Source organism: Procambarus clarkii, chromosome 6 (genome assembly GCF_040958095.1).
Source record: "Procambarus clarkii isolate CNS0578487 chromosome 6, FALCON_Pclarkii_2.0, whole genome shotgun sequence".
NCBI lineage: Eukaryota > Metazoa > Arthropoda > Malacostraca > Decapoda > Cambaridae > Procambarus > Procambarus clarkii.
Window position 1 is genome coordinate 16,326,218 of NC_091155.1, and position 72,089 is coordinate 16,398,306.

At 40.5% G+C, this 72,089-nt stretch overlaps 4 protein-coding genes across 4 annotated transcripts in view; 2 read left to right on the forward strand and 2 right to left on the reverse strand.

Annotated features, from left to right (window-relative positions):
* The window catches only part of LOC123753139 (uncharacterized), a 770-nt gene extending 274 nt beyond the window's left edge, over positions 1-496 (forward strand). The window contains exon 2 of the mRNA XM_045735141.2: positions 1-496. This exon is cut by the window's left edge and continues 46 nt beyond it. Within this exon, the coding sequence (XP_045591097.1) occupies positions 1-398 (398 nt within the window). The 3' untranslated portion in view covers positions 399-496.
* Positions 497-8,652: 8,156 nt separating this feature from the next.
* Positions 8,653-9,284, reverse strand: LOC138355346 (uncharacterized). Its single transcript, XM_069310231.1, has one exon. It carries the CDS (start codon positions 9,145-9,147, stop codon positions 8,653-8,655), a length of 495 nt encoding a protein of 164 aa, XP_069166332.1. The 5' UTR covers positions 9,148-9,284.
* Positions 9,285-21,432: 12,148 nt separating this feature from the next.
* On the forward strand, positions 21,433-23,538 carry LOC123753161 (uncharacterized). The gene is made up of 2 exons (XM_045735157.2): positions 21,433-21,491; positions 22,971-23,538. The coding sequence occupies exons 1-2, from the start codon at positions 21,489-21,491 to the stop codon at positions 23,427-23,429; spliced, it is 462 nt and encodes a 153-aa protein (XP_045591113.1). The 5' UTR covers positions 21,433-21,488; the 3' UTR covers positions 23,430-23,538.
* Positions 23,539-33,436: 9,898 nt separating this feature from the next.
* Positions 33,437-45,030, reverse strand: LOC123753893 (WAG22 antigen-like). The gene is made up of 3 exons (XM_069310241.1): positions 44,911-45,030; positions 41,274-42,050; positions 33,437-36,994 (listed from the first exon to the last, which is right to left on the reverse strand). The coding sequence occupies exons 1-3, from the start codon at positions 45,028-45,030 to the stop codon at positions 33,437-33,439; spliced, it is 4,455 nt and encodes a 1,484-aa protein (XP_069166342.1).
* Positions 45,031-72,089: the final 27,059 nt, after the last annotated feature.

The following is a 72,089-nucleotide window of genomic DNA, read 5'->3' on the forward strand; positions in this document are numbered from 1 at the left end:
GTGCTGGTGGTCTCTACGGAGGTGGAGGTGGACACATCGGCGGTGGACACATCGGCGGTGGACACATCGGCGGTGGACACATCGGCGGTGGACACATCGGTGGTGGACACATAGGTGGTGGTCATCTAGGAGGACATGGCGGAATTGGTGGTGGTTATCGCAGGGGTCACGGAGCAGTTATCATCCCAGCCATCGGGGGCCTAGTTAGCTCCAAAACTATCTACGGTATTGGAGGCGGTCATGGCATCGGAGGCGGCATTGGAGGTGGCTTTGGAGGCGGCATTGGAGGTGGCTTTGGAGGCGGCATTGGAGGTGGCTTTGGAGGCGGCATTGGAGGTGGATTTGGAGGAGGCATTGGTGGTCATGGTGGCGGTTTGTATGGTCGCAGGTATGGATAAGGACAAAAAATGTTTTGATCTGAAATGCTACTAAATTCTCTGGATAAAAAAAGGCTTTTACCTAGTGAAAATTATTCAATAAAATTATTGATACTTCATATTTAATGACATTTTTATCCTTTAAATATTTCCTTACTTTAAAACGCACACATACATGAGTGGAGGACTGAATAGGTAGTTGTATGACCTATCCTGTTTGTAGAAATTGTAAACTGATGGACTTGGCTTCTACATATTAAAGTTCTCATACAATGCAATACCTAATGAATAAATCAATTCAGATTGGGGACTGCAATACTCTGCTTAAAAGGTCATGACATTCTTCAGAGGTTGGCGAGAAAATAGTTGGTGGAATTTAACGCACACAAATTCAAAGTTATGAGTACAGGAATATAAGTGAAAAGATAAATATAGCGGAATAGAAGGAAGGTGAGACAGATTGTTTCCTTAGAAAAGAAAACAACGAGTGCTTTGCAAGAGAAAGACATTAGTTGCCAATATCAGACACGCCAATGGCCAGGAAATCATCAGAAATATCCTCAAATAATCCTACCAGAATCTTTTTCACACCCTCTTCGCCTCTTTACTTATGACGAAGCACTGATGTAAATAAGGAATAGGGGAGAAATAATAACTACATGTTAGATTCTAAGGGATATTTACAAAATAAAGAAGAACGAATTGTTCAAGGCTTGGACCAACAGAACGAAGGGACATAGAAGCTAGAGACACAAATGTGTTTTCAGTTTTCAACTTTTCAATAAGTTAATCGACTTTAATATACTAAGGATGAAACTAACTCCAGAAAGTTCAGGGAGGCTAGACGACGAATAGAGTTCTTCTAAACAAGCATATCTTGGCCCCGTACATGTATACTCACATACACTGGGAGCTGAGGTCCAGTGGTCTTACTCCTCAGCTCGTAACAGAGGATTGCGGGTTCAGTCCAACAGGCAGGACAGAATGTGCTGTCTCTGGCCAGACTCCCTAGACTTTAATGATCTTGTAAGACAATTATTTAGCTTCTTCTATTTATTCATTTGGAAAATGCAATGGAGCTCTACCGCTCTTGACTATAGTAACTTAGAGTGAAGATAATGCTTTTAAATTCATACTGTAAAATAAACTTTGGAGAAAATTTTTCATAATTCTTTTTTAGGAAGATACACGCCTGAACACTTATCTCTCAGCAAACTTCCGCTCTCCTTCTTCTTCTCCACCTCTCCTCCCTCTTCACCTCTCTTACTATGTTCTCCTTTTCCAACTTTCTACCCCATGATCCTTCCTTTCCACCCTCCCTCAATTTTTCCCTTCCACTATCACCACGTCTCTTCCTCCACACTATCTCTTCAACATCCTTCTTTCTCACATCTCTCCTGCTCATCTCTTCCAATCTCCTCCTTCTCTACCTATCTCCCTCTCTCTCCTTCACTCTTTTTAAACATCCCTCCTCTCCCTGAGTCACGGCACCAGTCCTGTGCCAGGTAAGTCCACTACGGGCTCACCATAGCCCGTGCTACTTGGAACTTGTTCCGAGTAGCTGAATCTATAAACAACAACAAAAATCCCCGAGTCTCCGTTCGTCTCTCTCTGCCTATCCGTCCCCCTGGGCCACAACATGCTAAAGATTACATAACCAGAGATCCGTAAGGATATACTAGGAGTCTGGAGTCACCGAGCTGATGGCCAACCCAAGTTTTACATAGTTCATCCCAGTCCTGCTCCTGTGCTTCTCTCGGAGATATATCACGTTAATGGAATTTTCTTCTGTATTTGAAGGAGCGTTTGATGGAGAATTGCATTACCTATACCTACACCAGAGTGTAGGTAGTCTTCAGAACGTGGCTACGGGGGACCTGCTGCCTGGGTAACAGCTTCTCCCTCGTATCAACCTACCTTGGCTCTGAGCCCTGGAGAGGCCACTCCAGAGCGCAACTCCAGTCTCCTGAGACTGATTGATGCTTACTACACCAGAGTGTATGCGGGTACATAAGAAATATTGAGAAGATTCGTGTTAAAATCATTTATCTCATCCTTTCTCTCATATTCAATACCATACGTGTACAAGAAAAACTGCATTATTAGGTGATTCTTGGTGTGGGCTGGTGCACCAAGGTACATATTGTACTTTAAAAAAATCGTCATTATCTCTTTGTGATGTGTATTAACGTCACAAGGTATCTGGACCATCTTTGTGTAGTGCCTGTGCTTTGTTGAATAATTATATACCTGGTAAACAGTTTATTTCGCTTCTCTATATCATGTTCGCAGTGTAATTGGTTGTGAAGTGATATATAAGGAGATATTGGTTCCTTGTGAGACCCCCAATGTTGTTTTGAGTGCGTTCTTTTTCATTTGATGACTGTGGTTGTGGTTGTCGTTTCCATTCAATAATGATTAGGTTGTTGATTGTATTATGTAGTGAGGTCAGCAACTATGTCTGTAAAGGCGACTATGGTCGTCGTGGGTACTAAACGCATTGTTGTTATTGTGGTTTACAAGTGTGATTGTTGCTCTAGCTGTTTTGTATCATGATAATAGCTAAATGTCTTGCTTTAATGAGGATATATGAAGAGGCTTCGGATAATGTAGCACATTTAGTGTGGGGTTCGCAATTTGTAGTAACGGTGGCTGTATCTGTAGCTCCTGAGAATGTAACAATGATTGATTATGGTACTAGACGTAACTATGGCAGTTATTGATGTAAGAGAGAGTTGAGGGGTAGTTGTGAAGGTGAATGTTGCTGTTCCTTGAAGTAGTGGAGAAAGTCGAGATTGTTATGGAAGTGTCGGAAGCTGATATGATTGTTAGTAAAGATAACAGCAGTTACTTTGGTTATGAAGTTTTGTAATTCCTGTAACTGACTGAAACGTCACAGGGATAACGATTGCTGTGAGAATAGAGTAGTATATTATATACTAGAGTCCATTGTCATAAAAAAGTAGTAACAGTAACTATTTGGTCGGAAGTACCAATATGTAGTGATGGATCACCAGAAAGTTGAATTTTGTATTACTGAATATTGACAAACCGGAAACTTTTTTAACCGCAACATTCAATAAAAGTGTTAACCTAACCTAACGCCACCTTGCAATCCTAAGGTTAATACACGCTTTTTAAGGATATTACATATGTACCATATTAGGCACATATGTACCTAATATGGTACATATGTGCTATACTAGACACATACAGGGTGCTATACAGGGAGCCGGTCGGCCGAGCGAACAGCACGCGGGACTTGTGATCCTGTGGTCCTTGGTTCGATCCCAGGCGCCGGCGAGAAACAATGGGCAGAGTTTCTTTCACCCTATGCCCCCTGTTACCTAGCAGTAAAATAGGTACTTGGGTGTTAGTCAGCTGTCACGGGCTGCTTCCTGGGGGTGGAGGCCTGGTCAAGGACCGGGCCGCGGGGACACTAAAAGCCCCGAAATCATCTCAAGATAACCTCACGATACTAGGCTTAGATATATTAAAGTTATTTATTAGATATATTTTTAGCTATTTTTTATTAATCCGGACTTTGAAATTAATAGTATAAAAGTGTTTGCTGATGAAACATCGCTACATATCGGTACTTTCGAACAAAAAGTTGCTGTAAGTACTAGCATTTTATGAAGATGGGTTTATAATAGCGTAATTTTTTTATCTACCGTAATGTTGTCAATGGTAAGGATGAGTGTGGTAGCGGAGATCACTGTCATGGGTGAATGTGGCTTTTGCGGTCTATAAAAGTGATGGAAATTGATATTATCTCTAGCCGCTACGACGGCTGAAGTTGCTCAGCTGGTTACACTGAGGGTCATGATTATGGTGGAGGTTGTTAAAGTTCAAAGGTGAGTGTCTCTGTGCGAGTACTGTGTTGATGAGACATATTTTATTATTATTATTATTATTTTCTACCACAAACGTGGCCACACATTTACAATGCTTACCTAGTATATATACATTTTCTTCTGTCCTCCATAGACAGGGTTAGAGATGTGTTAAACATATAGTTCAGGGATTTATTGAACAATCAACCACAAAAGGTGATTCGGTACTTTTAAAATGCTAAGCTAACCTACATACGTAAATACATAGATACACAGATTTGCGTATGCCCTACATAAAGTGTTCGAAGTGTCATTAATGTGCATTTACAAAGGTGAAATGCAATTCTGATCAGCTTCCATATGTACTTTATACACATACATATACATACACACACATATATACGTACATATACATATATACATGCATATATATACACACACATGCATTCACATACATTTGTCTCTTTTACTCTGACAGGGTGAGATAGCTGACAGAGAAACTAGTGTGCATGAGACATAGTAGCCGGTGCTGAGGTATTTCTGTCCAGTAGTGGTGTGATAAAGGATGTAGGGAATAGTGATGCGGGTGGTGTTCTGTGGAAAAATTTAGTTAGTTATGAAAATAACCAATTATGGCTGTTACGATTCATAGCTGAAACGGTTGTTACGAGGAAATGGTACTAAATTGATGCAACCCGCCCTCCTAATAGCACGTCGCATTTTGACGTATTACTCTCCCAAAAGCCAAAAATCGTCGTACTAGAAAATGGAAGCGGCTCGGGAAATTGACATACTGTCCCGTGTTCTGTTTAGGGACCTCTGGTAGGTTAGGATACGGTCACTTTAGTACGACAGTTTCTTGACGTTGGGAAACCTTAGCAGGACGGGCTGGTTCATGATGCATCAGACTGTGGAATCTTCAACGATGATAGGAGGTTTAGGGGTAGGTATTATTGACAGTTAAAGCTCAAGTTCGTTAAATTAAAATAAAAATAAGTATTGGATTTGTTTATAAAAATGAGTTTGGAAAACAAGTAATTAAGATAATAGCTGTCGACATTTATAAATATATATAATAATAAAATTTAAAATGATTAACACTCTATATCCTAATTTTGATACACGAATGTGTCAAAGATTATTTATAATATTTTGCATTGAAATCATATTAATTTTTACCAATATATTTTGAATTCTAATCCTTTGAAATAATAATGAATATATCTTAATGCTAAAGAAGCTTAATTATATGGCCGTATTTTTTATGTTTTTTTATTTACCCAATAAATTAAATAAATGTCAGAAATTACTGCATACAAGAACCCATACAATATATATATATATATATATATATATATATATATATATATATATATATATATATATATATATATATATATATATATATATATATATATATATATATATATATATATATATATATATATATATATATATATTTATTGTGATGGAAAAAAGAAGTGTAGGTGTTCTGCAGTCCTCTCAATTGCTCAATGGCCTATCACATTTAAAAAATAGGTGACTGCATAGCTGTTGTGTCCTGTGGCAAAGTAAGGCAAAACAAGCAAAACAAATAGTATTAACAATGAAACTTTAATTAAATTTAAAACAAATTATGAATAAGACAATTCCTTGGCTATTTACAGTGCAAACTCACAAGATTATAAATTCAAAAAATAGCATAAAATAATATAGTGGTGACGTTACTCTAAAATGGATAAAGACAAAATGAAATTAACAGGTGCTGAGAATAAAGTGCTGGCTGAGAACATACACTAATAGACAGAGCGTATATCAGATGGTTGTTTCAGCTTGAGAGCACAGGATATTCTGACTCCAATGGCTGGTGCAGGCCCAGACATCGGCTAGGAAGATGGCACTGAGGTGCAGAGGTGCAGTGGTGCAGACGTCGATTCACCAATCAGAAGCGGGCAGGCTGGAAATGGTAGTTTGGTGATCGGCGACGAGGGAGGGGGGGAGGTGGAGAGCGACTGTGTGATACGTTTGCGCCTGGCAAAACGTATTTGACTAAATATGTGTTATATATATATATATGTATATATATATATATATATATATATATATATATATATATATATATATATATATATATATATATATATATATATATATCGTTGGAATTGAGCTGTGTTGTTTACCATACTGTTCATTTCATAAGTATAAGTATAGAAGCCACACCTGTGACATGTAAAAAAATTTTTTAAGAAACAGCGCCATCTTTTGCACGTAAGAGCAACACACACTATTCTAAATATGCGATTTATTTTCATTCTGATTTATTTTGTGTTACATTGAATTGTCCTATAAAATAATAAAAAATAATAAAACAATAAACATAAATATATAATATATATATATATGTATATATATATATATATATATATATATATATATATATATATATATATATATGTATATATATATATGTATATATATATATATATATATATATATATATATATATATATATATATATATATATATATATATATGTATGTATATATATATATATAATTATATTGCTAATATTCCAGGAAAATAATGTACATCATCAACCGACCTCTACAGTTACTCTCTATCACGACTCCTCAGTTATGAAGGTCTTGAGATGAGGTGTAACTGTACAGCTGAACGTTCTCTACAACAGTGGTTTATACCTGTTCGCATGAAGAACATTATAATTAGTTACTGTAAATAAGTAACGACGGTGAACGTTACCTTTAGTGAAGCTGCGTCATTAATGTCGAGGAAGTCATCACGGAACAGAACTGCCATTATGGGGCGATGGGTCCAGCCCTGCGAGCAAAAACGTAGTGTTCTAGGTTACTCCTTCCGTCAGGGTCAGCAACTGAGCGACACTGCCGCGGCCTTGTGTCGGTGCTCTGGGGGCGGAGGGAAGCGACCAGTATATAAGGCGTCGGCGGCACCACACAAGCAGTCAACATCTCGCTTATCGACTCCCAAACATCATGGTGAGCTTCTACTTAATGACATCGGTCTGGATCCTTGGATCCGGTTATTATGTTTAATAACGAAGTGCATAATAACTTTTGTGAACGAGCTCAACAGTACTCTTCATAGGATAAAAATCCACAGTTGTGTGTTTGTGAAGTTTATGTAAAGAAATTATACTAAGTCTTTCCCACTCTCATGAGCGCTTTGTCAAGGTCTGAGTGTGTGGTTAGGCCGAGACTTACATCTCGACGACTAATGAGGCTGCTATCTGTTGTTTGTTGTTTTTGAGTTTGCTACTCAGAAGAAAGTTTCCGTGTATATTTCCATGTATCAATTACGGGCTATGGTGAACCCCTGAATGAGTTCGGTTATTCGCGATAACCTTGTTACTCTGATATTTGGGTTAAAGTTTTTAATGGTCTTGGGGTTCCCTCCTTTTCTCCCGTTTCTCTTCCGTTTCTGTTTTAGCGTACCGGTTTTCGTCTTGTTTTAAAAACATTATCTTAGTGCGGATATAGATGCACAGTGTTCACTAGGGTGTCCCTTTCTTCAACTGCTTTTCTAACCATTATAGTCGCTGTGGATTTTACATCTAATGCAGCTCGTCTCATTAGATAAATGTTGAGTTTGATGTGCAGGGCTTCAGTTGCTTCACATTCCAGTAAGTAATGCAATAGTGGCGCCTCTGCATCTCTTCCACACATATGACACTCTTTAACTATTGGGTTTATTACCTCCCAGCACCACTTGTATCCAAGTCTGAGTCTGTGTATGGCTATTGTAATGCCTCTGGATATCGTTTTGTCAGGCTTGAATGAGTAGTATCCAGTGATTTGTTGGCACCACATCGCAATGGATCTTATTTCCGCTATTTTGGCTCTGTGGCTACTTTTGATAGTTGGGAGTATTTTCTTCTTGATTTTCTCCTTAATTTGTGAAAAACTTGAAGGATTTTAACCTGTACAACAGGAAGAACAGTGACAGTTTTTGCTAGCGAGTCTGCCTTTTTATTATCATCTATGGCAATGTGACTTGGTATGCAATTTAGGATGATTAACAGCCCTAGATTGAGGCTTCTTTTACTATATGCAGGATTTCTGTGATAAGTTGTATATTATCTCGGTGCTGCTGGATAACAATGCTGTTTTCCTGAGTCCAGTCCTCTTAACCTTCTTGACCTCCTGATCAGGTCACCTAAATTCCAGACCGCAGATGCACTTATAGTAATGTCTTCTATGTAATTATGGTCAGGTGGCCTTTCTGTAATTCTGATAGGATAACAGAAAGTTGTTCTATCTTTTTCAACTCTGTCTTTGAAAAATAGAGTTGTTCATCTGGATGCTATCCCTCGTAACCCTCTTCATTCCCCAAGGAACGCGGCTAATGAGACTTTTATCCTGTTATTAAGTCTGTGAGAAGACATTACCATTACTTAATAATCTTTATACTGTTGTATTGACGTGTTGACAATGTTTGTTGTTAAAGTGTATATTGTCCTTCCTCAGAATCTGTTTTTGATCACCGTAAGTTCGGCCCTCTTGGTGGGCTGCAGTGCTGGTGGTCTCTACGGAGGTGGAGGTGGACACATCGGAGGTGGACACATCGGCGGTGGACACATCGGAGGTGGACACATCGGAGGTGGACACATCGGCGGTGGACACATCGGCGGTGGACACATCGGCGGCGGACACATCGGTGGTGGTTATCGCAAGGGTCACGGAGCAGTCATCATCCCAGCCATCGGTGGCCTCGTAAGCTCCAAGACTACCTACGGCTTTGGAGGCGGCAAAGGAATCGGTGGAGGAATTGGAGGTGGCCATGGCATCGGAGGCGGCTTTGGTGGCGGCATTGGAGGTGGCTTTGGAGGCGGCATTGGAGGCGGCTTTGGAGGCGGATTTGGAGGTGGAAAAGGCATCGGAGGAGGCATTGGTGGTCATGGTGGCGGACTGTATGGTCGCAGGTATGGCTAAGGAAAAAAAATGTTTGGAAATGAAATGGTACTAAGCTCTCTGAATAAAAAATTGCCTGTAGTAATTTTCAAAATTGAATAATTTCCAATAAAATTATGGCTATTTCACATTTAATGGCATTAGTATCCCCTGAATTGTTCCTTGCTTTTATGCTCACACACAAACATAAACTCAAACACTTACACACAAACCAGTTTCGTAACTGAAGGTTCGGATGAAGATCTTTTGTTGCTAGAAAATCTGAACTACTTGGCATGAAATTTGATATCTATGTCTTCACACGATTTAAAACTAAGGACTCAAAGCAAGACAGATGGGGAGATCATCTGCAAGAAAAGCACGACACATCCCGAGATGAATTGAACAATTGCTGCTGGATTTTAATCCACCCAAATGCAAGGTTAAGGGTACAGGAATACCAAGAATACCTGACAGCTGAGTTGACAGCGCTCGGTATTGGTAGTCCTGAGGTTCCGAGTTCGATCCACGGTGGAGGCGGAAACAAATTGGCAGAGTTTCTTTCACTCTGATGCCCCTGCTCACCTAGCAGTAAATAGGTACCTGGGAGTTGAACTATTGCTACGGGCTTCTTCCTCGGGGTTTGTAACAAAAAGGAGGCCTGGTCGAGGACCGGGCTGCGGGGACGCAAAGCCCCGAAATCATCTCAAGATAACCGCATAACATAAGTAGGATCACTTTATTGTTTTAAGCTCAGAACATATATATAAATGAGTTTGGGTACATGTTGACCAGACCACATACTAGAAGTTGAAGGGACGACGACGTTTCGGTCCGTCCTGGACCATTCTCAAGTCGATTGTGATGAGGAGGTAGAGACAGGCAATAAATAGGCAGAAGAGAGCTGAGGAGGGGTTGGTCAGTCAGGGAGCTTAGTTATTAAGCGCCACGACTGACCAATCCTTATAGACGATCATTGGTGCGGTGGTCACGGTACTGTGTGCGTTTAGGGGTGATCCTGGACGGCATGGGTTCGAATCTTGGCCGGGTCAAAGAGTTCTTAGTGATATATGGCTTGTGCGTTCATGCAGCTTTCTCACACATGTTAGACTCAGTGCGGCCCGTGCATGCGCCAGAATTTGATGAAAAACTGTACCCAAATGAATCCATGAGTGTCGTCGGGGGTTGGTCAGTCAGGGAGCTTAGTTAATAAGCGCCATGACTGACCAATCCTTATGACGATCATTGGTGCGGTGGTCACGGTACTGTGTACGTTTAGGGGTGATCCTGGACGGCATGGGTTCGAATCCTGGCCGGGTCAAAGAGTTCTTAGTGATATATATATATATATATATATATATATATATATATATATATATATATATATATATATATATATATATATATATATATATATATATATATATATATATATATATATATATATATATGCGAACAAGCCTGAATGGTCCCCAGGACAATATGCAACTGAAAACTCACACCCCAGAAGTGACTCGAACCCATACTCCCAGGAGCCACGCAACTGGTATGTACAAGACGCCTTAATCCACTTGACCATCACGACCGGACAAAATGAGGTCCTGGGGACCTCATTCAGGCATTCAGGGACCAAAATTGTCCTGGGGACCATTCAGGCTTGTTCGCATTTGTGTTCCTCACGTGTGCCCCAAAGAATGAGGTGATTTGGTAAAATGCTATGCCCAAGATTACTATCCGAGTGCCGGCGGTGGGGTGGTTCAAATAGCCTCGGCTATCACCTCATTTTGTCCGGTCGTGATGGTCAAGTGGATTAAGGCGTCTTGTACATACCAGTTGCGTGGCTCCTGGGAGTATGGGTTCGAGTCACTTCTGGGGTGTGAGTTTTCAGTTATATATATATATATATATATATATATATATATATATATATATATATATATATATATATATATATATATATATATATATATATATATATATCTTCCAAGGATATATTGAGGATATATTGAGGACGGAGGAGGGGGACGGACACGTGGTGAGCAAGGTCCTACACTTGAACCAATTTCAACGAGGATCACGATGCCTGAGCCAGCCAAGACTTGACCTGTGTAGGTATGAATACCTGCTGAAGGCCCCGGGGGTGACAAGAAGAACCGTATCTCCTTCATTCCAACACTATGAACGTTGAAAGGTGCGTTGTCTGAGCTTTGTGTATGGCGAGGCAGGTACAGTACAGTGTATGGGTGAGGGTGAGGGGAGGGTCGCCGCCGTCTCAGTGCCGCCACCCTTCAGCCCCCAAGGCGGGGTACGGGGGGAAGGGGGGAGTGATGGGGGAGGCTCTCGAGCTGCCTACAGTGATGTTAGTGGAAAGTTAGTGCGTTCATAAGCAAATCGGTGAGTGTAGTGTTAAAAACAAAGTGCACTAGTGATTTCCCCGAGTGTTTGATAGTGTGTAACAAGTGTGACGGCAGCCTCCCTCGTGTGCCCACCCTCCACCACCCCCCTGCCCGCCATCTTCCCCCACCCCGCTACCTGCGCCCTACCCAGCCAGCCGCCCATCAACACACAGCCTACCCACACACGGTGCCCAGGCCATGCCCAACCCCCCCAGGAGGGTAATGCTTGCCGTGTTACTCTCCATCTGGGAAGGAGAGGGTGCACTCAGCGGGCAGCCAGGCGTCATCACATTTAGGCATGGCACATGTCGCACCTGACACACAGCCTCTTTCCAGCCAAGAAGATGGCCACCCAAGAGGGAACTGTCAAGTGTGTGACAGACGGTATCGTCTCAATTCAAATGGAACTGTCCGCTATCATTCTCTCAATTCAGGTGGTTGTCTAGGGTCTAGGCGCCTGCCCCGGGGCAATGACGATGGACAACCTGCTGCAGGAGCGAGGAACAATACCTCCTTCAACTTCATTTCAGCAGATAATCTGCTTGAAGCAATCAAAGCGACGTCCACCAGGACCTTGACCCACATCCCCAAGGCTGCCCGTCATCAAGCAGCAGCCAAACTCACCAGTCTGCTGACAAAGGTCAACAATGTTCCTAGAACCATTGGAGCATGGCACAATCTCCTTCTATTTGGGAATGCATGCCTAGCATTACCGCCCAGGAGAGACAAGTCATTAGCAACCTCTGTAATCAGAGCTCTTAATGAATTCCCCAGAGCAGACAACCTGGTCCGCCTCCCCCCTCGTGCCAAGGACACCAGCCGCAGGACGACCAACAATAACTCATCTGAGAACCACAAAATGAGAGCACAGATCACCAGGAAAATAGAAGAGGGAAATACCACAGGTGCCATCAGAATCATGACCAGCGATGACACTATTGCCCCCAGGAACGCCACGACAGCAGAGGCTCTTCAAGACAAACACCCACCCAGAGCCCCCGACAGCAGCAGGGATCCCCAGGAAAACAATGCTGGCATAGAACCCTTGACTGTTCGAGAATCTGAGGTGTACAAAGCAGCCATGTCTTTCCCAACAGGTTCAGCAGGGGGCTTTACAGGCCTAAGACCCCAGCACATCAAACAAATGCTGAACCCGGTGCTTGGAGATGCTGCAAAGGACCTTCTAGTGGAACTTACCAGATTCTCCAACATGTGTTTGGCTGGCGGCATCCCTGAGGACATCAGGCCTGTCTTTTATGGAGCAGCACTCTGTGCTCTAAAGAAGAAGGATAGGGGTATCAGGCCCATTGCCGTTGGCAACACCCTCCGACGCCTTGTAGCTAAGGCTGCAGTGAGATCTATCAGCCAGGAAGCAGCCACCTTGCTGAAACCTCATCAGCTCGGGTTTGGGATTCCCCTAGGTTGTGAAGCTGCAGCACATGCAGCGCGGGCTTACATTGTTGATCTCCCGGACCAGAAGGCACTAGTAAAGCTTGACTTCAAAAATGCCTTCAATCAAGTCAGACGAGACGCTGTCCTCAGGGCTGTACACAACCATTTCCGTCCCCTTTACCCATTCATCCGATCGTGCTACAGTGGGGACTCTAAGCTTCTTTTTGGGGGGCATGAAATAAACTCCTGTGAAGGTGTCCAACAAGGTGACCCCTTAGCCCCCCTCCTTTTCTGCCTAGCTATCAAAGAGGTCACTGATAGTCTGACAAGCGAGCTAAACATCTGGTACCTGGATGATGGCACTCTAGCTGGAACTCCGGAAACCATTTTGGGGGATATAAGGAAAATCCAGGAGCAGAGAGCAGCCTTAGGCCTCATTCTCAATGCATCTAAATGTGAAATAATCTCCCGCAACCCAGACATCACTGGGCAAATACAAAATGCTCTTCCAGACATTCTCGTTGTCGAACCACCGGACTGCACTCTCCTGGGTGCCCCCATTGGCCCACGAGGAATCGAGGAGGTCCTGGCTGCAAAAATCACTGACCTAAAGAGAATGCAGGACAGGATTGACAAGATTGATGCCCATGATGCTCTCTTTCTCCTTACAAGATGCCTGTCTCTCCCTAAGTTGACCTACTTTCTGAGATGTTCTCCATCCTACAGCAGCCCTAAGTTAAATGTGTATGACACCCTTCTGAGGTCCATGCTGGTGAAAGTCCTGAACCTGCCATTGGACGACTCTCAGTGGGAGCAAGCAACCCTTCCTGTAAGACTCGGCGGCCTTGGTGTCCGCACAGCCTCCCAAATTGCTCTACCAGCCTTCCTTTCCTCCTCTCATGCATCGCACGACCTCGTCAGAGATATTTTACCTGCAACCCTGAGAGATTCAGCAGGAATACACGATCCTGCTTTCACTGAATGTTCAAATCAGTGGAATGTTCTTGCAGCCCCAGCAACCATTATAGAGCCAACAAAACAACACAAACAGTCCGGCTGGGACCACCCTCTAGTGGAAAAAGTAGCTGATGCCATGCTAAGCGTCGCAACATCAGACAAGGAGAAAGCCCGCCTCAGAGCAGTGCGTGCCCCCCATGCAGGAGACTTCCTCCTGGCAGTACCCATGTCTGCAATGGGCACGCGCCTAGATCCAGAATCCCTTCGTGTAGCAGTGGCCCTCCGCCTTGGTGCCCCAATTCACACTGAATACAAGTGTATTTGCAACAGGGTGGAAGCAGACCAATACGGACTGCATGGGTTGCATTGCGGAAGCACAAAGGGCTGGCATGCAAGACACAACGAGGTCAATGACATCATCAAGAGAAGCCTCGTCTCAGCTGGGTGCCCAGCGGAGAGAGAACCTCGCATCCTAGGGGTCCAAAACCCGGATTTCCCAGCACTTCGCCCTGATGGCATCACCATATACTCATGGAAGGAGGGTAGACAGTTGGTGTGGGACTACACATGTGTATCCACCCTGGCTGACACCTATGTACACTTCGGAGCTGATCAAGCAGGTGGGGCGGCCAACCACAGGGAAACAGCAAAATCACTCAAGTACAGGCGACTGGAAGGTCAATGCCTCTTTGTTCCCATAGCGTCTGAGACGCATGGCCCCTGGGGCAAGAGTGCCTTGGGATTTCTCAAGGAATTGGGGTCCAAGCTCATTGACGTCACCAGAGACCCAAGGGCTTCCAGTTTTTTATTTCAGCGTCTCAGTGTGGCGATCCAGAGGGGAAATGCTTGCTGCGTCCTCGGTTCCTGTCCAGAAGCGGAGGAGCTTCAAGAGATCCATAACCTTTAGGCATTTGTCTTGTATGTTTTGTAACCTTTAAATACACAATAAAGGAAAAAAAAAAAGGGAAGGGGTGGTAGGAGAAAAGCACACAGAAACAGTATTGGAGGGGACCCACATTCCCTCCAATGCGTTATGTGTGGTTTCCTCCGAGGCTATGGGTCCCCCTTCTTCCAGCCAGAGGTGGTACTCCCTTCCCTATATATATATATATATATATATATATATATATATATATATATATATATATATATATATATATATATATATATATATATATATATATATAAATATACATATACATATATATATATATATATATATATATATATATATATATATATATATATATATATATATATATATATATATATATATATATATATATATATATATATATAATCCAGCTGGGATGGCCCCATTGTAGACCAAGTTGCTGCAGAGTGCCTGGGTGCTGCAACAACACAACACGACATTGCTCGCCTCATAGCAGTAGCAGCACCACATGCAGGGGATTTCCTGTTAGCAACCCCAATGTCGGCAACTGGCACGTGTCTCACACCACACGCCCTCCGAATTGCTGTGGCCCTCCGCCTTGCTGCCCCAATCCACACCAGATATAGGTGTATTTGCGGCGAGGTGGTGGCTGACAGGTACGGCCACCATGGCCTACTCTGCCAAAGCACAGGGGGATGGCACTCGAGGCACAGTGAAGTTAACGACATCATCAAGAGGAGCCTCACCACAGCTGGATGCCCAGCTGAAAGAGAGCCCCGTTACCTAACGCCCCGTAACTCTGATGCTCTTATTGGTCGCCCGGATGGTATCACAGTGAACCCCTGGAAGAATGGCAAGCAGTTGGTATGGGACTACACGTGCGTATCAACCCTGGCTAACACCTACATTAACCTCAGTGTTGCACAACCAGGTGGCGCTGCCACCCACAGGGAAGCAGCCAAATCCCGTAAGTATAGAGAACTGGATCACCACTACAATTTTGTCCCCATTGCTTCTGAGACACTCGGCGCCTGGGGTAAAAGTGCTACCAGTTTTTTGAAGGAACTGGGTTCTAGGCTCATTGAAACAACAAGGGACCCGAGAGCTGCAAGCTTTCTTTTCCAGCGCCTCAGTGTGGCGATACAGAGGGGAAATGCGCACTGCATCCAGGGTTCCTGCCCGCCATCTGAGGAGCTGGAGGAACTCGACAACCTATGATAACCATCTTTGTAACCCATATGTAACTCCTTTTTTGTAACAAAGTTCAAATAAAGTAAATATATATGTGTACATACAAAAGAATGGGGGTGGTAGGAGAAGATAATATTAGTGTTCAGTGAGAAACCACAAGGTCTCCTCTGAATACTTTTTATTTTCTTCTCCGAGGCTATGGGTCCCCACATTAGCACCAGAGGTGGTACCCTCACAAACTTTTATATATATATATATATATATATATATATATATATATATATATATATATATATATATATATATATATATATATATATATATATAAATATATACAGTATATATATTAGTATTTTTTGGTAGGAGTCTTTCTTGTAAACATACGTTGTTGAATATGACCGAAAAGGTAAGATTAATAATTCAAACACAATTTTTCTCAATATTTCTTATGTTTTTCTTCACTGTCGGTGGTAATGGAAATATCAATTCTCCAAAATTCATTTTTATTAATGGTCTGACGCCTATAAGCGTTTCGTAAGGGCTTCTTACATTCTCAAAGACTTGTTTACACTTAACACTACAATTACGATTCACTTGATACACTGTGTATGATACATATGACCTAAATCTTGCTTTTTACTCGTTTTGGGTGAGGTGACACAAAGGTTTTGGGTGAGGTGGGTGCAACACCCATGCTGTGGCTCAGCATTGCATGTGCGTTGCTGAGCCACAGCAACCTTCCCCGGTCTCCCAGTCCTCCCCATCTCCTCCGTCCTCCTTCTTCCTCCCAACCACTCCTCACTCCCCTGTCCCCTTGTCTTTTCCAACCATTCCCCACTCCTCCATCCCCCTCGTCCTCCACCATCATTACTCCCTCCCCTGTCTCCTCGTCCTCCCAACCATTACCCACTCCCCTGTCCCCTCGTCCTCCCCACCATTCCCTCTCTCCTCCGTCCCTTTGTCCTCCCCACCATCCTCAACTCTACCGTCCCCTCGTCCTCCCTACCATCTCCCACTCCCCGTCCCTCATCCTCCCTACAATTCCCCCCTCCCCCATCCCCTCGTATTCCCCACCATCCCCCACTCTCCTATCCCTTTGTCTTCCCCACCATTTTCCATTCCCCCTTCCTTTCGTCCCCTCCATCCCCAACTCCCCCGTCCCCTCGTCCTCCGCATCATTCCCCGCGCTCTCGTCTGCTGCATTTCTAAATGGTCTGATGTTCCCATCATAAAATTGGGAACTTCAAGTAATCTGATGTCCCCATTAACTGATATATAAGAAAAACAGTTAAAAGAACGAAATAAAAATAATGAAAAAAATTTAAAATAAATTATACTCACGAAATGAATGTATTGTAAACAATACAGCTCAACTTCAATACAATGTCACACAAAATAACTAAATCAAAATGAAAATAATTAACAATCTCTGAAAGTTCCATTTATCAATGAAATCGGAAATATTGAAATGGAATCGTAACATATTTAGTATTGCATGTGTTTCCCCTGTGCAATAGATGGCGTTGTTTTTCAAAAATAGTACGTTTTACCGGTCACAGATGTGGCATATATACTTATATTCACGAAATGAACGGTGTGGTTCTTTTTATTTTTATTATTTTATATATATTTTATATTTATGTATTTATATATTTCATATTTATATATTTCATATTTATATATTTATATATTTATTTATATATATATATATATATATATATATATATATATATATATGCGAACAAGCCTGAATGGTCCCCAGGACAATATGCAACTGAAAACTCACACCCCAGAAGTGACTCGAACCCATACTCCCAGGAGCCACGCAACTGGTATGTACAAGACGCCTTAATCCACTTGACCATCACGACCGGACAAAATGAGGTGATAGCCGAGGCTATTTGAACCACCCCACCGCCGGCACTCGGATAGTAATCTTAGGCATAGCATTTTACCAAATCACCTCATGCTTGAATCACCTCATGCTAAGAATGAGGTGATTTGGTATAATGCTATGCCTAAGATTACTATCCGAGTGCCGGCGGTGGGGTGGTTCAAATAGCCTCGGCTATCACCTCATTTTGTCCGGTCGTGATGGTCAAGTGGATTAAGGCGTCTTGTACATACCAGTTGCGTGGCTCCTGGGAGTATGGGTTCGAGTCACTTCTGGGGTGTGAGTTTTCAGTTATATATATATATATATATATATATATATATATATATATATATATATATATATATATATATATATTATATATTTATGTTTATTGTTTTATTATTTTTTATTATTTTACAGGACAATTCAATGTAACACAAAATAAATCAGAATGAAAATAAATTGCATATTTAGAATAGTGTGTGTTGCTCTTACGTGCAAAAGATGGCGCTGTTTCTTAAAAAAAAATTTTACATGTCACAGGTGTGGCTTCTATACTTATACTTATGAAATGAAGAGTATGGTAAACAACACAGCTCAATTCCAACGCAATGTCACACAAAATAAATAAATCAAAATCTATGAAAATTCAATTTATCAATGCAATTGGAAATATTGAAATGGAATTGTAACATGTTTTGTATAGCCTGTGTTGCTGTTATATTCAACAGATGGCGATGTTTAAAAAAAAAAACATGTTTTTACCTGTCACAGGTGTGGCATCTATATATTAGGTTTATAAAAACATGCACGTATCCGAATGGAACGTTGTGTCAAAATTTCAAAGTAATCGGTGAAGAACTTTCTGAGATTGCAAGGTGTGTTGCTCTTACGTCCAACAGATGGCGCTATTTTTCAAAAAAGCATGTTTTTTTCTTGTTACAGGTGAGGCATGTATTTTATAGGTATATAAAAACACGCGACTAATCGAATGCTAGGTTGTGTCAACATTTCAAAGCAATTAGTAAAAAAGTTTCGAAGAAATCCCTCACATGAAAAACACATGAACAACACAGTTTTTCTAAAAAAGCATGTTTTTTCCCGTCACAGACGTGACATCTATATAGAATGTATATATAAACCCGCTCGGATGCGACTGGAACGTTGTGTAAAAATTTCAAAGCAATCGGTGAAGAACTTTCGGAGATTAGCGATTTTGAACAAACAAACATTTACATTTTTATTTATATAGATAATAGCTGTACCGGGCCACGCGTTGCTGTGGCTCAGCAACGCATGTGCATTGCTGAGACACTGCAACCTTCCCTTGTCTCACAGTCCTCCCTAAGATTCCCCCCTTACCCGTTCCCTCGTCCTCCCAACAATTCCCCACTCCCCCGCCCCCTTCATCCTCCCCACCATCACCCATTCCAGCGTCCCCTCGTCCTCCTGACCATTCCCCACTATGCCTCCCCCCTTGTCCTCCCCACCATCTTCCACTCCACCGTCCCCTCGTCCTCTCTACCATTTCCCCCTCCCCTGTCCCCACATCCTCCCCACCATCTCCCACTCCCCAGTCCTCTTGTCCTCCCTACCATTCTCCTATCCCCTCGTGCCCACCATCCCCAACTTCCCTGTCCCCTTTTCCTCCTCTCCACCATCCCCCACTCCCCTGTCCTTTTGTCCTTCTCAACATTCGCCATTCCCATGTCCCCTCATCCCCACTATCCCCAACTCTCCTGTCCCCTTGTCCTCCCCACAATCCTCCACTTCCGTCCCCTCGTCCTACCCACCATTCCCCACTCCCTCGTCCGATGCATTCCCAAATGATCTGATTTTCCTATCAGAAAATTGGGAACATCAAATGATCTGATGTTCCTATCAGAAAATTGGGAACATCAAATGATCTGATGTTCTCATCACTGAAATATAAGAAAAACAGTTAAAAAATGAAAAATAAAATAAAAAATAATCTATACTAACGAAATGAACGGTATGGTAAACAACACAGCTCAATTCCAATGCAATGTCACACAAAAAAATTAAATCAAAGTGAAATTAAATCGAAATATATGAAAATTCAATTTATCAATGAAATCGGAAACATTGAAATGGAATCATAATATATTTAGTATAGCGTGTGTTGCTCTTACGTGCAACAGATGGCGCTGTTTCCTGAAAAAAAAAGAATGTTTTTACCTTTCACAGATGTGGCATTTACTAATACTTACGAAATGAATGGTATGGTAAGCAACACAGCTCAATTCCAATGCAATGTTACACAAAATAATTAAATCAAAATGAAAATAAATCAAAATTAGTGAGAAAAATTAAATATATCAATGCAATCGGAAACATTGAAATGGAATCGTAACATATTTAGTATAGCGTCTGTTGCTATTACATGTAACAGATGGCGCTGTTTATAAAAAAAAAAACATATTTTTAACTGTCACAGGTGTGGCATATATATCTTGAGGTTATCTTGAGATGATTTCGGGGCTTTTTAGTGTCCCCGCGGCCCGGTCCTCGACCAGGCCTCCACCCCCAGGAAGCAGCCCGTGACAGCTGACTAACACCCAGGTACCTATTTTACTGCTAGGTAACAGGGGCATAGGGTGAAAGAAACTCTGCCCATTGTTTCTCGCCAGCGGCTGGGATCGAACCCGGGACTACAGGATCACAAGCCCAGTGTGCTGTCCGCTCGGCTGACCGGCCCCCCTATATATAGTAGGTATATAAAAAAACACGTGCATATTCGAATGGAACGTTGTGCCAAAATTTCAAAGCAATCAGTGAAGAAATTTCGATCACAGCAAGTGTTGCTTTTACGGCTAACAGATGGCATTAAAAAATTTCCTTTCACTGGTGAGACATGCATCTAATAAGTATATAAAAACACGCGCCTATTCGAATGCCACGATGTGTCAAACTTTCAGAGCAATCGGTAACGAGGTTTCGAAGATTCCCATGGCATGAAAAACACATGAAAAACACAGTTTTTCAAAAAAAGCATGTTTTTTCCCGTCACAGACTGACATCTATATAGTATGTATATAAAAACCCGCTCGAATGCGAATTGAACGTTGTGTGAAAATTTTAAAGCAATTGGTGAAGAACATTCGGAGATTAGCGATTTTGAATAAACGAACATTTACATTTTTATTTACATAGATATATATATTGCTACGAGATAATATTACCAGGACAATAATGTGTACATCATCAACCGACCTCTACAGTTACTCTCTATCACGACTCCTCAGTTATGAAGGTCTTGAGATGAGGTGTAACTGTACAGCTGAACGTTCTCTACAACAGTGGTTTATACCTGTTCGCATGAAGCACATTATAATTAGTTACTGTAAATAAGTAACGACGGTGAACGTTACCTTTAGTGAAGCTGTGTCATTAATGTCGAGGAAGTCATCATGGAACAGAACTGTCATTATGGAACGATGGGTCCACCCGTTGGTGCAAAAACGTGGTGTTCTAGGTTACTCCTTCCGTCAGGGTCAGCAACTGAGCGACACTGCCGCGGCCTTGTGTCGGTGCTCTGGGGGCGGAGGGAAGCGACCAGTATATAAGGCGTCGGCGGCACCACACAAGCAGTCAACATCTCGCTTATCGACTCCCAAACATCATGGTGAGCTTCTACTTAATAACATCGGTCTGGATCCTTGGATCCGGTTATTATGTTTAATAGCGAAGTGCATGATAACTTTTGTGAACGAGCAAAACAATAATCTTCATAGGATTAAAATCCACAGTTGTGTGTTTGTAAAGTTTATGTAAAGAAATTATACCCAGTCTTTCCCACTCTCATGAGCGCTTTGTCAAGGTCTGAGTGTGTGGTTAGGCCGAGACTTACATCTCGACGACTAATGAGGCTGCTATCTTTTGTTGTTTGTTGTTTTAGAGTTTGCTACTCAGAACAAAATTTCAATGTATATTTCCACGTATCAATTACGGGCAATAGTGAACCCGTGATTGAGTTCGGTTATTTGCGAAAACCTTGTTACTCTGATATTTGGGTTAAGGTTTTTAATGGTGGTGGGGTTCCCTTTCTTTTCTCCCGTTTCTGTTTTAGCTTGCCGGTTTTCGTCTTGTTTGAATTCAATTATCTTAGTGGCAGATATGTGCACACAGTGTTCACTAGTGTGTCCCGTTCTTCAACTGCTTTTCTATCCATTGTAGTCGCTGTGGATTTTACATCTAATGCAGCTCGTCTCATTAGATAAATTTTGAGTTTGATGCGCAGGGCTTCAGTTGCTTCACATTCCAGTAATTAATGCAATAGTGGTACCTCTGCATCTCTTCCACACATATGACATTCTTTAACTATTGGGTTCATTACCTCCCAGCAGCACTTGTAACCAAGTCTGAGTCTGTGTATGGCTATTGTAATGTCTCTGGATATCTTTTTGTCAGGCTTGAATGAGTAGTACCCAGTGGTTTGTTGGCACCACATCGCAATGGATCGTCCTTCCGCTATTTTGGCTCTGTGGCTATTTTTGATAGTTGGGAGTATTTTCTTCTTGATTTTCTACTTAATTTGTGAAAAACATGGAGGATTTCAACCTGTACAACAGGAAGAACAGTGACAGTTTTTGCTAGTGAGTCTGCCTTTTTATTATCATCTATGACAATGTGACTTGGTATGCAATTTAGGGTGAGTGACAGCCCTAGATTAAGGCTTCTTTTACTATATGCAGGATTTCTGTGATAAGTTGTATATTATCTCGGTGCTGGCTGGATAACAATGCTGTTTTCCTGAGTCCAGTCCTCTTAACCTTCTTGACCTCCTGATCAGGTCACCTCAATTCCAGACTGCCGATGCACATATAGTAATGTCTTCTATGTAGTTATGGTCAGGTGGCCTTTCTGTAATTCTGATAGAATAACAGAAAGTTGTTCTATCTTTTTCAACTCTGTCTTTGAAAGATCTGTTCATCTGGATGCTATCCCTCGTAACCCTCTTCATTCCCCAAGGAACGCGGCTAATGAGACTTTTATCCTGTTATTATATCTGTGAGAAGACAATACCATTACTTAATAATCTTTATACTGTTGTATTGACGTGTTGACAATGTTTGTTGTTAAAGTGTATATTGTCCTTCCTCAGAATCTGTTTTTGATCACCGTAAGTTCGGCCCTCTTGGTGGGCTGCAGTGCTGGTGGTCTCTACGGAGGTGGAGGTGGACACATCGGAGGTGGACACATTGGCGGTGGACACATTGGAGGTGGACACATCGGCGGTGGACACATCGGCGGTGGACACATCGGAGGTGGACACATCGGTGGTGGACACATAGGTGGTGGTTATCGCAAGGGTCACGGAGCAGTTATCATCCCAGCCATCGGTGGCCTCGTAAGCTCCAAGACTACCTACGGCTTTGGAGGTGGCAAAGGTATCGGAGGCGGCATTGGAGGTGGCTTTGGAGGCGGCATTGGAGGTGGCTTTGGAGGTGGCTTTGGAGGCGGCATTGGAGGTGGATTTGGAGGTGGATTTGGAGGTGGAAAAGGCATCGGAGGAGGCATTGGTGGTCATGGTGGCGGACTGTATGGTCGCAGGTATGGCTAAGGAAAGAAAATGTTTGGAAATGAAATGGTACTAAGCTCTCTGAATAAAAAATTGCCTGTAGTAATTTTCAAAATTGAATAATTTCCAATAAAATTATGGCTATTTCACATTTAATGGCATTAGTATCCCCTGAATTGTTCCTTGCATTTATACTCACACACAAACATCAACTCAAACACTTACACACAAACCAGTTTTGTAAATGAAGGATCGGATGAAGAGCCTCTTTTGTTGCTAGAAAATTTGAACAACTTGGCATGAAAATTGCTTTTACATATCAATGTCTTCACACGATTTAAAACTAAGGACTCAAATCAAGACAGATGGGGAGAGCATCTACAAGAAAAGCCCGACACATCCCGAGATGAATTCAATAATTGCTGTTGGATTTTAATCCACCCAAATGCAAGGTTAAGGCCACAGGAATACCATGAATACCTGACAGCTGAGTGGACAGCGTTCGGGATTCGTAGTCCTGAGGTTCTGGGTTCGATCCACAGTAGTGGCGGAAACAAATGGGCAGAGTTTCTTTCACGCTGATGGCCTCTGTTTCCCTAGCAGTAAATAGGTACCTGGGAGTTAGAAAGCTGCTACGGGCTGTTTCCTGGGGGTGTGTAACAAAAAGGAGGCCTGGTCGAGGACCGGGCCACGGGGACGGTAAGCCCTGAAATCATCTCAAGATAACCGCGTAACATGAGAAGGATCCCTTTATTGTTTCAAGCGTAGGTTAAACATATATATGAATGAGCTTGGGTGCATATAAATAGGAGCCGTCTCGTATGGGCCAATTGGCCTTCTGCAGTTACCTTAATTCTTATGTTCTTATGCAGCAGAAAAGAACGAAGGGGAGGTAGATCGTAGTTTCAGAAAACGAAAATAGACGAAGTCTAATGCAAGAGGAACAATTTAGCAGCCTATATCAAATTGGCTAACTCCCTGTAAGAAGTATTTTAATATCAGTATGGTTTTTAAAATGAAAGCTCAGTAAGACATATTTTAATTAATCTGTTTAATTAAACTGGTGGATGTGTTTATCAAATACTTTGTAAAACTTGTGATCAGTAGAATATCAAACACACTGGAAAATCCTTGGATAGACACATTAGGCAGCATAAGTTTAATGCCAAGTCAGGCAAGGAATAAAATAAATATTTGTTGACTTTTACGTGAGAGTAAAGGTCACAGTTGATTAAGTGTAATGCAAAGAGATCGGGCGAGAGCTACTCGTTTATTGTTACAAACATAATAAAAGCTTGCCAATTTAGACATAATAATAATAATTCGAATGTTCGTTCTTGGTTCTATCAAATGGATCCATTGTTGGTTTTAGAGATTGCCCCAAAGAATAATGTAATGTTTCATATGGATGAAGTCCTATTCAAAAATAGGACTTCATATCAAAATTCATAGAATTCAAAAATCAATTCTCCAAAATTCATTTTTATTTCTAGTCTGACGCGACACGAGCGCGTTTCGTAAAACTTATTACATTTTCAAAGACTTTAGTTTACAAATACACAACTGAATAGAACTTACGCATCTCCGATTTTGTTTATATCTACATTTGAGTGAGGTGGATGGGGTGAGGTGGCATTAATAGGGTATTAATTTCATCAACACAAGACAGAACAAGAAGTGGCATTAATAGGGTATTAATTTCATCAACACAAGACAGAACACGAAACAATGGGTATTTGAAATGGAAGTGATTGTAGAAAGCCTATTGGTCCATATTTCTTGATGCTTCTATATTGGAGCGGAGTCTTGAGGTGGGTAGAATATAGTTGTGCATTAATTGGCTGTTGATTGCTGGTGTTGACTTCTTAATGTGTAGTGCCTCGCAAACGTCAAGCCGCCTGCTATCGCTGTATCTATCGATGATTTCTGTGTTGTTTACTAGGATTTCTCTGGCGATGGTTTGGTTGTGGGAAGAGATTATATGTTCCTTAATGGAGCCCTGTTGTTTATGCATCGTTAAACGCCTAGAAAGAGATGTTGTTGTCTTGCCTATATACTGGGTTTTTTGGAGCTTACAGTCCCCAAGTGGGCATTTGAAGGCATAGACGACGTTGGTCTCTTTTAAAGCGTTCTGCTTTGTGTCTGGAGAGTTTCTCATGAGTAGGCTGGCCGTTTTTCTGGTTTTATAGTAAATCGTCAGTTGTATCCTCTGATTTTTGTCTGTAGGGATAACGTTTCTATTAACAATATCTTTCAGGACCCTTTCCTCTGTTTTATGAGCTGTGGAAAAGAAGTTCCTGTAAAATAGTCTAATAGGGGTATAGGTGTTGTGTTAGTTGTCTCTTCAGAGGTTGCATGGCGTTTCACTTTCCTTCTTATGATGTCTTCGACGAAACCATTGGAGAAGCCGTTGTTGACTAGGACCTGCCTTACCCTTACCCTGTAGGGTAAGGGTAAGGCAGGTATATATATATATATATATATATATATATATATATATATATATATATATATATATATATATATATATATAACTATATATATATATATATATATATATATATATATATATATATATATATATATATATAACTATATATATAACTATATAACTATATATATATATATATATATATATATATATATATATATATATATATATATATATATGTGGTGGCCGACAGGTACGGCCACCACGGCCTACTCTGCCAAAGCACAGGGGGATGCCACTTGAGGCACAGTGAAGTTAACGACATCATCAGTAGGAGCCTCACCACAGCAGGATGCCCAGCCGAGAGAGAGCCCCGTTATCTAGTACCCCGTAACTCTGATTCTTTTCTTGGTCGCCCAGATGGAATAACAGTGAACCCCTGGCAGAATGGCAGGCAGTTGGTGTGGGATTACACATGTGTATACCCTGGCTAAGACCTACATTTGCTTCAGTGTTGCACAGCCGGGTGGCGCTGCCACTCATAGGGAATCAGCCAAATCCCGTAAGTACAGAGAACTGGATCACCACTACAATTTTGTCCCCATTGCTTCTGAGACACTTGGTGCCTGGGGCAAGAGTGCCACCAGTTTTCTAAAGGAACTGGGTTTTAGGCTAAGTGAAACAACAAGAAACCCTAGAGCTTCCAGCTTTACTTTTCCAGCGCCTCAGTGTGGCGATACAGAGGGGAAGTGCACACTGCATTCAGTGTTCCTGCCCGCCATCTGAGGAGCTGGAGGAACTCAACAACTTATGATAATCAACTTTGTACCCAATATGAACTTCTTTTTTGTAACACAGTTTAAATAAAACAAACATATATGTATACATACAAAAGAATGAGGGTGGTGGGGGAAGAAAATATTAAAGTGTTCAGTGAGAATCCACAAGGTCTTCTCTGAATACTCATTTTCTTCTCCAAGGCTATGGGTCCCCACATTTGCGCCTCACCCTCACCCTGTGGTATATATATATATATATATATATATATATATATATATATATATATATATATATATATATATATATATATATATATATATATATATATATATATATGCAAACAAGCCTGAATGGTCCCCAGGACTATATACAACTGAAAACTCACACCCCAGAAGTGACTCGAACCCATACTCCCACAACTGGTATGTACAGGGACGCCTTAATCCGCTTGACCATCACGACCGGACATAAGGAAGTGATAGCCGAGGCTATATGAACCACTTCCCCGCCGGCACTCGGATGGTAATCTTGGGCATAGCATTTTATCAAATCACCTCATTCTTTGGGGCACACGTGAGGAACACAAATGCAAACAAGCCTGAATGGTCCCCAGGACTATATACAACTGAAAACTCACACCCCAGAAGTGACTCGAACCCATACTCCCACAACTGGTATGTACAGGGACGCCTTAATCCGCTTGACCATCACGACCGGACATAAGGAAGTGATAGCCGAGGCTATATGAACCACTTCCCCGCCGGCACTCGGATGGTAATCTTGGGCATAGCATTTTATCAAATCACCTCATTCTTTGGGGCACACGTGAGGAACACAAATGCAAACAAGCCTGAATGGTCCCCAGGACTATATACAACTGAAAACTCACACCCCAGAAGTGACTCGAACCCATACTCCCACAACTGGTATGTACAGGGACGCCTTAATCCGCTTGACCATCACGACCGGACATAAGGAAGTGATAGCCGAGGCTATATGAACCACTTCCCCGCCGGCACTCGGATGGTAATCTTGGGCATAGCATTTTATCAAATCACCTCATTCTTTGGGGCACACGTGAGGAACACAAATGCAAACAAGCCTGAATGGTCCCCAGGACTATATACAACTGAAAACTCACACCCCAGAAGTGACTCACTTCTGGGGTGGGCACTCGGATTACCATCCGAGTGCCGGCGGGGAAGTGGTTCATATAGCCTCGGCTATCACTTCCTTATGTCCGGTCGTGATGGTCAAGCGGATTAAGGCGTCCCTGTACATACCAGTTGTGGGAGTATGGGTTCGAGTCACTTCTGGGGTGTGAGTTTTCAGTTATATATATATATATATATATATATATATATATATATATATATATATATATATATATATATTTGTTGTGTTTTTGTTGTGTTTTTCAAGAGATCCATAACCTTTAAGCACCTTTTTGCATTATTATTTTTGTATCAACCCATGTATATCTTGTAACCATCAAATGCATAATAAAGCACAAAAAATATTTAAGGAAAGGGGTGGCAGGGGAAAAGCACACAGAAACTGTATTGGAGGGGATCTAAACATTCCCTCTAATGCGTTATGCGTGGTTTCCTCCGAGGCTATGGGTCCCCCTTCTTCCAGCTAGAGGTGGTACTCCCTTCCTTTATTTTATATATATATATATATATATATATAGATATATATATATATATATGTATATATATGTATGTATATATATATATATATATATATATATATATATATATATATATATATATATATATATATATATGTATATATATATATATATATATATATATATATATATATATATATATATATATATATATATATATATATATATATATATTACGTATATACGGTACACAGCGCCCACGGTAGATATGATAATTTATCAAGTGACTTGTGGTGTGGGTTGGTGATGCAAGGTCCTTCTTGTTCCGCTAAGCGCCCTCGTTACTTCTTTGTGATCATCTAAATAGACGTCACAAGACACCACCTGGACACCCTTTGTGTAGTGCCTGCGGTTTGCTGAATACTTATACTCCTGGGTAATAGTTTGGTGAGTCATTGTGCAACTCCTTATCTTGGTGGCCGATTGCTTGGTTGTGATGGAGTATTTTTTTGGGATCTTAGGAGATATTGGTTGCTTGTGTGACCCGGTGATGTTGGTTGTAGTTAACGGGAATTATTTTGATAATGTTTTCTGTGTGTATGAAACCATAGTAACAGCAATGGATCTGTTCACTCCATGGAACCTCATTGACCCCATGGAACCTTCATTCACTCCATAGAACCCTATTAACAACCAATGGTTGTTAATAGGGTTCTATGGAAACTATATGGTTCTATAAGGTTATATGGAGGTTCCATAGGGTTCTATGGAAACCCCATTAATAACCAATGGTTGTTAATGGTGTTTCTCTTCAGAGATAATAGTATTTGTTGATATTGATGATCTATTGACGACTACAACTGCAGCGGAGATACCGTCTCTGATCGCTGTGGGTTCTGAACTAATAGTTGTAATTGTTGTTTATAAATAGTTGTAGCTGTATCTACTTAGGTTAAAGATATTATCCAAATGTGTTGCTTTAATGAGTGAGAGATTCAGTGGTTCGGTTGTAATGAGAGAATCCGTAGGAGGTGTGATGAGGATTTGAACCTATGCGGTAGGTGTTCCCCCAGACACATGCTCTAAATGACTTGACCTCGACACGAACACCCACCACACAGGTTCGAATCCACATCACGGCTCCTACGGATTTTCTCATTGTTGCAGTCAGGTTAGTGTGATTACTCTCTGTAGTTGTAATAGTAGTAATCTAAAACTCCTGCGATTGTAACAACGGTTGTTAAAATTACTACAAGTAATGGTGGCAGTTGTTGATGTTAAATTAATGTGGGAGTAGTTGAGGAAGTTGTGAAGGTGACTGTTCTTGTCGTTGTTGTACCTGGAAGTACTGGCTGAAGTCAGGGTTGTTATTAGAAGTGTTGACTGATAATACGGTTGTTAGTGAAGATAATGACAGTTACTTTGGTTATGAAGGTTGTAATTTCTGCAACTAACTGATAAGGTAATCAAGATAACGAATGCTGCTAGGACAAGGAGTTGTATAATATATATAATAGCGTCAATTTTCGCGTCTTTAGCGTAATGTTGTTACTAGTAAGGGCGAGTGTGGTAACGGAGATCACTGTCACGGTGAATGTGACTTTCGTGGTCAATAAAAGTGATGTTAGTAGATATTATCATTATCCGCTGCCGAGGTTGATGTTGCTCAGCTGGTTAAATCGAGGGCCATAGTTATGGCGGGCGGTTGTTAAAGTTTGATTGTGATTGTGTCTGTGTGAACTGAGTAAATGAGGCATGGCAGTGCGTGTTGATGTATTTTTGTCCAGTATTGATGTCAATGTTAGCTACTGATAGGTATCATTTTAAGGACCCTATCTAACACTTCTGCTAGCGGTCAGCCCCGTCCTCCTAAGCTTTACCAACGTCAAGAAACATAATAGTTTATGTTATCCTATCCTAATGTTTATGTTATCCTTATCCTAACCTACCAAAGGACTCAAAACAGAAAAAGGGATAGTATGTCAATTACGCGCGCCGCTACCATTTCCTAGTATGACGATTTTTAGCCTTAGGTAAAGTATGAGTCAAAATGCAACGTTCTATTAGGAGGAGGGATTGAACTAGTAGCTCTTCCGAGTTATCTTGAGGTTATCTTGAGATGATTTCGGGGCTTTTAGTGTCCCCGCGGCCCGGTCCTCGACCAGGCCTCCACCCCCAGGAAGCAGCCCGTGACAGCTGACTTAACTCCGAGGTACCTATTTACTGCTAGGTAACAGGGGCATTCAGGGTGAAAGAAACTTTGCCCATTTGTTTCTGCCTCGTGCGGGAATCGAACCCGCGCCACAGAATTACGAGTCCTGCGCGCTATCCACCAGGCTACGAGGCCCCCTAGTGCATTATTCACCGGTCCCCATCTCGACACAGCTGCTGTAGCTTGATTGAATTACAGGTAATGCACATATGCAATCTTAATAGATCAAATATAGTTCTTGGATTGGGCTTGATGCCTAGCAACCACTCGAGGGTTGCTAAGACAACCACAATAGTTTACTGACCTACCTAGCATGTATATTCTATTCCTGAACAAGTTCACGGCTAAGATAAGGTCGAGGTATATATATATATATATACCGAGAAGCACGATACATACCTCAATGTACATATCGACATACAAATAGTATTTTTAATTTTAATAATTGAAGACATGCAAGGCATAATTTGTTCCATGTATGTCTAATGGAGAATTATCGTGACAACTTCAGACGATTTGTGTACGCGGATGTTAATGATCTCACAGTTGCTCTTCCACTAATTACATGTGATGCAGAATCTACCATAATCTGCATTTAATAAGATCAGTATTTTTTTTGTGCTATTATATATCATATGTAAATGTGTTGAATTTATAAGGAACCGCTGAATATGATTCGATTTTCGAGGCTAACATATGCATTTAATCTGAGGCTGTCATACTAACTGTAATGCTGCGTCAGGTTCCTCTCAATGTTTAATTTGATCCTAAATCAAGCACACACATTTATTGCATTCATTATTGTGTAATTTTCCTATCAATGAAAGATCATATATGGGTTGGAGACCAGGAGCTTGGCTCTTGCTGTACCCAACGTTGCAGAGGTCTGGTGGGCGGGACCTGCTGTCATAGGCTTGTCGGTGTAGGTAACATTGGTCCTATTAAGAAGATAAGAAGGGAGAGGGGCGGAAGGTACATTCCATAAAGTTCCGCATAAGCGACTCTTACTGAAGCTAGAGAAGCAGGCTGGCGTATCTGAAAGATTTTTAAGGTGGGTCCGGGAGTACTTGGCAAGATGGAAACAAAGGGCTACAGAGATATTTAGGAGTGGAGTACCACAAGGGTCGGTTTTGGGGAACATTTTGTTTCAAATATATGTCCACAACGTGACTGGAAACTGGTCCATATCAATAACATTTATATGGAACCCAAATGAGATTGAAATGGATTAGAGATTAGAAATATCAATGTTTGCGGATGATGCAAAACCAATGAAAAGATTCAGGACTGAGACAGATAATTATGGATTAGCTAGTAATTAACCCTCCCAAATGCAAAGTTATGAGGAATGGAACAGGAGTGGGACGTCCAGGAGAGTAGATGTAACCACAAATCTAATGCCAGAAGCCGACATCAGCATAATAACGACAGCATCGTCTGTGGTATACTGGCCAACGTCCGTGTATCCTTCAGGAACTCGAATGAAGGGGCTTACGTGTTCCATACACAATAAAGGTGAGTTTTACTCCTGAATATGCGTCCCGGGATTGAAACCCCTCATCTGAAAAAGGACAAGGACAATTTAAAAAGGTTCAGAGATATTCAACGAGGCTCGTTCATGAGCTGGAGAGATTGGACTATGAGGAAATACTGAGAGAACTGGACCTAACTACACTGGAGAAATGAAACAATAGGTGGGGGACATGATAGCAACATATAGGATACTAAGGATACTACTAGGATACTAAGGGTAATTGATAACGTGGACACTAAGGATACTAAGGGAAATTGATAACGTAGACACAACACCATTGTTCATAACCAGAAATAGAAGAACAAGGGGTAATACATGGAAATTAGAAACACAAATTAATCACTGAGATGTCAGATAACGTTTTTCAACGTTAGAGCTTTCAGTAAGTGGAATATGTTACTTAGGGGTTATAGACAACTTTGACAAGGACAGACTCTTTAAAGTGAGAGAAAAATAACAAAAGGACATAGGTGGAAGCTGCAAATGCAGTTAAGACAAATGAAAATAAGAATGTTCTCCTACCACATTCATTTGACAAACTGGCGGAACACGCTGAAATATGATGTCATAGAGGCTTATCCATCCACAACGTCAAGGTCAGATACGACAAAAAACTCTAACGTCAGCAAAATTTAAAAATAACGCATCAGGAACAAGAAGGGACTGAACATGAAGAACTAGACTTCACTAACCCATACGCACTGTTCGGTATTTATAAGAAAATATAATAAAAAAATATTCGCAGTAACTGAATCAACAATGCATGTTCATACACATGCATCATAGCTCAACTACGCATTAAATATACACATTCTACGCGGGCGATGAGTCACAATAACGTGGCTAAAGTATGTTGACCAAACCACACACTAGAAGATGAAGGGACGACGACGTTTCGGTCCGTCCTGGACCATTCTCAAGTCGATTGAGACTTAAGAATGAGACGTCTTGAGAAGTCTTAAGAGTCTCAAGACACTTGAGACTTCTAGTGTGTGGTCTGATCAACAATACACATTCTACATTTAACTTAAATATATAAAAACATATAAAGTAAGTGATATATAAATTTAATATTGTATCTTTATTTATTTCATATATATGTAAGTTGGATTTTATGATCTAAATTTTAATATTTCACAACATTTTCCTATGCAGATGTTATATATATTTTAAATTGAACAACATTTAGATGTAAAAGTCAATAAAATATTATAAAGTTAAATTGTAATATTTAAATGCACCAGTATATGAATCAACCCATATATACCATATATACTTTTAAAGTAACATACACACTTTAAAGGAATATTGTAACTTCATAGTTTAACATACTCTTCTCTATATTAAATATTATTTTACTAATATATATATTATTTTAATATATGAATTCGTTAATAAAATTCTATTAGCCTTAAGAACAAATATCAAGACCGCCACATATATCCTAAAGCCTTCAAAATTATCCAACTACACCTGAAGGGGACACCAGAACCGCCCACGGAGCCAAGAAGACTCCCGACGGAGTCACGAAGGCTATGAATACTCCACCGCTGTTGCCGAAGGAACTGGTAGAGGTACCGGGGCTACTCCCGGGCCCACTGAAGCCACCGGGACTACTCCCGGGCCCACTGAAGCCACCGGGACTACTCCCGGGCCCACTGAAGCCACCGAGACTACTGCCGGGCCCACTGAAGCCACCGGGACTACTGCCGGGCCCACTGAAGCCACCGGGACTACTCCCGGGCCCACTGAAGCCATCGAGACTACTGCCGGGCCCACTGAAGCCACCGGGGCTACTGCCGGGCCCACTGAAGCCACCGAGACTACTGCCGGGCCCACTGAAGCCACCGGGACTACTGCCGGGCCCACTGAAGCCACCGGGACTACTCCCGGGCCCACTGAAGCCATCGAGACTACTGCCGGGCCCACTGAAGCCACCGGGGCTACTGCCGGGCCCACTGAAGCCAACGGGACTACTACCGGGCCCACTGAAGCCACCGGGACTATTCCCGGGCCCACTGAAGCCTCCGTGACTACTGCTGGGCCCACTGAAGCCACCGGGACTACTGCCGGACCCACTGAAGCCACTGGGACTACTGCCGGGCCCACTGAAGCCACCGGGGCTACTCCCGGGCCCACTGAAGCCACCGGGACTACTGCCGGACCCACTGAAGCCACCGGGACTACTGCCGGGCCCACTGAAGCCACCGAGACTACTGCCGGGCCCACTGAAGCCACCGGGGCTACTCCCGGGCCCACTGAAGCCTCCGTGACTACTGCCTGGCCCACTGAAGCCACCGGGGCTACTGCCGGACCCACTGAAGCCATCGGGGCTACTGCCGGGCCCACTGAAGCCACCGGGATTACTGCCGGGCCCACTGAAGCCATCGGGGCCACTGCCGGGCCCACTGAAGCCACCGAGACTACTGCCGGGCCCACTGAAGCCACCGGGACTACTTCCGGACCCACTGAAGCCACCGAGACTACTCCCGGGCCCACTGAAGCCACCGGGACTATTGTCGGGCCCACTGAAGCCACCGGGACTACTGCCGGGCCCACTGAAGCCACCGGGACTACTGCCGGGCCCACTGAAGCCACCGGGACTACTCCCAGGCCCACTGAAGCCATTGGGACTACTCCCGGGCCCACTGAAGCCATTGGGACTACTCCCGGACCCACTGAAACCTCCGTGACTACTGCCTGGCGCACTGAAGCCACTGGGACTACTGTCGGGCCCACTGAAGCCACCGAGACTACTCCCGGGCCCACTGAAGCCTTCGGGACTACTCCCGGACCCACTGAAGCCACCGAGGAAACTACTTGGAGTACCTTGAGGATTACCAAAGGCTCCAACTGGGTCGCGAACTCCACCAAAAGAGCCAGCAAACCCATTTGAAGAGTCAGTGAAGCCTCCTGGTTGATCGCCTTTAACACGGAAGGTGTTGTCAAAGGAACCACCATTGCCCATGAATGAACCAGTAGGAGCGCTGGAGAAATCCTTGTTAATCGGGTTAACTTTGCCATTTACAGCAGGATTAGGAAACACACTAACACCTCTTCCACTGTTTGAGTCACCAAACCCGCCAACAGATTCACCTCCAAAGCCACCAGACGAGCCATCATTTCTGTCCAGGAAGCCCCCGAAGCCTTCTGGCCTACCATTTTTTGCATCAAAGGAGTTATCGAATGAACCATTATCGCCATGAAAGGGACCTTTAGGACCACTTCCACTACCGGAAGTATCGAGAGAGCTGCCAAATGCACTTTCAGACCCACGAAGGCCACTAAACGAACCGAGAAGACCATTCAACAAGTCTGTAGTCCCATCTGATTGACCGTTCTTGACACCAAACGAGCTGTCGACGGAACCAACATCGCCGCCAAAGGAGCCAGCCGATCCACTAGAAAACTGTTTGTCCATCTGATTAAAAGTGCCGCTTCCACTTCCTGGGGCAGCTACAAAACCAGGAATTTTACCAAAGGAACTAACACCACCATTTGACGATTCTCCGAAGCCGCCTGACTGACCATTTCTTGCACCAAAAGTGCTATCGAAGGAGTCATCCTTTCCACCGAATGAACTACCAGGAAAACTTGATAAATCTTCGTTAATTGGATTGTTAGAACCTATTTCACCAGGATTAGCAAACGACCCACTGCCAGAGGCACCGAGAGAGCGGTCAGACCCCCCAATAGAGTCCCGAGGGCCACGAAAAGTGTCAGTAATTCCACCCGAGGAGTCTACAAAGCTATTCGACTGGTCATTTCTTTCGCCAAAGGAACTGTGAAAAGAATCATCGTTGCTTCCAAATGGGCTACTGGGACCGCTGACGAATACATTTTGACTCGGACTGAAATTCCTACTCGCACTGGGATTACCAAAAGACCCACTTACAGATGTGCCAGACCCGTCAACAGAGTCACGAAGGTCACCAAAACCTCCAGATGGGTTCCCAAAACCATTTGATTGACCACTATTGACACGAAAAGAGTTATCGAAGGAGCTAACCGAATCACTCGAGAATTGGTTAACCGGATTAAAAGCCCTGTTCGCTCCTGAACTAGCAAAAGGTCCACTACCTGCAGCGCCTGACCCACGAATGCCACCAAAGGGACCACCCTGAGTGTTTATGTGTGCACTTGGTTGGCCATTTCTTATATCAAAGGCGCTGTTAGATGAACCATCATTACCGCCGAATGAACTATGAGAACCGCTGTTGAATTCCGTATTAAGAGGATTGAAGGCACCATTTTCGCCAAAATTAGTGAAAAACCCACTACCGGAGGCACCGAGGGACTTGCCAAAGCCTCTTAGGTCGTGTGGGCCACCAAACGAGCTAGTAATTCCGTTTGAGAAGTCCGAAAAGTCATTTGACTGATGAGTAACACCAAAGGAGCTGTCAAAGGAACCATCGTTGCCATTTGAGGCAGCATTCTTCGCCGAATTACCAGTATTACTCGCATCAAGCTTAGCTGAAGCAGATGAACCAATAACAGTGGTTATCAATTTGCTACCAGAGGAACTTTTGCCGTTGCGAGGGGGATTCGAGGAGCTAACTGGATCATTTGAGGAGTCTGCAAAGGTGCTTGACAGATCATGTTTTACACCAAAGGTGTTTCCGAAGGCAGCACGATTACCGCTGAAGGCTCTCACAGGCTCACTGGTGAATCCATTCACATGTGGCTTGACGCTGGCACTTGTGTCTGAATTAGTGAAAGCCTGACTTCCGGACTTGGAGAAGTCCCCAAGCGGGTTGGTGTTTCCAGGGTGTCCGCTTGCTGTTACAGCTCCTTTACCACCTGGCTTCGCACTAAATGTTCCTCCAGGTCCTACTAAGCCACTAGGTGCCCCATTGAAGGCACTCCGACGTCCGCTATATAATCTTTCTTGTTCTCCATCAGGAGTCAAAATGCTTTTGGGGGTCTTGCTCTCCGCCGCTTCCCTGATGTGAGGAGAGGCGCTGTATACTCTGGACGACCCAAACACGACAACACAAACGGCGATCAACAACAACTTCTGGAAAACATATTAATACAAAATAAATTAATAAACAATACATTAATAAAATAATATTAATAAAAAATGGAATGCCAACAGTCGAACTAAATGAAATAGTATTTATTAAGAAGACAATAATTATTGTCGACAAAGGCATGAGAGGAGATAATCCTCAATAAAAAAAAGTTATATTAAATATTAACATTAAAACCAGAAACTGACCATGGCAAAGGAAGTATTGTTTGCCAGGTGAGCCTCGGTCTTGACTGCTGCCTGAGGTCCTGTCGGGCCCCTTATATCCCGTTCCGCTCCGTGGTCGCGCACACGGACACCCGAAGGTCACAGCGCCCTTTGTGGCGTCAAAGCGGTTCGGTGAACAACGTCTACTCATGATATTAATTGTGTAATTCGTTGTCTTGTTAAAGTCACACACACTAAGCTGTAGAGTAATATTTTTCAATGGCAGTGGTCACTCCTGTAGGTGAGCATGATAAATGGACGGATTTGATCATTGATGTATCACGTTAGTGATTACTCTCTATGACTATGGTATGACCATGATGACCATGGTAATCTCGTGACCATGATACAATAACGTGATATAAGCACGTTAGTGATTACTCTCAGTAGTCATGATACTCTGCCTCTTTGTGGAAGTTATTGATTCATTTGTATAAATTAGATTCAGGATGTTAGGGAAAACTATATACATGACCACGTCACTAGATGGGAGTGATAGTGGTGTTAGTGGCTGCTGGTGGCAGTGCTCAGTGGTGCAGGTGGATGTAACAAAGCAGAAATAATCGTATGATAATTGTTGTAATAGTTTGTAATTACTGAAGTCTGCGAAATATTATAGGTGTTAACATAGTTATTTGCGAGAGTTGTACATTAATTATAGCTGAAAATGAACGCTTACTGTAGGCGCTCATGTTATCTTGATGATGGGCTGATGTTACTTTATTGATGATGAGTTGATGGTACCTTATTGATGTTGGTCTGATGGTACTTATTGATGATGGGCTAATATAACTGTATCAGTTATGGGTTAATGCTACCTTATTGATATTGGAGTGATGGGACCTTATTGATGATGGGTGATGTCACTTTTTATGTTGATCTGATGTTATCCTATTGCTTTTAGATTTATGTTACCCAATTGATGTTGAGCTGATGTTACAAAATTAATATTGGGTTGATGATAACTAACTGAAGTTTGGATGATGTTACCTTAGTGACGTTGAGCTACATTACCTTATTTAAGATGGCCAGATGTTACCTTCTTGATGTTAGGATGATGTTACCTTATTGATGATTCTATATATTGATTTTAGTGTTAGAGAGACATTATGTTATTGTTTTTGATGCGCAAGAACAATTTAGTTGAAGGAAGAGGAAGGGAACCATCAGGAGAAATCCCCACGCCATTACAACTATATAGCACTTCAAAGGTGTCAGGATAAGGATTTGGGATGAGACGGGGAAAGAAATGGTGCCCAACCCCTTGGACGGTCGGGGATTGAACGCCGACCTGCATGAAGCAAGACCGTCCCTCTACCGTCCTAGATTTGTCGTCTGTCCATCAGTTTACTGTACTTTGCTGTTTTTTTTTTAAATTGTATTTTATTGGTGTTGTAGTGAAAGTACCATGCAATTATAGTGGTGATGGTATCTTGATGTTACATATACAAATCACCAAAGAAAATGGTAGGCAGAAGGTAGGTAGCCTTCTCTTTTATAGTCTTGATTATAAGACAACATTTGACAGAGTCCTCTTACGTAAGGCTCCTAAACAAAACTAAAACCAAAGCAAGCGTAACTGGAAGTGTAGTAATGGGAGAGAGAGACTATCGCTCGGATGGGAAACAGAAGGTAACTGTGAAAGGAGAAATGCAAGGTTGGGAAAGTATGTGGTTGGCGTGTGTAAGGGGGTTCGTGTTGAGGTTCATGCTCATATTGATCTGTGTCTCAGCGACCTAACAGTAAACAGAGACATCTGTATCAATATTTGAAGATGCTGCAAAAATTTGTGAGGACGGCAGGATAAGAACAGTGGCAGGACGGCAGGATAAGAACAGTGGCAGGACGGCAGGATAAGAACAGTGGCAGGACAGCAGGACAGGAACAGTGTCAGGAGGGCAGGATAAGAACAGTGGCAGGACGGCAGGACAAGAACAGGGCAGGACGATGAATGGGAAAACTAGACCTCACGACACTGGAAAACAGGAGAGTGAGGGGAGACATGATCCCCACCTATAAAATTCTCAGAGGAACTAACAGAGTGGATAAAGATAAGCTGTTTAACATGGGTGGCACGCGAACAAGGGGACACAGGTGGAGAGTGAGTACCCAAATGAGCCACAAGGACGTTAGAAAGACCCTTTTCAATGTCAGAGTAATTAACAGATGGAATGCATTAGAAAGTGATGTGGTGGAGGCTGACTCCATACACAGTTTCAAATGTAGATATGATAGGACCCAGTAGGCTCAGGAATCTGTACATTAGTTGATTGACAGTTGAGAGGCGGGACCAAAGAGCCAGAGCTCAACCCTCGCAAGCGCGACTGGGCGAGTACAGGGCAACAACAGTGGCAACATGACAGGGTGTTTATTACTACTAAAAGTTCAAATAAACTGAAAAAAAAATATCTGAAAAAAAGAAAGAAAAATGTACTTCACTTCAAGAGTAGTTCATGTAAACTTCTTTCATGGTTTCTTGAGTATATATGATAATCACCAAGATCTCCGAAGCCGTTAAAATCAGCGACTACAAGACGGGACCCAGGAGTTGAAGTCTGTCTTTTAAGCACATACTTGCACAGCATATGTACGCTCATAAACCCTCAGTCACATTGACTTTGTGAGAACAGTGGACAAGTTTGCAACTGTAAACTACTTAAGTAGAGGACGCAATGTGAAGGAGATTAAGGAGATTACAATGTATATGTTATCATTTTATTAATTCTGATAGAATTTACCTACTTAAAATTATCTGTTAGATTAAGGACCTGCCCGAAACGCAGCGCGTACTAGTGGCTTTACAAGAGTGCAATTACTGTACCATGCTATGTATTCCCACAAACCCAATGTACCTTCTTGTATATAAATAAATAAATAAAATAAATAAATAAAATAGAGTAACCAGACGACGTGGATCCTCGAACGATTGTCCTGGAAAGTTATGAGACTGACCAACGGTGGAGAAAGTAGAGAAAAGGAAAATGTGATGAAGAGAGAGGGAGAGATGGGAGATAGGGTAGAGACGGGGTGAGAGAGGGAGAGGCAAAGAACAAAGATGGAGAAAATGGGAGAATGGGTGGAGGGAGAGGAGTGGCGAAGGATAAAAAAGGAAAGGGGAGAGATGGGATGAGGAGAAGGAAGTGAGACAGGGAAAGAATAATGAGAGAGGGGAGAGAGTGGAGCTGGGGGAAAACTGTGAAAGAGTTGGGAGAGGAGATGAGAGAGGAGGGAAGAGAGAGAGGGGGGAAGAGAGAGGGGGGAAAGAGAGAGGGGGGAAGAGAGAGAGGGGGGAAGAGAGAAGGGGAAGAGAGAGAGGGGGGAAGAGAGAGGGGACTAAGAAAGAGGGGGAAAGAGAGAGGTGGGAAGAGAGAGAGGGGAGTAGAGGGGAAGGGAGAGGGAGAAAGAGGGGCAAGAGAGAGGGAAGAAGAGGGAAGAAAAGGAGAGAAGAGACCCGAGCACATACATAAACAAACAGATACTGACCAACACATTAACATTCACAAACACATAAAAACACTTACACACAACAACATTCGGTGATGTATTTAACATTAATGGTTTATTTATATTATGAAATAGAGAACACGTTATATTAAAATAAATGAATTTTTTTTCAACATTTATTATATTTTTCCAACATATTGAACAGAATATTAATAAAAAATTACTTTATTACCTTTTCTATTAATATTTCGAAGTTTATATATATTTAAAATTTCATGGTGTCGAATTATGCTTAATTATACTGTCGAGTGGGGAAATAAATACAATAAATCTGTTTATGTAAATATATTTATAAATGTTATGTAGTGATTAATTCAGTTACGCCATTCACTTTTCCATTGAAGTTGGAAGAAGTCACGTGGGTTGAGCTGAATAAATAATTTGACAGTATCCGTATCACGGACGCCTCGGAGCCTCGGCTGGCCCGTACATCAAGGACGCCTAGATGTCTGCTATAACTGGAAGCACAACTTCCAGTAACACTAACCTACACCGCTAGTTAGGAAGATGTAAACAAGGATGATGGAACTAGGAAAGCTCCCGACGGAGTTACTATGGGTACGAAGAAACCTCCATGATTACCGACGAACGCACTTGGAACTCCAAAAGAGGCATCGAAGTTGTTGTTGAACCCTAAAATTCCATCCAGAGGGCTGCCAAAGGGCCCAACAGAGCCACGAGAGTCACCAAAAGAGCCTCCAAAATCGTCCTCGGAGACGAGAAATAAACCTGGAAAGCGGCCATTAAGACCAGATAAGCTGTCGATGGAACCACCACCATTGCCGCCAAAGGAACTAACAGGATCTCTGACGAAGCCATTTATGAACGGAATAAGAGATCCTGTGCCAAAGGGGCTACCGAACGAGCTGTCAAAGGAATCAACAGGTCCGCCGAAGCCACCCAAAGACCCAATTACACTGTCCGTGGAGCCCAAGAAACTACTGGGTAAACGACCATTAACTCCAAAGGAACCATCGGCAAAATTATTTCCCCCAAAGGTTCTAGTAGGGCCCAGGCCGAAGTCATTAGCAAACGGATTAACAACACTTCCTACACCAGAATTGGAGAGAGATCCAGGATTTTGATTTGTTGGTATACCACTGGTAAAGAAGCTTGGTCCATCACCAGATGAACCAAAAGCATCTTGGGGAAATCTCCCGGCATCTTGGAGAAATCTCCCGGTATCTTGGGGAAATCTCCCGGCATCTTGGGGAAATCTCCCGGCATCTTGGGGAAATGTCCCTGCACCAGTGAGGCCAAAACTGGGGGCGACGCCTTGTGCGGCGCATAGGTCAAGGAGAGCAGCGCATGCGGTCATCAACATCAGCGCCTGGAAAGCAAAATCAATAATAATATAAAATATGATACATATTTGTATTTTATAACTATTTCCTTTAAACTGTAACAAGGTCTGCAAGTGCTATATATATTACAACAAACATATTTATGAATATAGTGACTGCGACTGAAATATTTAAGTTCAAACCCCACAAAGAATAACCTTTAAACTCAAAGCTAGACTGATTGACTTGGGAAAATTGAAAAAATATTTACTGGAAAAATTTGAACATAAAAAACATTGAACATTGAACATGGATTGAATAGCAAATGAGAGGATTATTCGTCAGGAGAAACAATAACTCTGGGTAACAGACATTAGGGTAGACGATTGTAAACACAATATACTATTAACCTGAAAAGGAGAAAGACTGACCATATCTGCAGTAGTGTCTGGAGCGTCTTGGTGATGACTGGTGGTTGAGGGGTTCGAACCTGAGTACTTATATCCCGTCCAGCTTGGCGGTGAAGCATACGCTGGTGTTTCAGGGTCACTCGACCCTTTGTGTACTACTTGGAAGCTCTCTAAACAATTATACTTCTCGCTAATAGTTACACCATTAATTTTACCATTCGTTGTCTGGGTTGCAATTACAGTGCTATGTCAAATTCCCAATATTTTTAGATATTAGTGATGTCACTGTTGCTTGGACAAATCCTCAAGGGCCATGACGAGGGTTCGAAACTTTGTCAGAGAGGATCCCAGACGCACCTTAATCGACTGAGCTACGATATGGATAAGATAAGAATTGCAACCGGGAAATCAACTTGATGTACCACAGATCCTTGCAGTCTCTCAGAGACGCTCTCGTGGATTTGTTCATTTGATGCATCACGCTATTGTGATTTCTGTGTGTACTGTTGCTTGGGTTTGAGTTAAATGTCATCATTGTTTTCTTGCACTTTTCCTTAGCCCAACTAAACCAAATTATAAGAAACATAAATATATATTTATACTCTGAGAAAAGGCCAGTTTTGGTTTCACATTATGTTAAGTCTTACAAATGTGTCTTTGGGATCCGAAGTGGCTTAGAGGTACAGTCATGCGAAGCCATGCTGAGCTTCTTATCATCACATCACTGATCGCTTCATCATAAAGACTAAAGGGCTTCGGGCTTAAAGTACATTAGTGTATACACTATGTATAGTGTATTATAACACTACACTGTTAGTGTATACACGATATACTGACATTAGAAATCCATTTAAGTCGCTAAAAGACCAACCCAGCGTCAGGTTATGATCGTTCAGGTTGAAGGAGACTCCAAAGATGTAATTGTCAGTTTAAACATTGTAGCTAAAAACGGTATTTTGCCGAACATAAATAAATATTTGTGTATATTATTAGTTTGTGAATAGTTACACCTAGGGAAGGTTAGGCTCTGTGTTTTGGTTCTGTTGGCAATTATTTGCATTTTTAGCACGTGGTCAAAGCCTTCAGAGTTGTACCATTCAAAGTATTCTTCAAGAGGCGTTGAAACGTAACTGGTCGTGAGCCGTGAGGATAATGGTTTTCGTTCATAAACCTGAATAACGAAGTTTTAGCCAATATTTGTAAGGACGGGCTGCTGAAAATTTGTTTTCATTTCATTGATGCTAGGAAATGAACAAATATTGAGACATGTAACATATATTTCAATATTTACATATCTTTCAAAATCAATAATGATATTCAAAGAGATGTAAAATTTAAATACAATACAAATATGGCTGGTGATGTTAGTAGTTTAAAAGCTGAAAACCACCAGTAGCTAGTGGAATTACATTGAAAATTAAAATTAAATTTGAGTTGTCTCACTAAAGAAAAGTACAATGAATACAATTGGGTAAGAAAAATAGAAAACAAATATTTCAGGTGTGTTAACATCGTCACTAAATCAGAGCTGTGATTCCTCTCAATTACCCTTTGTTGGGAAGAAGGTAATTGATGGTAGTGGTTGGAATGCTGAGGAAACCATCATTTTCAAGGGTATTTATATTTCGCTTCAAGGCATGTGAGTCTTGCAAACTTAAGAATCATATTGAGTCTGTATAGTGTAAATAAATAAAATATATATGAATTAAAATAGATACTTTTCTTATAAGATGAATAATATCATGAGGAACAATGATGGTGGGATCTCTGACAGTTTTTTACATAATGGAGTGTAGTTAAGACCGCGAGAAAATAGGAAAACCAGGAAAATCATTATCACAATGGAGAAATATTTAGATCTTAATGTCATTATTTTCAACTGGGATGGGTTCGAACCTTGAACTTATGAATATGACAAACACTATTTGGTATGTGTGTAAATCACGAAAAATAAACACGTGATTAAAAATGTCACAGTGTCAGACCACGGAGGAAGAATTGAAACAATAATTTCCTTAAGTACTTTCGTATATTAATACGAAATGACTCCTTCTGAAGACATATTAATATACGAAAAGGAAATTCCTGTTTCAAGTCTTCCTCCGTGGTCTGACACTGTCACTATTTGGTATGTGTGATATTTTTTATTCCGCAAGAAAACTGGCTGAAATTTTATGCTTTTGAATACATTACCAAAATTATAGAGAGGTCTATTATTGTTTCCGATGATGTTGTTTTCTTTTGAAGTTAGGATTGGTATTTACTATTTCTGTTGATAAAAGGAGTTGTTATTATTGCTTATACTGATGGTAGGAGTCTCTATTATTGATTCTAGTATTGGAGTAAGTTGCTAATACTCGTATTGCTTGTATTGATACCGAGAGTTCTTAATATGGCTTCAGTGGTTTCAGTTCCTAATATAGCTTCACCAATTATATCAATCTAATAGGAGGTACAGGTGTTGTGTTGTTTCTTCAGAGGTTGCATGGCGTGTCACTTTCCTTTTAATGACGTCTTCAACATAATCGTTAGAGAAGTCTTTATTGACTAGGATCTGCCTTACTCTACAGAGTTCCTCGTCAACCTGCTCCCAACCAGAAGACATTGAAGACGTCATTAAAAGAAAGGTGATACGCCATGCAACCTCTGAAGAATCACCCTACACAACACCTGTATCTCTTATTAAATTGTTTTACAAGCACTTCTTTTTCACGGTTTATTAAACTGAGGAAAGACTTCTGTTGGATATTATTGTTAGGAACGTTATCCCCACAGACACAAATCAGAAGACACAATTAACAGTTTACTACAAAAACAAGAAGACCGCCAACCTACTCATGAAGAACTTTCCAGACACCAAACCAAACGCCTTACACGAGACTAACGTCGTCTATACCTTCACATGCCCACTTCGGGACTGTCAGCTCCAAAGATCTCAGTATATAGGCAAAACAACAACGTCTCTCTTTAGGCGATTAACAATACACAAGTAACAGGGCTCCATCAAGGAGCATATATTCTTCTCACACAACCAGACCATCACCAGAGACATTTTAACAAGCAACATTGAAATAATCGACAGGAATAATGACAACAGGAGACTGGATATCACCAAGGCCCTGCACATGAAAAAGTCATGACTAGCAATCAACAACTAGTTAACACATAATTACATTCTACCCACTTCACGACCCCGAACCCACATAGAGACAGTAGCAGCTGGAAAATAAGCTACTAATGTTTTAGCATGAAATAGCCTATTAATGTCCCTTATGTTTCATCCACTTGTTCATCTCAATCACGTCCTACACCACCTCACCCCAAGCGAGTATAAGCTTATGCACAAGCAAGATAAATTTGTGTTTGAAAATGTAAGGAGTGCCTTGCGAAACGCATCTTTAAGCGTCAGAACATAATAAATAAATTGTGAAAATGAACTTTGGAGAGTTAATTTTTCAACTTCCCTCAACAGTGAAGTAAAAACATAAGAAATATTGAGAAGAAACATAAGAAATATTGAGAAAATTCGTTTCAGAATTATTAATCTTTCTTTTTCGGTCATATATAACAATATATGTTTACAAGAAAGACTGCTACCAAAATATACTATATATATATATATATATATATATATATATATATATATATATATATATATATATATATATATATATATATATATATATATATATATATATATATATATATATATGTCGTACCTAATAGCCAGAACGCACTTCTCGGCCTACTATGCAAGGCCCGATTTGCCTAATAAGCCAACTTTTCCTGAATTATTATATTTTCTCAATTTTTTTTCTTATGAGATGATTAAGCTACCCATTTCATTATGTATGAGGTCAATATTTTTTTATTGGAGTTAAAATTAACGTAGATATATGACCAAACCTAACCAACCTTACCTAACCTAACCTAACCTATCTTTTTAGGTTAGGTTAGGTTAGGTAGCCGAAAAAGTTAGGTTAGGTTTGGTTAGGTAGGTTAGGTAGTCGAAAAACAATTAATTCATGAAAACTTGGCTTATTAGGCAAATCGGGCCTTGCATAGTAGGCAGAGAAGTGCGTTCTGGCTATTAGGTACGACATATATATATATATATATATATCTATATATATATATATATATATATATATATATATATATATATGTCGTACCTAGTAGCCAGAACGCACTTCTCAGCCTACTATGCAAGGCCCGATTTGCCTAATAAGCCAAGTTTTCCTGAATTAATATATTTTCTCTAATTTTTTTCTTACGAAATGATAAAGCTACCCATTTCATTATGTATGAGGTCAATTTTTTTTTATTGGAGTTAAAATTAACGTAGATATATGACCGAACCTAACCAACCCTACCTAACCTAACCTAACCTATCTTTATAGGTTAGGTTAGGTTTGGTAGCCGAAAAAGTTAGGTTAGGTTAGGTTAGGTAGTCGAAAAAACATTAATACATGAAAACTTGGCTTATTAGGCAAATCGGGCCTTGCATAGTACGCTGAGAAGTGCGTTCTGGCTACTAGGTACGATATATATATATATATATATATATATATATATATATATATATATATATATATATATATATATATATATATATATATATATATATATATATATATATATATATATATATATGTCGTACCTAGTAGCCAGAACGCACTTTTATGCCTACTATGCAAGGCCCGATTTGCCTAATAAGCCAAGTTTTCCTGAATTAATTGTTTTTCGACAACCTAACCTACCTAACCTAACCTAACCTAACTTTTTCGGCTACCTCACCTAACCTAACCTCTAAAGATAGGTTAGGTTAGGTTAGGTAGGGTTGGTTAGGTTTGGTCATATATCTATGTTAATTTTAACTCCAATAAAAAAAAATTGACCTCATACATAATGAAATGGGTAGCTTTATCATTTCATAAGAAAAAAAATAGAGAAAATATATTAATTCAAGAAAACTTGGCTTATTAGGCAAATCTGGCCTTGCATAGTAGGCTAACAAGTGCGTTCTGGCTACTAGGTACGACATATATATATATATATATATATATATATATATATATATATATATATATATATATATATATATATATATATGTCGTACCTAGTAGCCAGAACTCACTTCTCAGCCTACTATTCAAGGCCCGATTTGCCTAATAAGCCAAGTTTTTCTGAATTAATATATTTACTATAATTTTTTTCTTATGAAATGATAAAGCAACCCTTTTCTCTATGAATGAGGTCAATTTTTTTTTATTGGAGTTAAAATTAACGTAGATATATGACCGAACCTAACCAACCCTACCTAACCTAACCTAACCTATATTTATAGGTAAGGTTAGGTTAGGTAGCCAAAAAAAGCTAGGTTAGGTTAGGTTAGGTAGGTTAGGTAGACGAAAAAACATTAATTCATGAAAACTTGGCTTATTAGGCAAATCGGGCCTTGAATAGTAGGCTGAGAAGTGCGTTCTGGCTATTAGGTACGACATATATATATATATATATATATATATATATATATATATATATATATATATATATATATATATATATATATATATATATACATATATATATACATATATATATATATATATATATATATATATATATATATATATATATATATATATATATATATATATATATTAGTATATTTTGGTAGCAGTCTTTCCTGTAGACATATATTATTAAATATGACCGAAAAAGTAAGATTAATAATTCTAACACGAATTTTCTCAATCTTTCGTACATTTCTTTTCACTGTTGGAAGTAAATCAAAAATCAATTCTCCAAAATTCATTTTTATTTCTAGTCTGACGCGACACGAGCGCGTTTCGTAAAACTTATTACATTTTCAAAGACTTTTGTTCACAAATACACAACTGAATAGAACTTACGCATCTCCGATTTTATATCTACATTTGAGTGAGGTGGAAGGGGTGATGTGGCATTAACACAAGACAGAACAAGAGGTGGCATTAATAGGGTATTAATTTCATCAACACAAGACAGAACAAGAGGTGGTATTAATAGGGTATTAATTTCATCAACACAAGACAGAACACGAAACAATGGGTATTGAATAGAAGTGTTTGTAGAAAGCCTATTGGTCCATATTTCTTGATGCTTCTATATTGGAGCGGAGTCTAGAGGTGGGTAGAATATAGTTGTGCAATAATTGGCTGTTGATTGCTGGTGTTGACTTCTTGATGTGTAGTGCCTCGCAAACGTCAAGCCGCCTGCTATCGCTGTATCTATCGATGATTTCTGTGTTGTTTACTAGGATTTCTCTGGCTATGGTTTGGTTGTGGGAAGAGATTATATGTTCCTTAATGGAGCCCTGTTGCTTATGCATCGTTAAACGCCTAGAAAGAGATGTTGTTGTCTTGCCTATATACTGGGTTTTTTGGAGCTTACAGTCCCCAAGAGGGCATTTAAAGGCATAGACGACGTTGGTCTCTTTTAAAGCGTTCTGTTTTGTGTCTGGAGAGTTTCTCATGAGTAGGCTGGCCGTTTTTCTGGTTTTAGAGTAAATCGTCAGTTGTATCCTCTGATTTTTGTCTGTAGGGACAACGTTTCTATTAACAATATCTTTCAGGACTCTTTCCTCCGTTTTATGAGCTGTGGAAAAGAAGTTCCTGAAAAATAGTCTAATAGGGGGTATAGGTGTTGTGTTAGTTGTCTCTTCAGAGGTTGCATGGCTTTTCACTTTCCTTCTTATGATGTCTTCGACGAAACCATTGGAGAAGCCGTTATTGACTAGGACCTGCCTTACCCTGCAAAGTTCTTCGTCGACTTGCTTCCATTCTGAGCTGTGGCTGAGAGCACGGTCGACATATGCGTTAACAACACTCCTCTTGTACCTGTCTGGGCAGTCGTTGTTGGCATTTAGGCACATTCCTATGTTCGTTTCCTTAGTGTAGACTGCAGTGTGGAAACCTCCGCCCTTTTCCATGACTATTACATCTAGAAAGGGCAGCGTCCCATCCTTTTCCATCTCGTAAGTGAAACGCAGCACGGAACTCTGCTCAAATGCCTCCTTCAGCTCCTGCAGATGTCTGACATCAGGTACCTGTGTAAAAATGTCGTCAACATACCTGCAGTATATGGCCGGTTTCAAGTTCATGTCGACTAAGACTTTTTGCTCGATGGTACCCATGTAGAAGTTTGCAAACAGGACACCTAGGGGAGAACCCATGGCGACCCCATCTACTTGCTTATACATGTGCCCATCCGGGCTCAAGAAGGGTGCCTCTTTAGTACAAGCTTGGAGTAGTTTCCTCAGAATATTTTCTGGTATGTCAAGAGGAGTACAGGCTGGATCACGATACACTCTGTCGGCTATCATTCCGATTGTCTCGTCCACAGGTACGTTGGTAAACAGCGATTCTACGTCCAACGAGGCTCTGTCCCTGTGGCCCGTGTGCCCCGCAGTAAGTCAACAAATTCCTTTGGAGACTTCAGGCTGAAGGCGCTAGGAACATAAGGAGTCAGCAGGCCGTTGAGTCGCTTCGCCAGTCTGTACGTGGGTGTGGGTATCTGGCTAATGATTGGTCGAAGTGGGTTTCCAGGCTTGTGTGTCTTGACATTTCCATACGCATATCCAGGTTTATATTCCCCAATGATCTTTGGCAGGTGGAGTCCGGATTTCTTGGCGTTCACAGTTTTGATCAGTTTGTTGACCTTTGCTTTTAATTCAGCTGTAGTGTCCTTCATTACCAAAGGGTAATGAAGGACACTACATCTGAATTAAAAGCAAAGGTCAACAAACTGATCGAAACTGTGAACGCCAAGAAATCCGGACTCCACCTGCCAAAGATCATTGGGAAATATAAACCTGGATATGCGTATGGAAATGTCAAGACACACAAGCCTGGAAACCCACTTCGGCCAATCATTAGCCAGATACCCACACCCACGTACAGACTGGCGAAGCGACTCAACGGCCTGCTGACTCCTTATGTTCCTTGCGCCTTCAGCCTGAAGTCTCCAAAGGAATTTGTTGACTTACTGCGGGGCACACGGGCCACAGGGATAAGAGCCTCGTTGGACGTAGAATCGCTGTTTACCAACGTACCTGTGGACGAGACAATCGGAATGATAGCCGACAGAGTGTATCGTGATCCAGCCTGTACTCCTCTTGACATACCAGAAAATATTCTGAGGAAACTACTCCAAGCTTGTACTAAAGAGGCACCCTTCTTGAGCCCGGATGGGCACATGTATAAGCAAGTAGATGGGGTCGCCATGGGTTCTCCCCTAGGTGTCCTGTTTGCAAACTTCTACATGGGTACCATCGAGCAAAAAGTCTTAGTCGACATGAACTTGAAACCGGCCATATACTGCAGGTATGTTGACGACATTTTTACACAGGTACCTGATGTCAGACATCTGCAGGAGCTGAAGGAGGCATTTGAGCAGAGTTCCGTGCTGCGTTTCACTTACGAGATGGAAAAGGATGGGAAGCTGCCCTTTCTAGATGTAACAGTCATGGAAAAGGGCGGAGGTTTCCACACTGCAGTCTACACTAAGGAAACGAACATAGGAATGTGCCTAAATGCCAACAGCGACTGCCCAGACAGGTACAGGAGGAGTGTTGTTAACGCATATGTCGACCGTGCTCTCAGCCACAGCTAAGAATGGAAGCAAGTCGACGAAGAACTCTGCAGGGTAAGGCAAGTCCTAGTCAATAACGGCTTCTCCAATGGTTTCGTCGAAGACATCATAAGAAGGAAAGTGAAAAGCCATGCAACCTCTGAAGAGACAACTAACACAACACCTATACCCCCTATTAGACTATTTTACAGGAACTTCTTTTCCACAGCTCATAAAACGGAGGAAAGGGTCCTGAAAGATATTGTTAATAGAAACGTTATCCCTACAGACAAAAATCAGAGGATACAACTGACGATTTACTATAAAACCAGAAAAACGGCCAGCCTACTCATGAGAAACTCTCCAGACACAAAACAGAACGCTTTAAAAGAGACTAACGTCGTCTATGCCTTTAAATGCCCTCTTGGGGACTGTAAGCTCCAAAAAACCCAGTATATAGGCAAGACAACAACATCTCTTTCTAGGCGTTTAACGATGCATAAGCAACAGGGCTCCATTAAGGAACATATAATCTCTTCCCACAACCAAACCATAGCCAGAGAAATCCTAGTAAACAACACAGAAATCATTGATAGAAACAGCGATAGCAGGCGGCTTGACGTTTGCGAGGCACTACACATCAAGAAGTCAACACCAGCAATCAACAGCCAATTATTGCACAACTATATTCTACCCACCTCTAGACTCCGCTCCAATATAGAAGCATCAAGAAATATGGACCAATAGGCTTTCTACAAACACTTCTATTCAATACCCATTGTTTCGTGTTCTGTCTTGTGTTGATGAAATTAATACCCTATTAATACCACCTCTTGTTCTGTCTTGTGTTGATGAAATTAATACCCTATTAATGCCACCTCTTGTTCTGTCTTGTGTTAATGCCACATCACCCCTTCCACCTCACTCAAATGTAGATATAAAATCGGAGATGCGTAAGTTCTATTCAGTTGTGTATTTGTGAACTTAAGTCTTTGAAAATGTAATAAGTTTTACGAAACGCGCTCGTGTCGCGTCAGACTAGAAATAAAAATGAATTTTGGAGAATTGATTTTTGATTTACCTCCAACCGTGAACAGAAATGTACGAAAGATTGAGAAAATTCGTGTTAGAATTATTAATCTTACTTTTTCGGTCATATTTAATAATATATATATATATATATATATATATATATATATATATATATATATATATATATATATATATATATATATATATATATATATATATATATATATATATATATATATATATATATATATATATATATATATATATATATATATATATATATATATATATATATATATATACTCAAACAATAATAGACCCCTCAGTAATTTTGATACTGTTTTCAAAGGCATAAAATTTCAGCCAGTGCTCTTGTGGAATAAAAATATCACACATACCAAATAGTGTTTGTCATATTCGTAAGTTCAAGGTTCGAACCCATCCCAGTTGAAAATAACGACATTAAAGTCTAAATGTTTCTCCATAGTGAAAACGATTTTCCTGGTTTTCCTTTTTCTTCGTGGTCTTAATTACATACATTTATGTAAAAAAAACTGTCAGAGATCCCACCATCATCGTTCCTCATGATATTATTCATCTTATAAGAAAAATATATATTTTCATCTTATCTTGAGGTTATCTTGAGATGATTTCAGGGCTTTAGTGTCCCCGCGGCCCGGTCCTCGATCAGGCCTCCACCACCAGGAAGCAGTCCGTGACAGTTGACTAACACCCGGGTACTTTACTGTTAGGTAACAGGGGCATAATGTGAAAAGAACTCTGCCCATTGTTTCTCGCTGGCGCCCGGGATCGAACCCGGGACCACAGGATCACAAGTCCAGTGTGCTGTCCGCTCGGCCGACCGGCTCCCATTTATATATATTGATATTGATATATAATTTATTTATTTACACTATACAAACTCCATATGGCTCAGTATGATTTTTAAGCTTGCAAGACTCACATGCCTTGAAGCGAAATATAAATACCCTTGAGAATGATGGTTTCCTCAGCATTTCAACCACTACCATCAATTACCTTCTTCCCAACAAAGGGTGTCTGCGAGTAATCACAGATTTAATTTAGTGACGATGTTAACACACCTGAAATATTTGTGTCTATTTGTCTTACCCAATTGTATTCATTGGATTTTTCTTTATTGAGACAACTCGAATTTAATTTTAATTTTCAATGTAATTCCACTAGCTACTGGTGGTTTTCAGCTTTTAAACTACTAACATCACCAGCCATATTTGTATTGTATTTAAATTTTACATCTCTTTGAATATCATTGATTTTGAAAGATATGTAAATATTGAAATAGATGTTACATGTCTTTCAATATTTGTTCATTTCCTAGCATCAATGATATGAAAACAAATTATCAGCAGCCCGTCCTTACAAATATTAGCTGAAACGTCGTTATTCAGCAGCCACGCCCCTCGTTAATGTTTGAAAAAGCCCCATTGTTTATGAATGAAAACCATTTTCCTCACGGCTCACGACCAGTTACGTTTCAACTTCTGTTGAAGAATGCTCTGAATGGAACCACTCTGAAGGCTTCGACCACGTGCTGAAAAATGCAAATAATTGACAACAGAACCAAAACACAGAGCCTAACCTTCCCTAGGTGTAACTATTCACAAACTAATAATATACAAAAATATTTATTTATGTTCGGCAAAATACCGTTTTTGGTTACAATGTTTAAGCTGACAATTACATCTTTGGAGTCGGCTTCAACTTGAACGATCATAACCTGACGCTGGGTTGGTCTTTTATCGACTTAAATGGATTTGCAATGTCAGTATATTGTGTATACTCCTAACAGTATAGTGTTATAATACGCTAAATATAGTGTAAACACTAATACACTGTAAGCCCGAAGCCCTTTAGTATTGATGATGAAGCGATCAGTGATGTGATGATAAGAAGCTCAACATGGCTTCGCATGACTTTGTACCTCTAAGCCACTTCGGATCCCAAAGACACATTTGTAACACTTAATATAATGTTTAACCAAAACTGGCCTTTTCTCGGAGTATAAATAAATATTTATGTTTCTTATAATTTTGTTTAGTTGGGCTAAGGAAAGATGCAAGAAAACAATGATGACATTTAACTCAAACCAAGCAACAGTACACACAGAAATCACAATAGCGTGATGCATCAAATGAACAAATCCACAAGGGCGTCTCTGAGAGACTGCAGGATCTGTGGTAGATCAAGTTGATTTCCCGGTTGCAATTCTTATCCATGTCGTAGCTCAGTCGATTAAGGTGCGTCTGGGATCCTCTCTGATGAAGGTTCGAACCCTTGTCATGGCCCTTGAGGATTTGTCCAAGCAACAGTGACATCACTAATATCTCAAACAATTAGGAATTTTACATTGCACTGTAATTGCAACCCAGACAACGAATGGTAAAATTAACGGAGTAACTATTAGCGAGAAGTATAATTGTTTAGAGAGCTTCCAAGTAGTACACAAAGGGTCGAGTGACCCTGAAACACCAGCGTATGCTTCACCGCCAAGCTGGACGGGATATAAGTACTCAGGTTCGAACCCCTCAACCACCAGTCATCACCAAGACGCTCCAGACACTACTGCAGATATGGTCAGTCTTTCTCCTTTTCAGGTTAATAGTATATTGTGTTTACAATCGTCTACCCTAATGTCTGTTACCCAGAGTTATGGTTTCTCCTGACGAATAATCCTCTCATTTGCTATTCAATCCATGTTCAATGTTTTTTATGTTCAAATTTTTCCAGTAAATATTTTTTGAATTGCCCCAAATCAACAAGGCTAGCTTTGAGTTTAAAGGTTATTCTTCGTGCTTGGAACTTAAATACTTCAGTCGCAGTCACTATATTTATTAATATGTTTGTTGTAATTGATATAGCACATGCACACCTTTTTACATTTTAAAGGAAATAGTTATTAAATACAAATATGTATCATATATTATATTATTATTGATTTTGCTTTTCCAGGCGCTGATGTTGATGACCGCATGCGCTGCTCTCCTTGACCTATGCGCCGCACAAGGCGTCGCCCCCAGTTTTGGCCTCACTGGTGCAGGGACATTTCCCCAAGATGCCGGAAGATTTCCTCAAGATACCGGGAGATTTCCCCAAGATGCCGGGAGATTTCCCCAAGATGCCGGGAGATTTCCCCAAGATGCCGGAAGATTTCCCCAAGATGCTTTTGGTGCATCTGGTGATGGACCAAGATTCTTTACTAGTGGTATATCAACAAATCAAAACCCTGGATCTCTCTCCAATCCTGGTGTAGGAAGTGTTGTTAATCCCTTTGCTAATGACTTCGGCCGGGGTCCTACTAGAACCTTTGGGGGAAATAATTTTGCCGATGGTTCCTTTGGAGTTAATGGTCGTTTACCGAGTAGTTTCTTGGGCTCCACGGACAGTGTAATTGGGTCTTTGGGTGGCTTCGGCGGACCTGTTGATTCCTTTGACAGCTCGTTCGGTAGCCCCTTTGGCACAGGATCTCTTATTCCGTTCTTAAATGGCTTAGTCAGAGATCCTGTTAGTTCCTTTGGCGGCAATGGTGGTGGTTCCATCGACAGCTTATCTGGTCTTAATGGCCGCTTTCCAGGTTTATTTCTCGTCTCCGAGGACGATTTTGGAGGCTCTTTTGGTGACTCTCGTGGCTCTGTTGGGCCCTTTGGCAGCCCTCTGGATGGAATTTTAGGGTTCAACAACAACTTCGATGCCTCTTTTGGAGTTCCAAGTGCGTTCGTCGGTAATCATGGAGGTTTCTTCGTACCCATAGTAACTCCGGCGGGAGCTTTCCTAGTTCCATCATCCTTGTTTACATCTTCCTAACTAGCGGTGTAGGTTAGTGTTACTGGAAGTTGCGCTTCCAGTCATAGCAGACATCTAGGCGTCCTTGATGTACGGGCCAGCCGAGGCTCCGAGGCGTCCGTGATACGGATACTGTCAAATTATTTATTCAGCTCAACCCACGTGACTTCTTCCATCTTCAATGGAAAAGTGAATGGCGTAACTGAATTAATCACTACATAACATTTATAAATATATTTACATAAACAGATTTATTTTATTTATTTCCCAACTCGACAGTATAATATAAGTATAATTCGGCACCATAAAATTTTAAATATATTTAAACTTCGAAATTTATTAATAGTTATTCGAAAGTTATTTTTAAATATGTCTATAAACTTCTAAATATTAATAAAAAATATAATAAAGTAAATACTTTTTTATTAATATTCTGGTCAATATGTTTGAAAAATATAATAAATGTTGAAAAAACTTGCCTTTATTTTATATAACATCTTTTTCTGTTACAAAATATAAATAAAATATTAATGTTAAATTCCCCACAGGATGTTGTTTTGTGTATGTGTTTTATTTTGATGTGTTTGTGAATGTTAATGTATTTTTCTGCATCTGCTGTGAGGAACACAAATGCGAACCAGACTGAATGGTCCCCAGGCATACATGCAACTGAAAACTCACACCCCAGAAGTGACTCGAACCCATACTGTCAGAAGCAATCTGCAACTGATGTACAGGATCCCTTAGCTACTCGACCATCACGACCGGACAAAAGAGGATGGTAGCCGAGGCTAATTCCCCATCCTCCCGCCGGCACTCTGATGGTAATCTTGGGCATGGTATTTTATCAAATTACCTCATTCTTTGGGGCACACATGAGGAACATAAATGCGAACCGGTCGTGAGGGTCGATTTGTTAAGGGATCCTGTACATCAGTTGCAGATTGCTTCTGGCAGTATGGGTTCGAGTCACTTCTGGGGTGTGAGTTTTCAGTTGCATATATGCCTGGAGACCGTTCAGGCTTGTTCGCATTTGTGTTCCTCACGTGTGCCCCAAAGAATTAGGTGAGTTGATAAAATACCATGCCCAAGATTACCATCAGAGTTAGATTGATCGAAACTGTGAACGCCAAGAAATCCGAACTCCACCTGCCAAAGGTTATTGGGGAATACAAACCTGGGTATGCGTATGGAAATGTCAAGACACACAAGCCTGGAAACCCACTTTGGCCAATCATCAGCCAGATACCCACACCCACGTTCAGACTGGCGAAGCAACTCAACGGCTTGCTGACTCCTTATGTACCTTGTGCTTTCAGCCTGAAGTCTCCAAAGGAATTTGTTGACTTACTGCGGGGAACACGGGCCACAGGAATAAGAGCCTCGTTGGACGTAGAATCACTGTTTACCAACGTACCTGTGGATGAAACAATCGGGATGATAGCGGACAGAGTGTATCGTGATCCGGCCTGTACTCCTCGTGACATACCAGAAAACATTCTAAGGAAACTACTCCAAGCTTGTACTAAAGAGGCACCCTTCTTGAGCCCGGATGGGCACATGTATAAGCAAGTAGATGGGGTCGCCATGGGATCTCCCCTAGGTGTCCTGTTTGCGAACTTCTACATGGGTACCATCGAACAGAAGGTCTTAGTTGACATGAACTTGAAACCTGCCATGTACTGCAGGTATGTTGATGACATTTTTACACAGGTACCTGATGTCAGACATCTGCAGGAGCTGAAGGAGGCATTCGAGCAGAATTCTGTGTTAAGTTTCACTTACGAGATGGAGAAGGATGGGAAGCTGCTCTTTCTAGATGTAACAGTCACGGAAAGGAGCGAAGGCTTCCACACTGCAGTCTACACTAAGGAAACAAACATAGGAATGTGCCTCAATGCCAATAGCGACTGCCGAGACAGGTACAAGAGGAGTGTTGTCAATGTTTACGTCGACCGTGCTCTCAGCCACAGCTCAGGATGGAAGCAAGTCGATGAAGAACTCTATAGGATAAGGCAAGTCTTAGTTAACAACGGCTTCTCTAATGGTTTTGTTGAAGATATCATAAGAATAAAGGTAAAAGGCCATGCAACCTCTGAAGAGTCAACTAACACAACACATTTACCCCTTATTAGACTATTTTACAGGAACTTCTTCTCGACAGCTCATAAAACGGAGGAAAGGGTCCTGATGCTTTCTTTTGTAGTTGGGGCTGCTATTTACTATTTCTGTTAATCGAAGGAGTTGCTATTATTGCTTATATTGATGGTGGGAGTCTTTATTATTGCTTCTAGTAATGGAGTGAGCTGCTAATAATAGCATTGCCTATATTGATAGAGTAATATCCATGCTTCCGCCAGTTGTTGTTGTCTGTCTTTCTCAGGTCTGATGGTACACCAGTTCCAGACTCCCAGTCACACGTGAACCAAGGATCGAGATCAGCAGGTCTGGGGATGACCCACCTGTCTGATAAGATCTGGGTCTGAGGTACGTTACATAAAGTCCTCCCCCTTGTGACCGGTAACTCGCCAATTAGTTACCCGGAAGGGGTGGCTGGAGTACAGTCACCGGGCCGACACCTCATGTCACTAACGAGGTTGTCCTCGTCTAGTATGATGTCCTCACGAAGCAGAGTCCAGAGTGAACGTCACATCACCGTGGGCAAGCTGTCTCAAGGTCACCAACCAAGCCCACCAGCCGCGTAGTCAAGATTGCGGGAAACCCAGAATTGGAAGACGAGTGGTCTACGAAGAAGTACGCTAATTCAAACGATTCGTCAGCTCTCTCAAAACTTGCGGTTGCGTCGTCTGTGGAAACCAAGATGCAACGCGGTGGTCCCGGGTATGAACAGCACTGCCCCTACAGAGTGCTGCTGAATTGCCAGATGAGGTACAATCCTGTACTTCGGCCCAAGTTTAGCAGCACGAGGGAGTTGCATGGAAGGTGTATCGGCCCAGTAGTACCGGGATAACAAGTAAACGCCTGGAGATGACGTCGCCCAGAAGCTGAGCCAAAGCCCACCTGTCCTGTCACCATGCCATCCTCTTCAAAGTCACTCGAAACCCACTCCCAACGCGAGACATCGTGACACGTCTAAAGCTCTGCTCTACTGTGGCAGCCAGGGTTAACGACCTTCTATCGTGACTGTTTGGGGAGCGATAAGTAGAGTTGAGCCTGGGTTCCTGTTAGCGTGGTTCACCTGAGCCGACAGCCGTTAGCTGTCAGCTGTCACTCAGTGCTCAGTCAGGTGCGGGTAGTACGAGAACCCCTGTACTGTCCGTAATTTGGCCGAGGTCATAAATGGAACTTCCAGATGACCAGGATCTTCAAGCAACAGGAGGTAGTCGCCGGAATCTACAGCTCAAAGAAATGTCACCAAGAGAGAACTAAAGAAAATCTTAATAGAAAAAGTTTAATATAAAATAAATTGTGTTAAAATTTAAATTGGGTTACCTCGGAACAGTTAGTTCAACTTTTAATTTTCCATCTGGTAGTAAAATATCTGAACACCTTAGGAAAGTGACTCTGGAACAGCAGTAAATGTTGAAAACTAGAATTATTGGTGAAATAGAGAAATAAATCGAGAAAGTGAACATCTAGAAAATTGTTACTAGAAAATTGCCCTGTTTCAAGATAAGTTTGTTATGATTAAACTGGTTTGGGAACCATCTAGTAGGTTCTCTAGAAATGTGGATCAGTGGGGAACTTTATCTAGATTTTTGCTAGATCCTAGAAACTGATTATATATATATTTTTTTGTGGATTACTTATTGAACAACGTGGTGTTGTACACAGTCTGAGCAATGTGTTCACTCGCTGTGCAGTGGATTGTGTAAGAACTCTGGGATATTAGTAGTTTTAGAATCTTATATCCAGTGGATTTTGAATAGGTTAGGAGACATTGATTTTTTTAAATAAAAAATCTTTTGTGTATTTTTCATTAAATTTTAAGGATCCAGAGATATGCTGTGGTGGGCACTTGCCACATCTGTGGAGTGGAACACTAGGACCTTGAGAGGTAGTGTTCCTCTATTTGAATATTTTTGTTTTTGACAATGTTTAATTATTTTTTTTATTATTATTATTTTAATGTTTCTATTTTTATGTGAAGTGTTGTGTTTGATTTTGATTCCTAAAGGAATACTTTGATAGCTGAGGGCTATCCATTGGTTTAGCTAGTTGTAAATTGATAGGTATGAATTTTTACAGTTGATTTTTGCTATATCAGGACAGGTATAGGATGTTTTGTCTTCCAGGTTGTTGGAAGGAATGCGAGGCTGCATCCAAGTTGGACAGCAGGGATCATAGGGATGGTCTCCGTCCTCATTTATTTTTTAAGTATTATTGTTGTTGTTTTGTTTTATGTTATGTGTTATATATTCATACATGATGGGGTCACACCTTTTGGGAGTGCAATTACTGTGATTGGAGAGTGTATGGAATTAGTTGGGAATAGTTAATTTCTTTTGTTTTTGAGGCATTGGGTCAATATTGTTGGGTTGATAGGGATAAATTTTTAACACGGGTGGTACGCGAACAAGGAGACACAGGTGGAGACTGAGTACCCAAATGAGCCACAGGGACGTTAGAAAGAACTTTTTCAGTGTCAGAGTAGTTAACAAGTGGAATGCACTAGGCAGTGATGTGGTGGAGGCTGACTCCATACACAGATTCAAATGTAGATACGATAGAGCCCAATAAGCTCAGGAATCTGTACATCAGTTGATTGACGGTTGAGAGGCGGGACCAAAGAGCCAGAGCTCAACCCCTGCAAGAACAACTAGGTGAGTACAACTAGATGAGTACACACAAACACACACGCGCGCGCGCACACTCACTCCATGGCGCTGGTGACTGAGTGGACTGCACTCTGGATACGTAGTCCTTTGGGCCGGGGTTCGATTCCCGGCGCCGGCGGAAACAAATGGGCAGAGTTTCTTTCACCCTGATACCCCCTGTTACCTAGCAGTAAATAGGTACCTGGGAGTTAGACAGCTGTCATGGGTGTGTGTGTGTGTGTGTGTGTGTGTGTGTGTGTGTGTGTGTGTGTGTGTGTGTGTGTGTGTGTGTGTGTGTGTGTGTGTGTGTGTGTGTGTGTGTGTGTGTGTGTGTGTGTGTGGAAAAAAAATGATTGATTGATAGTTGAGAGGCGGGCCAAAAGAGCCAGAGCTCAACCCTCACAAGCACAATTAGGTGAATACTTACAGTTAAAGTGTTACAACACATCTGTATATAAAACATTATTAAAATCCAAGAATATTTTGTTTAGCACAAGTGAATATAAATATTTTGATAATGTTTATTTTATCAAATTGATAAATATGTGTTTTTAACATATTAACAATTTTATATATTTTTAATTTGTTAAAAAAATATTTTTTTTATTTTACTGAAACATGATAAACTATATGAACAGCAGTTATATCCATAATTGCCGAATGGGGAAATAAAAATATTATGTATGATATTTATGATTTATTTATTTATAAATATTACATAGCGACTAATTATATTTTTAATTATTTTATTTCATTTTGTGAATTACATGTTGTGGTTCTCAACGCGAATTATTTAATGTTGCCGTCGTTGTTCGGGCGGCACCAGTCACTGTCAAGTGTGGATACCTCAAAACTTCCTCTATACAACATCCGTAGTTACCTATATAAACAGTACCATAAGTGAAGTTTAAGCCAGAGCCGCCGACGGAATCAGAATCACTCCCGACGGTGTTTCAAATGCTATAAAATGGCCATTACCGACGGTCGTCCTTGGCAATCCAGACGAGACTGGAAGATTGCTGACGAAGCCTTCAGAGCCGCGAAGACCACCGAAGGAGCCACCTGGGCCGTTCAAAGAGGAGACGAATCCCCCAAGTAAGGGGATGTTATTACCAGAAAACGTCTCAAATGAATTATCATTGATGCCGAAACTGGGAGCCACGCCGAAGCCATTGATGAAAGGATTTAAATGATTAGGAAGAGTCCCATCCTCAAAAAAGCCGCCGAATGAGCCACTAAGACCGTCCGAGAAATCTAAGAAACTACCTGGTAAACGACCATTAAAATCTAGTGAACCATCGCGGAAATTATCATTGCTCCCAAAGAAGTTAACAGGACCTCTCCCAAAATCACTTGTAAAGGGACTGAGAGCGCCTCCGGCGCCAGGATTCGCGAAAATTCCAAGCGCTCCATTTGAAAAGTCCCGGAAGGAATTCTCACTGATAGGTTTACCGAGGACACCAAGCAAAATGCCCGCATGATCTTGATTTGCAGAAAAGCCACTGGATAAGAATTTTTGTTCTTTATCAGATACACCAAAAATATCTTGAGGTAATCCTCCAGCGAAGCCAAGACTTGAGACGACGCCTTGTGCGGTGCTTGAGCCAAGGAGAGCAGCCCAAGCTGTCATCAACAGCAGCGCCTGGCAAAGAAAAAATACAAAATGAAAAATCTAAAAATTAATTATTCTAAAAAGAAACAACAAATGTTTACTATATAGGAGACAGACTCTAAATTGCAGCCGATGAGTCACAATAACGTGGCTGAAGTATGTTGACCAAACCACACACTAGAAGTTGAAGGGACGACGACGTTTCGGTCCGTCCTGGACCATTCTTAAGTCGATTGTGAAGAGGAGATTGATTGATTGATAGGTAGAGACAGGCAATAAATAGGCAAGAGAGAGCTGAGGAGGAAAGTAAGGTGTATTATTACTACTATCCCCTACACCTTACTTTCCTCCTCAGCTCTCTCTTGCCTATTTATTGCCTGTCTCTACCTCCTCTTCACAATCGAATTGAGAAGAGCCTCGTTGGACGGACCGAAACGTCGTCGTCCCTTCAACTTCTAGTGTGTGGTCTGGTCAACAGACTTTAAATTATTATGTATGAAACTGACCATGATTGGTGTAGGGACTTTAGGGATGAATTCCGCTGATGTCTGTCTCTGGAGAGTCCTGCCTGATCTTAGATATCCGGACCGGCTGTGTGGTGATGACTGCTGTAGAAGGGTCCAGCCTGATCCTTTATATCCCGTCCAGCTCTGTGGTGATGCACACACTGACGTCCCAAGGTCACTGGATCTTTGTGTAGTACCTCGACAATTCTGCTTCTTACTAATAGTCTCCATGTTAATTGCGACATTCCTTGTCTGGGTAATTATTTTCTAACCATTGTGGTATTTCAAGCTTTGGTGGCAGTAAATGGTAAAATATGGTTTGTTCATACTAGTGCTGAGGATTGTTGTAGATGACATTGTTTCTGTAGCTATATATAAAACAAATTTATTATTGTAAAATGTGTTGGATTTACATCTAGAGTTATGAATAAAAAATTTTAATTGTTGTCGATACGAGATGGTGATGTTTGATGTTAATGTTTTGTTCATGGTCGCCTTTAATGGGTTTTGAAAGACATAAATAAGAGATTTAACACTAATTTTATAACTACCAATGGTTTTTTTTTTTACTGTCTAATAATGGTAGTGTTGCTTTTGAAGTTGAACGTCCTGATGATTAGTAAGGATAAATGAAACAGATTTCTCTTTCACTAGTGATGGTGAGCATTTACTTGAATGTTGATGGATGAGAAAGGGTGCATTTAAACGGGGGTCCTATGTATGACCCAACAAGGCAGGTACGGTTCAAATAAGTCTTATGTTCCTGTGTTGTTGTATACCTGGTTGATACCTGGTTGATGGGGTTCTGGGAGTTCTTCTACTCCCCAAGCCCGGCCCGAGGCCAGGCTTGACTTGTGAGAGTTTGGTCCACCAGGCCGTTGCTTGGAGCGGCCCGCAGGCCCACATACCCACCACAGCCCGGTTGGTCCGGCACTCCTTGGAGGAATAAATCTAGTTTCCTCTTGAAGATGTCCTCGGTTGTTCCGGTAATATTTCTTATGCTTGCTGGGAGGACGTTGAACAACCGCGGTCCTCTGATGTTTATACAGTGTTCTCTGATTGTGCCTAGTCACTCACTTGTTTTAATAGATATGTGCCAATGTATGGAGGCAGATATGGTAATTTATTAACAATCTTGTTAGAGTAATTGTTAAGTTTTTGTTTATATTTGTCACCAGTTGTGAGCAAGTTGATCTTGTCACTGTCATGACGTAAACTGCACTACACTTGAATTCAAGTTTTTTTTTGTTTGAATGACCCGAACTATTTATTATTATTCAATATTATGTAGGTCAGAGCATCAGAAGGGTCGAACCTAAGCATTACCTATAGTATGTAAATTTTGGATACTTCGCTAAGATTCCGGGCAGCACATTTTTTATTTATATATATATACAAGAAGGTACATTGGGTTTGTGAGAATACATTGGATAGTACAGTATTTATACTCTTGTAAAGCCACTAGTACGCGCAGGAGCATCATTATAAATGAAGTACTTACACATTTCTCGGGCTCCATTGATGGTATTATCTCTGAATTCCGCGATTTTTTCACATTCCATTATATAATGATGCAAAGCATGCGAATAGTTCTGTTGACAGAGTTTATATGTAGTCAAATCTACATCAGCAGATGTTACAAACTCCCAGAGGCACTTGTAGCCGAGCCTAAGCCTAGCAGTGGTAACATCTAGACGTCTGCTAACCGTATTAGATGAACCATAGACGTGCGGTTCTTCCTGCATAATAGAATGATAAAAGATCGAGCAACGTTTGTGAATTTCACTTTGCCTCAAGTCTGCGAGATTTTGTTGATGCTCCCGGAATATTACTGCCCTCGGGCTGCTCAAAGGCAACCACAATGGTAATCAGTTCCATTTAAATGAGCAAAAGCTTTGGCTAACTCATCATTTCTATCATGCATTCGGAGACCAATATGGGAAGGAATCCACAGGTGACATACTCTGACTCCATCATTGATTATTTCATTATATATGTGTCTAGCTTCAGACACAAGACATTGTTCTAAAAATTCGGTCGTTGAAATTATGGAATAAGTTGTCAAGCAACATAATAGGCTTGGATTCGCTGTATTGCTCCTAGCGAAGGTTAGCCATGTAAGAAAATGAGTGTGAGTGTAAGTGGGTGTAAATAAGTGTAAGTCGGTGTAAGAGAGTGTAAGTGCGGTCGTATATATGCAGGATCTGCCACTCATGGTCTAAAAAAGCCCCTGTGCAGTTTAATCTTATCTCTTTTTGTTATAATGAGTTTATGTTCTTAAGTTCGTGAAAGCACACAATAAACAAGTCTCGAAAATCATGAAGACAATTGATATGTGGAAAAAAACATGATAATGAATCGTTTTCTTCACCATTAGCGCCATAAATGTTTTTGGGAAAGTCTTCCACCTGTCGAAATTAGAAGGGCGCAAGATCTGGAGAGCAAGGAGACCAGCTTCTTAAGAAGTAAAAGCCAAAAGTAATATCAAATGTTGTACTCAAATGCTCAGTAATATTTTAATTGGACATACCACTTATGTTCTCAAATATCCACTCGACAAACTTTCGTAGAAATAAGGAGAATGTGTTACAAATATATTTAAAGATTGAAAGAAAATAATATTAGTATATTCAGAGTAATTCTGGTTAATAAAGATTGGAAAGAAAGAATTTTGACTATCAGAACGTCAATGGACACGCTGAACAGAAGACAGTCTTGAAGCGGGTTATCTAACCCAAAGCATTCAACCCCAAACATCCCACCTAACCTTGGATACCAGCGCCCATTATCTCGAGGAAACGCCAGGATTGTGGTGATCCTTATTTCACAAATGCACCGGAATATTAATATTGTGGTCGATAGCGACCACATTAGTTGTGAGGACACGCTGCGGTGATGACGCCTGCGGGAGGGTCCTGGTTCTCTGCACGTCGTCCACCTCAACACTGATGCACATACGCAGGCATCCCAAGGCCCCAGAACCCTTTGTGCAGTACCTTGTAAGTCTCCTGATAATTACGTTTATAGCTAAAAGTTACGACGGTAATTCTTCCAGTCCCTTTGTGGGTGGGTTTGGTTCTCCCCTCTGTACGGTATACCAAGTTTTGTAATGTTTTTTTAGTTAGATGTTGTTGTAGTTGCCATTGATGTAGTTGATGTTATTTTGTATACTAACGGAGGGAGTTTATATTTTTCTTTCTTCTATTGGAGGGAGTTCTATTGCTTCTACTAATGGAGGGAGTATATACTATTGCGTCTACTGATAGAGGGAGTTCATACTATTGCTTCCACTAATGGAGGGAGTTCATTCTATTGCTTCTACTAATGGAGGAGTTCATACTATTGCTTCCACTAATGGAGGGAGTTCATTCTATTGCTTCTACTAATGGAGGGAGTATATACTATTGCTTCTACTAATGGAGGGAGTATATACTATTGCTTCCACTAATGGAGGGAGTTCATACTATTGATTCTACTAATGGAGGGAGTTCATACTATTGCTTCCACTAATGGAGGGAGTTCATTCTATTGCTTCTACTAATGGAGGGAGTATATACTATTGCGTCTACTGATAGAGGGAGTTCATACTATTGCTTCCACTAATGGAGGGAGTTCATTCTATTGCTTCTACTAATGGAGGAGTTCATACTATTGCTTCCACTAATGGAGGGAGTTCATTCTATTGCTTCTACTAATGGAGGGAGTATATACTATTGCGTCTACTGATAGAGGGAGTTCATACTATTGCTTGCACTGATTAAGGGAGTTCATACTATTGCTTCTACTGATGGAAGGAGTTCATATCACGTTTCAGTTACGTTCAATGAGACATTTGAATTTGGATTGGCTTCAGGAGGTACGTGGGACAGATGAAGGTCCTGAAGTGTGGCGTCCTGAGAGCTGTGGTTGTTCGGTCTTGAGGCAAAATCAATATTGGTAACATTTATGCGTCTTATACGCATCAATAATATTTGAAATCATTTAACAAATGTTGATTAAACTAATCATTCACAAACAGACTTTTGCAAACTATTCATTATGAATTAACATAGGCTCAATTCAAACAATTGTTATAAAACAAATGAATTTAAAACATATTGCATGAATTTATACTCATTTGCAGACGATGAGTCACAATAACCTGGCTGAAGATATGATGACCAAATCATGCATAAGAAAGTGAAGACAGTTTTTTTTACCATTATCTTACCTACTCCTCAACTCTCTTCTCACTCTCGTACCTTACATACTTATCTATACCTTCCTCTCTTCTATCTTACGACTTCATAATGGTCCAGGACGGACCGAAACGTCTTCGTGTCTCCATTTTCTGATGTGTGGTCTGGTCATCAGTAATCATTAGAATAATTCATTCCGGAATTGCCAGTTTAATGATATTCTTCATGAATTGATATTTGAAGAAATATATATATTTTTTTTAGATTTTGACAAGCATTGTGATGCTATTGTTAATTCCTATTAGAGAATTATATTTTTAGTTCCTATTCTAATAGGAACTAAAATATACTAAAATATAATTCTCTAGAATTATATTTTTAGTTCCTATTAGAGAATGCTATTTTCAGTTCCTATTAGAAAATGTTACTTTTGATTCCCATTAGAGAAGCGTCAGAAAATGAGAATTACTAATGCATGTGTTTTAATTTACTTATTTAATAGAATATATTTTAATTAAAATAAAGTTCACATAATTACCTTTTTCACCCAAAAATCATATATGATGATATATGTTGTAACAGCTTTTGTGTGTTCCTTTTGCTATATTTTATATTTGCATGATGGTATGCATATATTATATGCTAATAATTTATTATACTCTACATATATAGTATTATCTACTAGTATAATAATGTGTTATATAAATTTATTGTGAAATACAACACGTACCCCAGCAATGTAATGTCTCTCATACAGCGTCATACTGCCTCTCATACAAACACACACACATACTGCCTCTCATACAAGCACACACACATACTGCCTCTCATACACGGATACTCGCCGACGAAGCCTTACAATGCTTGCGTATAAACAAAATGCTACAATTTATTATTAATGTGTTTTAGATAGACAAGCAAATTTAAATGTTTTGGAATAAAATTATTGTTTTCAACAAAACTTCTGTTCTTGTTAACAAGTATATATGAACAAAATTGAACATATGGTAACTAATAAGGTGATCAATAAATAATTATTTTAAATATCTTACTTTGCTGAAACACACGAAAATATATGAAACATACATATATCCATTCCATCAGTAGGAAAAATAAAATATTGAAAATTAAAATGATGATTTATTTATAAATATTTTGAAACGACTAATTATATTTTCAGTTGTTAATGAATATAAAAAAAAATGAGAATTGCATGTTGTGGTTCCCGACGGGAATTATTTCATGTTGCCGAAGTTCTTCGGGTGGCACCGGCCACTGTCAAGTGTGGATACTCCATGACTACCTCTATACAATATCCGTAGTTACCTATATAGATAATGCTATAGGTTTTAAGTTTAAGTCAGAGCCGCCGACGGAATCAAAATCACTCCCGACGGAGATTCAAATGCTATAAAATGGTCATTACCGACGGACGTCCTTGGAAAGTCAGACGAGACTCTAAGATTGCTGACGAAGCCTTCAGAGCCGCGAAGACCACCGAAGGAGCCACCTGGGCCGTTCAAAGAGGAGACGAATCCCCCAAGTAAGGGGATGTTATTACCAGAAAAACGTCTCAAAGGAATTATCATTGATGCCGAAGTCATTGACGAAATTATTAAAAGGGTCAGAAAGGGACTCACTGTCAAAGGAGAAACCCAAGGTATTACCAAGACCGCCAGAGAAGTCCAAGAAACTACCTGGTAAATCACCATTAAACTCAAAAGTATCCTCGATGAAATCGTCATTGCCCCCAAAGAAGATATCAGGGCCTCTACTAAAGTCGCTTACAAACGGGTTAATAGCGCCTCCAAAACCAGGATCCCTCAAAACATCGCCATTTGAAAAATCCCGAAGGAGTTTTCGCTAAAAAGTTTTCCGAGGAAACCTCGTAAGAGGCCTGAGGGTTGTTGGCTTGGAGACTGGCCACTTGTTAAGAATTTTTGTTCCTTAGCAGAAACACCAAAAATGTCTTGAGGTAATCCTCCAGCGAAGCCAAGACTCGAAGAGATGCCTTGAGCGGTGGAGGAGACGAGAAGAGCAGCCCACGTGGTCATCATTAGCAGTGTCTAGGGAGAAAAAATAAGAATATATATAATAAAATAATATATATATATATAATATATATTATATATAATAATATATATATTATATAGAAAATAATATATATATTATATATATATATATTAATAATAATAAATATATTATAAAGCAAATAATATATATATATATATATATATATATATATATATATATATATATATATATATATATATATATATATATATATATATATATATATGTCGTACCTAATAGCCAGAACGCACTTCTCAGCCAACTATGCATGGCCCAATTTGCCTAATAAGCCAAGTTTTCATGAATTAATGTTTTTTCGACTACCTAACCTAACCTAACCTAACCTAACCTAACCTAACCTAGGTAGCAGAAAAAGTTTGGTTAGGTTAGGTTAGGTATATATATATATATATATATATATATATATATATATATATATATATATATATATATATATATATATATATATATATATATATATATATATATATATATATATATATATAATAAAGCAAATAATATATAAATTATAAAGCAAGTAATATATAAATTATAAAGCTAATAATATATATATTATAAAGCAAATAATATATATATTATAAAGCAAATAATATATATATTATAAAGCAAATAATATATATATTATAAAGCAAATAATAATATATATTATAAAGCAAATAATAATATATTTAATATCCATAAAATATCACTATATATAATTTTGCCCGACTTATAATACATAACTAGATGCTTTGATATGGATGGAAACAAAATTTGACGAAAAATAAAATGAGAATAGACAGTGATATAGTAATGGAGAAACTAAATAAATATGATAAACAATGCCATAGGAGGCAGACTATAAATTATAATGTAAGAAGCTAACCATGATTGGTTTAGTAACTTGGTGGGTTGTCTTAGTAACGACTGATGAGGGAGTGTCCTGCTTGGTCCCTTGTATCCGGCCCGACTCTTCAGTGATAACTGCTGAAGAAGGGTCCTGCCTGATCTTAGATATCCTGACCGGCTGTGTGGTGATGACTGATGTAGAAGGGTCCAGCCTGATCCTTTATATCCCGACCGGCTGTGTGGTGATGCACACACTGGCGCCCCAAGGTCACAGGATCCTTTATGCAGTATCCTCGCTGCTTACTGGATAATTCTGCTGCTTACTGATAGTTTTCATGTTTTAATTGTGACATTCTTTGTCTGGGGTAATTATTTTCTTCCAGTTGTGATGTTGTTTAAAGCTTTAGTTTAAAAGTGTTGGACTTACTTTTGAAGCTTTAAATTAAATCTGAAGATGCTAATTTTTCTTAAGAAAACATTGAGATGTTTAAAATTTTTGTTTAGTTGACTGTCATCTTTGAAAGGTTCTGTGTAGTATAGACGAGACTTGAGACGCTTTTTATAGCGATTAGTTGATTTCTTTCTCTATTGTCTAATAATAGTAGGAATAAGAAAGTTAGAAGAAACCATGAGGAGGATTCGAACATGCACACTGGGTAATCCAAGGCACACGTCTTAAATAGCTGAACCACAATTTGCTAAAAATTAATGCACCCGGGTACTCGAATCTTGAGGCTTCAACTGAACCCAAGTCAGCGTTTCACGCATTAACAGTCTACACTCTGACTGATTTAGGAGCTTTACACCCAACACATCTCCTCAAATGAAAACAATATAATAAAAATTAACATTACCGTGATATATCAATAAGGAAATAAGAAAAAAATTATCTTCTCATGGATACATCACGTTAATAGGATTTATTTATGCAATAAATAAATCTCTGTCTGACAGAGATGTCTGTCTGGAACCAGCAGAGATCTCTGTCTGTCTGGATCTCTGTGGGCTTCCTTCCTTTAAGACCGGAAGCCGGCAGAAGAAAGAGTAATAATTAGTTATTACAACAATTCTTATTATAATTTTAATAATAATAATAATAAAACTAATAAATAATTATTCTGACAAAGTATATGGTGACAGTCTTAATTAAAACCTCTCTAAACCTGTTTCAGATAATAGCCGCTGCTAGAAGAAAGTGTTTGATGAGTTCAGATATATTTTGTCAAATATGTGGAAGCTTCTCTGCACACAGCCAAAGGATGAATATTAGCGATTTTGTGAAGAAAGCTTCTATTGATAATTACTTATTTGTGAAGAAAGTTTATTTGTCTTACTCTGAAGTTAGACTTCAAGACCAGGACAAATCAAGGGCTTCAAGTATGTAATCCCATTGTTGAAAATTTTTGAGAGTGGAGCAATGGAAAGTGACTAAAACTGACATTTGGCATTCCAATGGTACTGCTATTTTTGCCTGGTCAAGACTTCGGGTTACAATAGGAAGAACTAGCAAAGACTCGTGTGCCCAAGCCTGGATTCAGCAGTTCGTCCAGTGGCGTAATTAGATGAAAGATCTGTTTCAGTTTTTAAACAATTTCCTTCACTTAAGGACGAGGATTTTGCTCTTGTGATTATATATACACACGTAAGTGCAAACTAAAGATGATTAAGATGGTTATGGTAATTGTTGTCTAATGAGATGGTTAGGCTGCAATTTTGGGAAGGAAGTGATTGATGTTCATGAAGGTGGTAGGGAAGGTAGTTTATTGCCTTAACCCATCGCCTATTTTGGTCTTATTTTGTTATTACATTACCTTATTCTCGAGTAAAATTGTGATTTTCTCGTCCCACATTCAGCATTGACATTTTAGCAGAAGTATTTCTTTATAGAAGAACTTCATAATCATAAAAAAGATGAACTTTATAATCTTCTGTTATAGTTCAACTTTACTTAGGTAATTCTTGGAGGCTTTAAGTGCCATTGGGTACCTTTGCGTCGTTTTGTGCAGCTTTGGGTGGCTTTACATAGCTTTGCGTGGCTAAGTAGCGTTGTGTGGATTTGGGTGGGTTCCTGTTTGGTTGGATTTGGGTAATTTTAGGAACCTCTCTGAAAGTCTCGTTTCTTCCCGAGTGGACTACGTTGCCAGCGAGATGTAAGGTCCCTTTGGTGGATGATCCACCCCGGACAGGCAACCCATCAGTTAGCTAACCCTCTT

Coding starts and splice junctions, on each gene's coding strand:
- LOC138355346 (XM_069310231.1), bottom strand. CDS start 9,147: ATGACCACCAATGCCTCCTCCGATGCCTTTTCCACCTCCAAATCCGCC.
- LOC123753893 (XM_069310241.1), bottom strand. CDS start 45,030: ATGACGTCTTCAATGTCTTCTGGTTGGGAGCAGGTTGACGAGGAACTC. Junction 42,051..44,910: donor AAGACGTCATTAAAAGGAAA/GTGACACGCCAT, acceptor TTTGCTTTCCAG/GCGCTGATGTTGATGACCGC. Junction 36,995..41,273: donor GAGGTTTCTTCGTACCCATA/GTAACTCCGTCG, acceptor TATGTTTTCCAG/AAGTTGTTGTTGATCGCCGT.